The following is a 68,795-nucleotide window of genomic DNA, read 5'->3' as shown; positions in this document are numbered from 1 at the left end:
GCTTTAAAACACATGCTCCACTTCATATTACAAGAATAAGCAACTAAATTTAACAAATGATATTTACTGTAATATTTCAAATGGAGAGGAGAGACTACGCATGATTTTATAGCTTTGTCTGCCTGTAATGGCATTAAACTTACCTCATCGTCATGCATTTATTCAATTATAGGTGCTTTTCTTGTACAATTTAAAATTTACTCAATTAGAGTACTGCTGTCAAAATGTTATTGAAGTAAAAATAAAAAGTATGCATGAAAAAAACTACTCCTCAATGTACCAGCAAGTTACAAGTGTACAAAATGTGACTATTTAACACTATTGGCAAAATGAATTTCAAATGTTTGTTTTTTGGTCAGTTTGCTCGCTCAACACAATGTTTGAGCTTTCATGTGGAAACACAAAACTGCCCAATCTGTTCCTATAGAGGTTTTATTTATATCATCTCAGGGACATTGTAAACTGTTTTCTCCAAATGCATTTTTAGAAATAAAGATCTGCTTTTAAAGTAGCACCAAACTACAAACCACAAACTTTCCAGCCTTGGACTTGGCAAGATTTTGATGGATCAAACGGAAGGATTTGATTTGGACGTTTAATTCTAAGCCTGATTTATTAAAGTTTTAACTACAAAAAATGAGGCAAAATTAGATTTTTTAAAGCAAATTATCTAACATCAATTATTTTGCATCTAATAAAGAATGTAAACAAAATGTAGCAAAAAAATTTAAATAGTCTCAAATCTGTGCAATTTTGGCCTTATTTTTTGTACATAAAATGTCTTCTTTTTATATAAGCAATTGCATTTACTACAGAAAACGCTTCAGATTGATATCTATACATTTTAGATTTTTTTTCCAATTCCGCTGCAGTGACTCGCCTCATTAAACTGATTTAACTTCCACTGTGCTCAGTAACTCCTATGATTTTAAATGTACTTATAAACACATGGCTAGTACAAATTTTAAAAAGCTAGCTATAGCTTTTCCAGCCCTGACAGAAACATGAACACATAACACAGTCTTAAATCCTGGTTGACAAACATCAAACATTTTCTTTCCCATGAAATCTATCTGAGAAAAACCCAGACTCTCTTGAATAGTGGAATAGTGACTTATTTATTCTCCTACAACTGTCAGTTCCACATTTTATCTGATCCTAAGAAACACATCATTTTTCCAAGTTAAGGCAAACACAAAAACCTCTTCTGAAGACCTCCAGCTGTGAGGAACAAAGGGCCTACAGCGCACACACCCACTGTAGGCCTCGTGCTCCTCTGCTGCCCCCTGGTGATGCAGCTCTGGGTAGGACTCTTCACTTTCTCTTTACTTTCTCTTTTTTGAGTTGTGGTTTGAGTGGACGCTCCCAGAGGAGACAGGAAAGTCCCAGCTACTTCAAGGACAAAAACACAAAGGATTTAGCCACAATAAGTAGAAAACAGTAAATTTAAAAAAACAGCTTTCAAGTTCAAGTTAGCAAAGTTGTTTTTTTATTTATATAATGTAAAATATGAATGCATCTTTCACATTAAAGTGCACATGACAGCACACGGATCACATGAGCAGCAGGTGTGAGGCAACGCAACCACAGAGATAATGATGTGAGATGGACGCTGGTGATCCATGGAAACCTCCGTCTTACAAGACTGGATGCTGAGAGAAAGTATATTACACGGAGAGGGAGGGCAGGTCAAGAGAACGGAGTCAAGTGGTGACTGAGCTGAGGCGTTGGCTGGTACAAGAAGGCTCTTGGGTAATAGAGGTGTGGTCTGATCTGCTCACAAACGCAAAAGCACCTTAAATATGATTTTTTGAGCGTCTGCGTGATGTCACGCAGGCTCTATATGTTCTTGTATTTCACGTATTTTCTATTATTATATTTTCCATGATTTTCCATTTAGCCAGTTTCAACTCCTTAACGCTTCAACCGATTTCAACAAGTTATACCTCATTACGATCGCTTTCACAGTATATTACGTGAGCTATTACTTTTGACATTTGAACAACTTGTACTTTTTGCAGAATCTTCAAAAGTATTAGTACTTTCACCCCATTTTAAAATTAATTTGGGTGTTATGAGTGTCAGCGGAATTCTTTAGCCTTTATTCTTTAGGCTTTATTCTTTAGAATTGGGGGGGAGAGGGAGAGAGGGGGAGAGAGAGAGAGAGAGAGAGAGAGAGAGAGGGGGGTAGACTTTATTCTTTAGGCTTTATTCTTTAGTAGTTTGGGATCTCTGTCAACAACAGGTAAGATTATCTTGTGTTTTATATACATCGATGCAATATATATACTCTAATTATATAATTGTATACTGAACGTGATTATGTAAAATAATCACGTTTATTCGTGATTATAAATAAAGAGACTTTATTCTTTGCCTGTCCAGAGGCAGAAAAATAAAGAGGAGGAACTACAAAAATGGAGTGAGACTACAAGAATAAAGTCTAAAGAACAAAGCCTAAAGAATAAAGTCTAAAGAATAATAATTCTAAGCGGCACTTGTCCAGAGGACGTACTTTACTTTTGCCTTTACAAATTTTCGAAACAGACACAAACATGTTTTCACCAAATGTGTTTTATTTTCTGCTTTTTGACATGCAAACAACACTCGCAGCTCCTGGACTTAACATACTGTTCAGCAGATCTTTCCCTCTTGTATCATATTCTTTGGAGAAGTATCTGGGACAGTAAGTGAAACAGAATTTCTTTGTCTAGACGCAGACACTCTAGCAATGGCTTCAGCCGTTGCAAATTTTCTAGTTTCTTTTGTTCTTGCGGTAACTTACGTACGTATAAAAACAAAAGAACAATTAAATTCACCATTTTGACTTCCATCAATTCAATAATTTACTTTCAAAACCGTCTAACAAAACATGAAACTACAGACTGGAGCTCTCAGTTCGTACTGCCCGTGTGAGTTCATGCAGGGGTCACGGTGGGGGTCAGACAGGGGTCACGCTGGGGCCACAGAGCGCAGGATAATTGCGCTCTCCTCTTCTGACCCGGCGCAGGTGACGTCCAGAGGGAAAAGAAGCAGCACAAACTTTCAAAGAGCGAGTTCACATTCAGAATCCTGGAGTCACATCAAATATGAGTCAAAGCTTATGAATATCAATATCTTAATCTGTATGATGTGTCGGTTATGATCATCTGGGATCCAACTGCTGCGCTTTATTACTGCGCATATTAGCTTTAAATCAGTTTGAATCTCATTAATTGTATGATTTAATTGGATCAGATTATTTTGAATATTTTATTATGTTATTTTTTTTTCTGCTGTAAGCTTATTGGACAGGACAGTACAGCGAGAAAAGGGGGTGAAAGAGAAGGGAGGACATGCGGTAAACTGTCCAGCTGCAAACGGAGCCTGGCATGTGTGCTGCTGCTTTAACCCCTCGGCCACCAATGCAGCACAGGATCCTGACTTTCATGTGCTTTTTAATCTTGGAACGTCAGGATGTGTGTCCCATTATCAAATCACTGAGTCAGCGCTTTGACGGCCTTCTGAAAGTTAAACGTTAGCTAGTGATTCTTCTACTTTTACTTTAGCAACTTTAGTTACATCTTAATTAGCAGTAACATTAGTGCCCGGTCTTTTGGGACTTTTGTTGCTCTTATTGATGTAAAGCCCTAAATGTTGTAACGTTTAATCAAAAATCTCAAATTTACAAATCATCTGATTTCAGTATGTCTCCTCCAAAGATGGTCAAAGTACAACTTTTCACAATGTGAGTTACATACATCTGGTCTAATAATACTCCAAAATAAGTAAAAAGCTATGGTGAAAAGTACTGCAGCTCAGGGAAATGATTACTTAGCTACTTGAAAATAGGCTGCTTTTTATGAAACATTTTCAATTGCGGCATAAAAAAAATAAATAATAATGCTTCTAAAGACATGATGCTAATAGTATTTTTGTTGTATCCTGTTCAGTTCACCGTTGAATAGTATAAATGACTATAGCATGAAAGATTAGATTAGAAAGACATATTTGGTTATGAAAGGAACATTGGATAAAGACATTCATCCAATATTTTGTATATTTACTATTTCCAAAGAAAAATATGCCACCTTAAAGGCGCAATGGACGATTTTTCGGCGATTTGAGAACGCAGGCAGAAGTGCGCATGCGCACTCCCCTGTGCGGACTGATACAACACACACGTGCGTTTGTTTATGAGCGCGACGGATCACATCGCATTTCTCGTCTCGTCCCGCAGATTTCCGTCTTCTCCTGAGTCAGCTCGAACTGTCTTTCTCCGTCTTCATTTTGCCCCGTACACTGAGGGAACTATATTATGATAGATCAATGTGCTTAGACACGCGGAAACGTGGGGACAAGCCTGACGCGGCTGCAGGTGAGCGGTAGGTGCGTTTTATGATTGATACGTGGCAGGACTAATCAGCAGTCCACGCCACGAGGAAATAAGACTTAGATTTGGGCCAAAAAAATCGTCCATTCCACCTTTAAAGCTGGTTAAAACTGACCGTCAAAATGTATTAAAGCCAAGTTTGACATGCTGCCTCGATGTGTTACAAACCAGATTTCTAAAGTCTGTGCTGAACAGTTTGTTAGCACCATTCACTCACATAGTTAACATGTCGCATTCAATCTGGAACATTCCCAATGTCTTTGAAAACTGCGGTCATAAAGCCTCTCCTAAAGAAGAGCAGTCTTGATGCCGCAGTACTGAGTAATTACCGGCCCATCTCTAATTTGCCATTTTTGGGCAAAGTCCTTGAAAAGGTTGTTTACCAACAGTAAATGTAACAGTAAAAGATGTTTTTCAGTCAGGTTTTAGACCTCATCACAGCACTGAGACTGCTCTTGTCAAGGTGACAAATGACATCCGCCTGAACACTGACACGGGCAAAGCCTCAGTCTTAATTCTGTTGGATCATAGTGCTGCTTTTGACACTGTCCATCATGGGATCCTCTTACAGAGACTAGAGGACTGGGTGGACATCACTGGCACTGCCCTATACTGGTTAAGGTCCTATCTGGAAGACAGGAAGTACTTTGTTGAAATTGGTAGCTGTGTCTCAGACCACATGACCCTGACCTGTGGAGTGCCCCAAGGGTCAGTCCTGGGTCCCCTTCTGTTCAACCTCTACATGCTGCCGTTAGGTCAGTTGATACGCAGTGAAAATGTGTCCTATCACAATTATGCAGACGAGTCAGATCTATGTTTCACTGTCGGCAGGTGACTATGGACCAGTAGATTCACTCTGTCACTGCATCCAACAGATCAGTGTGTGGATGCAAAACAACTTTCTCCAGCTGAACTCAGACAAGACTGAAATAATCGTTTTTGGCCCACAGAAACAAAGAGAAAGTGTTAGCGGTCACCTCCAGAGTCTCTCTCTAAAACCTACAAACCAAATTAGAAATCTGGGGGTAATAATGGACTCAGACTTGAACTTTAATTGCCACGTCAAATCAATAACATTAGCAGCTTTTTACCATCTAAAAAACATTGCCAAAATCAAAACTATAGTGTCAAAACCAGATTTAGAGAGACTTATCCATGTGTTTGTCTCCAGTAGATTAGACTACTGTAACGGCCTGCTCACTGGCCTCTCCAAACGAGCTGTAAAACAGCTGCAGTACATCCAGAACGCTGCTGCTCGGGTCCTGACTAGAACCAGGAAGTATGATCACATTAGTCCTGTTCTCAGGTCTCTGCACTGGCTCCCTGTGGCTCAGAGAATAGACTTTAAAGCAGCTCTGCTTGTGTACAAGTCTCTCCATGGCCTAGCACCAAAGTACATCTTGGATATGTTAGTGCCATATGAACCATCTCGGACTCTGAGGACCTCAGGGACCGGCCTCCTGCTGGTGCCCAGAGTCAGGACAAAACATGGGGAATCTGCGTTTCAGTTTTATGCAGCTAAAATCTGGAACAGTCTTCCTGAAGATGTGAGACAGGCTTCTACTCTGACAATGTTCAAATCTAAGCTAAAAACAGTTTTGTTTAGCTGCGCATATGGCTGAAAAGATTTTTTCTTTGCACTCTTCTCTTTTGTTTGTGATTTTATTAGTTTAGACAATCAGTTGCATTGATAATTTTTAATTTAGTTAATTTTATTGTATTTCTGTTCTGTAATTTCTTTGTGATTTGAATGCATTTTTCTTGCTGTGTGAAGAACTTTGAATTGCCTTGTGTATGAAATGTGCTCTACAAATAAACTTGCCTTGCCTTGCCTTGACCAAAGTGTGTGATGAGTGACTTCGCAGCATGTGTGAGTCTGAAACACAAATCAAGTCTCAGCAGTGAGCTTCATTACGGCTTTAAAAGGGACAAAAGACATAAAAAACTCCTCCACAAAAGTACTTCGCACTTGATACCTTTTTTCAAATGTAGTGGAGTCAAAGTTCTCGGCTAAAATACGACGCGTGATAAAAATATTTGACACGGTGGTTTAGGGAAGTCCGGTCGGTGAGTCGGCGAAATAATTGCAAAATAAAAGAATTTTACTTTGTTTCAACAAAATGCTGATAAAAAAAATTCTGTTGGCTAGTTTCACACTGGGTTGGTCGGGTTACGGCAAACAGACATATTATTTTGCTCAGCCTAATGTATAACTTTTTGGATGGAACGTCGCTTACTGATGACATCACAGAGAGATTCTTGGTGCAAGTGTGTTTAGCGGTGCGACCAGAGTCAACGGAGGCGGAGCTAAAGGTCTGCTTCAAAGTGGTTGAAATCAGGTTTTCTACAACTCATCGATCACATCCAGCTCGACAAAATAGTCATCTGGAAATGAATAATCATGAGGTTGAAGTCACTTAGAAAAACACAAGAAGCTGTCATATGCACTTTGCCTGTACCTGGCTCATATTTGGCACGTCGCTTCCAAGCCTCGAAATAACGGGTCGGACACGGTCAATGACCGACGCAAAAATTAGTTTCTACCAACTCCAAAATCAAGGCTCCGGACATACTCACCGATGCTAATTTTTCACCGTAACGTATTTTGAAATGGCAAAAACAGCGAGGTGAACATACCCAAAGCGATTCCTATGCACACACGGGGCGTTACACTACAGATCACGATTATTGTTGTAGTTGTACAGCGGCGGAAGCAGCGGAGCACATGTGCGCGCTGTCAAACACACAGCGGCTGCAAGGACACTCAAGAGATCACTGTCAAGAAATGGATTGATGATGATCTCGCTAGGTTTTGTGCCCGTGACTGGCTAGAGCCGTCCTTCTCAAATAGTGGGGCAACACTTCGGGAGCGTTTGAGCGTCGGACGCTTTGGACGCTCCACCAGAGCGGCCCAGAGGGAGAGGGAGGGAGAGAGAGAAGAGGAGACGGGTCATTCCAGAGCGTAATCTTACCTGTAAATACTTTTTTGTTGTTGGCGTGAGCCAAAGGAAAGTTTCAAGCCCCTCCCCCGAGCGTTACCATGGAGATCATCTCTCTAAGAGCTAAGCATACTTTTATATTATTTAATCCATTTATGGCCATTTTATTTTTAAATGAATACGCTGTATTAAAGAGTAGGGAAGTTAATTGTTTTTAAAAATATATATATATATATATATATATATATAAACGTTCCCCTACTTTTTTCTGATAATTGTGAATAATCGTAAAATTGTGATATTTCTCCTCATGATAATCGTGACTAAAATTAATATTGTGACATCCCTAATAACGAAACAAACAAAAGTCACCCAAAAGCTAATAAAACGAGGAAATATGAGGAAGTGTATGTAGCACTTGGCTTCACTGTGACTGAGGTGGAGACGTAGAAAGACCACCGTGTGAGACGAGGAAAGACCACCGTGTGAGACGAGGAAAGACCACCGTGTGAGACGAGGAAAGACCACCGTGTGAGACGAGGAAAGACCACCGCGTGAGACGAGGAAAGACCACCGTGTGAGACGAGGAAAGACCACCGCGTGAGACGAGGAAAGACCACCGTGTCTACTGTGTCTTCAAATGTTGGCAGCGACAGCATGAAGCCAAATGAACACATCAATAAAACACTTGTGACCGATTCAGAATTAGCCATGACAGGTACCAAATGATTGGTACCTGTCATGTTGACAGGGACGTAAAAAATAATTATTTCAAGGCTTGTGCTTCTGTCTTGTCCTGCTCTCTTCTGTAAAAGAGAAAGAAAGACTGGCCCCATCGGATTATCTTGAATGACTTTGGGCTCCATAAACGAGAAGCTTCACAGGCCCATTTGTGTCCAGAGCTGCAGAACTAACCACTGTTGCTCCATTAGAAGTGTGTGTTGCGTAATATGAATCCATAAGCACGCACACCATTAATAAGAGAGTGGAGAGAGAGAAGGCTCCCCAGGCCATTCACGGGAAGATCACTGAAGAGAAGACTTTCTGTATGTGAGTGACGCAATCATTTAGACTCAGAAGCAGAATCAGATCGATTGCCATTTCCACTGAACAATTCACAAACTAGAAACTTGCTTCGGTGTCAAGCAACACCACACATAACAGTATAATAATAGTAATAATATAATAATAATAATTAATAATTATAAAATTATCTCCAAGGCCCTGGAGATGTACACCTCATGATATGAATAAAATGTGTTGAGTTTCTCCACCAATTTCAGGTCGTCAGCAGCGTGGGGGGCTCTGGGCTTGTAGTTAGAGAGAAGCTGCAGCCCCTGCTACACTGATGTAAAGTGGTTTGCAGAAAACTGTTGCTCCAGACGTGTATTGTACTTGGATCTAGTGCTTGATACCCCTTTGCTAAATCCGTACTTAGCCTTTTTGTAACGGTCTCTCTGTCCTACCCTGTGTACTGCCTCCTTCTGCTGCCTTAACTTCCTAAGTTTGATGTGAACTAGACCTGGACTTTTCATTGTTATAACTCACTCTGATGCATGTAGGTATAATGCTGTCCTCACAGAATCAGATGTATGTAAAGTATCTGTACCAAACTCAAACAGAACCGTGCAATCAGATGTGTTCATTTCCGTGACACATATGAAACAGGAGTTCAATGGTCATGTGTTTCTTGTTTCACTCACTGATTCTGCAAACATTTTTTTTTCCTTTCTTGTTTCCTCGTAAGCAGCCATGTTTGTTTTGATACTGACGAACCATGCAGGTCCCTGATTGGCTAATCCACCTGTCAATCACACTCACCTGAACTCGGGGTGATGAAAACAGTGACCAAACTATCTAGGCAACGTAAAACTACCATAACATGCCTGAAAGCTTATAAAGGTCTATTTTGTATTTCAGTTACATTGTTATAATCATACACACATGTACTAGTCGTAAATCCTATCACTTACTTCAAAAAGTTTATAAAGGATTGCCAAATTTCAGCAAGTTCATCAGTTTTATCTTTTACAAATATGGCTCCTGAATATTGTTTTCACATTTTTAAGATTCAACATCTTGTACATGGCCTGTGTATAACGACTTAGTGTGTAGAAAGGAATGAAATTACAAATAGTTAGGTGTAGTTTTTTACCCAAATAGTTTATAGGAGAAAAAGAAATACATACACAAATGTTTCTGCAGGATACTAATTATATATATATATATATATATATATATATATATATATATATATATATATATATATATATATATATATATATATATATCGGGTGCTAATTTTCTGTCTTTATTACAACTTATTTGATTCAAAAAGTCAAAAGAAATTTCCACCAATGTTGAATTTGAATATATCCAACACAACATATCTGCAGATAAACAATAGTACATTTTGCTTTAGAGCATTTACAAAGTCCAAACAAAATTCAAAAAGCTAATTTCTTCAACATATTACACACTTCATGTTCAAACACAACACAAAAACATCTCGGATCACTTTGCCGTGAGCAGTGTTTTGGCGCCGTTATTCTCGAGTCCTTTTGAACTTTTCCTTGACAACACAGTGCAGTGTGGAACTTTCCCCAGGTGATGAGCTACTCCACAGACGACTTGAAATGGTTCTCGTCGATGGTGGAGAAAACATGTCCTTCATTTATCAGGAACGCCAAGGACTTCCTTCCACAAACACACACTTGTTTTGATTAATTTCATTCAGTGTTAAAATGTCAAATATACATCTCTCTCTCTCTCTCTCTCTCTCTCTCTCTTCTGTTTGCGATTTTAAAAAGAACAATGACAGGGATTGCAAAACAGAAGATGGTGTTTATTACAAATGTAGGGATGGATGAAGTTGGGTTGGTGAAATCAAACGTACCTGATTTCCTGAATATCAATGTAGTCCAAGAGTGTGACCAGGTCCAGGAAACTGATGCCCTGGCTCTTCACCGAGTGCTGCGTGATGACATGCAACACCTAAAACAACCAAAATCATAGGTTGTGACGAAAACAACGATTGAGATTGTAGATTGAAAGACTGCAAGACACTTCACCTGAGGTATATATTCTGAGTAAATTTTCATAAATGGGTTTGTTTGTTTCTTCAGATTAATGTGTCAATGGCATAATAGATAGTTTAATGTTATTAAGATGTTATTAGATGTGAAAAGTGTTGTGTAAATACTTCTAGCTTCCAAGTCCCACAACTGAATAAGCAAAGATAGTGAAAGTAGAAAGTGCAGCCTGGTATTGTGTTACTCATTCTATCCTGTTCAGTTGAATGAGGCAGCAAATTTAAAAAACTGTAATTTTGTTGTCTGTAGACAGCACAGACACATGGTTGGATTTGTGGCATTTTGTGAAACAAAACATTTTTTCTTGTTTAACTGTTGTAGTTTGCTAAATTTGGTGCATTATTGTTAGATTTAAGAAATATTTATAACGAGCTTGTCAGCATGTATGCTAACAAGCTCCACAAAACACTTCCACACATGTTAATGTTTTCTATCCAGGCTCTGGAGTTACTCACAAAATCCACCCTGATTTTCCATAGTTTGTTAGGACGTTAATGCTAATGTTAATGCTTCCATTGAAAATGCATTAGTACCAACTTGTGGAATTGTACTGGATAAATAAGGCATTTTGTTCACAAAAGCTGGAAGGGTGTATCTCTTGAGCGGCCCCTGTACACACCAGGGGCCGTATTTTGCCACTGGTTTTCACGTTGACTTTGTTATTGCGGAGCTCATTTCCTGATATATTGCGTCAGCACAATTAATGAAAGCACAGGGCGTGGCATTCTAAACAAGAGGCGTGATCATGCCAAAATATGAGGTGGAGTATCAGGTGGAATAAAGCAACTTGAGGGCGTGGCCTGGTGCATTCTGGGAACGGCCAGAATCGTAACTAATACATTTCAAAACTAGTGCACTGGAGTCATTTTACTGCCCCCACATGGACGAGATAATCATAATAAAACAACCTTCATATGCATAAATAACATAATTGATTAGTTATAGAATAATGAATACAGTTCAATTTTACATGGTTACATTTTTCTTCCACCCACGTAAAAAGCGCAGCCCCGTTATATACTTGGATCTTAACATCACGTTTACCCAAAATCCTTTTCGTTGTCAGTCTGCACCAGTTTGCGTAAAACTGGCGCAGACTGACAACACAACAAGAGGACGCCTCGCGTGCAATCAGACTATCGACTCAGGAGCTGACCAATGGCTCTGGTCAGCTGTGTGTAATGGTGAGGTGCCGAGCACAGAATGCACAAAAAGTCCACGCAAACATATGTAAACTCTCCACGCTGGGAGACAACCATCACTGGGGGCTCAGAGGTCTGGCACCAGGACCACCCACTCTCATGCCTCTGCTGCTGCTGCTGCTGCTGCCCTCGTTTATGGATCACAAGTCGAGTGTATGAGCAGAGATGTGTGCACGGACTGCAGCGTATTTTATTCTCAGAACCTCCAAGTTTTGGACCTGGTTTAGTCTCAATTTATCAATTAATTAATTAATTAAGTAGAGAAACCACAATCCATATGTATAGAAATATATATATATATATATATATATATTTTTTTTTTATTTTTTTTTAATTTTGGGAACAAATTGAAAAATGTAAAATGTAACCATTTTATTGCTGACTTTTTTCATTGCCTCTATGTGAGGCCATGACAAACATTTCCCACAGGAGGTGCTTTTGAATGCCACTGTTCTCAGTCATTGGATCAAACACGATCACCATATGGACTGGCACCATCCCACTCCAGCCTCCAATGGCCAAGACCAGCCTCTTTACACCAGCGTTAAGGTTGTGAAGGTAGCAACCTTGAACCGCCCCTGGAAAAGGCTCATGTTAACACTAAGTCCAGGGGCAAAATACAATTCTAGATTTAGTTCACTTTTGGGCCGGTCCTGTTCATATGCACTTTTCCACACGTCTGTGGGTGAGTGATCAGCTGACCACCGCACTTATTTCCATGACAATGGGCTTCAAGCAAACAGAGCAGTGTGAATGTATGTGCACCAGCAAGCGCAGTGGTCTTTTGGTAGATGTATCATGAGAGTGGTGGTGGCGACAGAGACAAATTTGTCTGAGCGGTGCACAGAGACAGAAGTGTCTCATGGATATAAAGTTGATTCATATTTGCCTCGTCAGACGCAGGTTGCAAATTGCAGCTCTGCAGCGCCCAATCAGGCCAACATAAGTGGCCCAAGCACGTTTTTGATCAAACTCCATGTGTCCAGCTCCGTCCTGAGCTGCGCTCTGGACTCGGAGCAGGAGGTGGGGGACAGAAGGGTCCTGGCTAGATTCACATCTATGCTGGACCATGAACAGCTTCAGTGACAGACTGATCTACCCTCGCTGTGTAAAGGAGAGGTTTCGCAGGTCTTTCCTTCCTGCTGCTGTCAGACTTTATAACAAACACTGTTAGTCCTACTGTGCAATTACTGTTGTGATTCATGTTCAATTCATGTGCAATTAATGTGCAATTAATGTGCTATTACTGTCGTGACACATATTCATGTGCAATTACTGTCGTGATCACATGCAATGGTATTTATTTATTTTTTATTTTTATCTTTATTATTTTCCCCCTCCATCCCTTGTTGGGAAATGGGAGGTTTTGTCTATAGGAGTTTTTGTTTATAAGAGATCTTCTACTGAGAGTGTTTTTTCAAACTTTCTATAAGTGATCTGTTCTTTTCTTCTGTATCTACCTCTGTATCTACCTGCGGTGCAACAATAAAATTTCCCCATGTGGGACAATAAAGGAATATCTTATCTTATCCTCTTACTGCTTGGAAACGCTTTGTTGGGGTCGGGTCGGCAACCTGCGGCTCCGGAGCCGCATGCAGCTCTTTAGTGCCCTTCTAGTGGCTCCCTGGAGCTTTTCAAACAGGGAGTGTCTGCAGTGCTGCGGCGCGCGGCCGAAACTGCCATGCAGCTAAAGCCGCGGCTCCTGAACCTGCGACCACGTTTTAGCGCCGTTTTAGACCGCGCCGGGTTAAGGTTAGGGTTAGGGTTAGGGTTAGGGTTAGGGTTAAGGTTAAGGTTAGGGTTAGGGTTAAGGGTTAGGGTTAAGGTTAGGGTTAGGGTTAGGGTTAGGGTTAAGGGTTAAAGGTTAGGGTTAAGGTTAAGGTTAACGTTAGGGTTAGGGTTAGGGTTAAGGTTAAGGTTAACGTTAGGGTTAGGGTTAAGGTTATGGTTAAGGTTAGGGTTAAGGTTAGGGTTAGCCATGACGCTATAAGAGAAGTCCCACGGTTCCTGAAACTGCACGGCCATTTGACCGCGGGCCGCGGCACTGCAGCCACGGCCTTTCAAAAATGTATGAAAATGAAACTAGATGGGGGGATAGGGTTAGGGTTAGGGTTAGGGTTAGAATATGGTTCATTCTTAACGTTTTCCAATGTGGTAAAAATGTTTATAATAGATAATACATTTAAACATTTCTATTAATGAAGATTTGCATCATAGCCTGCAACGCTCGTGGGCGGAGCATGTGGGCGGAGCATGTGGGCGGAGCAGTGCCGGGCAGGTGGCTGTTGTAAACAAACGGTACCGGAAGAAATGATGAGAACAAATTATTCAAGGAAGAATGGAGGCGTGATTGATATCAACCAGGCAGCGCTGTTATGCAGGTATGTGAACTTTGACGGGCCGCAAGAAGAAATGATCAAATATATAATTGCAGGCTGTGTTCAAGTCCACTGTTGCTCAGATACGGGGGAAAAGAGAAGAGGATTGTATTGTTTTTGAGGTTTGAAGAGGACTGCGTTTTTGTTTTTTTCTAATCCTCAAAATAAAAATGACACCAAAAATCTGATTTCTTAATTATATTTCTATATTTTCATCAATGCAAAAAATATGATACATTAACATTGTAATGGAAGTTAAACTTAAAGCACCAATCGTATAGCAGAGTAGTCACATGGTGCGTCACTCTCTCCAGGGGGCGCTGCAGGGAAAATAAACATTTAATCAGGAATGCTCATTGTATTTGTAGCCTTGTCATTTTGATAGTGGCTAATATAGCGAATATACACTTACATTCCCTTCATATAAGGCTTATATAAGGCTTTTACATTGTTGCGGCTCCAGACAGATTTATGTTTTGTTTTTTTTGGTCCGATTTGGCTCTTTGAACATCAAAGGTTGCTGACCCCTGCCCAAGGTCGTCATCTGCTTTCACACCACTTATTTTTAGCGCACTTGGAGCGGTCCATCCCTGCGTTTCAGAAGGCAACTGGGACAATCGCACCCTTCTCAGAGTGAAAGCTCCTTTATATTGATCAAACTGGTGGCAGTCTGAAAACAACCTTATTCACCCAAACACTGCACTTATTTCCATGACGACCGGTCGTTTACAGCGGTCCAGCTGCAGTGTTCATACTGGCACAAGCGCACAGCTCTCAGAGCAGTGTGGCAGTGTGACAAGTATTCAGTAGTTATATTGTTATTAATATAATAACAAATAATTAATATAATTAATTAATGAGCTCCGTATTCTTGGTTTTACTTTAAATCAGAGCTAAATTGACACGGTGCAAGTTTTCAAGAACTAAGATTTTGTCTCATCTTCAATTTTGACTTGAATTGATTTTGTTCATGCATTTGAAAAAAAAAAAAATATTGAATGAAAATGATCAAATCCCTGTTTCTACCTGTTCCTGAATGGTGGAGAAGCCGGACGCTGCGTGTTCTTCAGCTGATGTTTGGCCCGCATCAGACGCTGGTATTGCATTCATATTCACATCACAGCCCTAGAAAGAGAGAAGTTATGACAAGATTAAGACAGAATAAGTTTGTATTTTTTTAAATAGTTGTTTTTTCAATAAGAGTACCTTTCCAAAGAGTTGCTTATGTGCGTATACCACTTCTAACATATGGGAAGTGATCTCATTCAAATCATTGATACAGCGGATATTTATAGCCAACAAAGACTTTTTACCCTAGAGAAAATTGGGGAAAATAATACTAACAATTTCCTAAACTTAGTCATGTTGTGATAATAAGTAAAAATGAATGTTACTTGGAAAATGCGCAGACTCCCGTGCACTTTCACATACACTCCTGGTTCAGGTGCCACTTGATCAATGGGATCCTGAAAACATAAGTAATTGCATGACGATTGATGCTCGTCCACCACCCGCAGGAGGATCCATAAGGGGCCGGTGCAGAGAGATCTGGGCGGCAGTCGACGGCAGGGGCCTCGGCGACCAGATCTCCAGACACAGAGACTAACTCTGGGGACATGGAATGTCACCTCGCTGGGGGGAAAGAGCCTGAGCTTGTGCGGGAGGTTGAGCGATACCGACTAGATATAGTCGGCCTCACCTCCACGCACAGTTTGGGCTCTGGAACCCATCTCCTCGAGAGGGGCTGGACGCTCCACTTCTCTGGTGTTGCCCGCGGGGAGAGGCGGCGGGCTGGTGTGGGCTTGCTGATAGCCCCTCAGCTCAGCCGCCACGTGTTGGAGTTTACCCCGGTGAACGAGAGGGTCGCGTCCCTCCGCCTTCGGGTGGGGGACAGGTCTCTCACTGTTGTGGCGGCCTACGGGCCGAACAGCAGTGCAGAGTACCCGGCCTTCTTGGAGTCCTTGGGAGGGGTACTGGACAGTGCACCGACCGGGGACTCCGTTGTTCTACTGGGGGACTTCAACGCCCACGTGGGCAATGACAGTGACACCTGGAGAGGGGTGATCGGGAAGAACGGCTTCCCCGATCTGAACCCGAGCGGTGTTCAGTTATTGGACTTCTGTGCTAGCCACGGATTGTCCATAACGAACACCATGTTCAAGCACAAGGGTGTTCATCAGTGCACATGGCACCAGGACACCCTAGGCCGGAGGTCAATGATCGACTTTGTTGTCGTGTCATCTGACCTCCGGCCGCGCGTCTTGGACACTCGGGTGAAGAGAGGGGCAGAGTTGTCAACCGATCACCACCTGGTGGTGAGTTGGATCCGCTGGCGGAGGAGGAAGCCGGACAGACTTGGCAGACCGAAGCGCATTGTGAGGGTCTGTTGGGAACGTCTAGTGGAGCCCTCTGTCAGTAGGGTATTCAACTCGCACCTCCGGGAGAGCTTCTCCCATGTCCCGGGGGAGGCTGGGGACATTGAGTCCGAGTGGACCATGTTCTCCGCCTCCATTGTTGATGCGGCTGCTCGGAGCTGTGGTCGCAAGGTCTCCGGTGCCTGTCGTGGCGGCAACCCCCGAACCCGGTGGTGGACACTGGAAGTAAGGGATGCCGTCAGACTGAAGAAGGAGGCCTATCAGGCCACTCTGGCTTGTAGGTCTCCGGAGGTCATCGAGGGGTATCGGCAGGCCAAGCGAGCCGCGGCTCGTGCTGTCGCAGAGGCAAAAACCCGGGCCTGGGAGGAGTTCGGGGAGGCCATGGAGGAGGACTATCGGTCGGCACCAAAGAAATTCTTAATCCCTCAGTCACGTCTTCCGAAGAGGAAGTAGAGACCGGGGACTCGGAGGCTGGCTCATCCATCACCCAAGCTGAAGTCACTGAGGTTGTTCGCAAACTCCTCGGTGGCAGGGCTCCGGGGGTGGATGAGATCCGCCCTGAGTACCTAAAGTATCTGGATGTTGTAGGACTGTCTTGGTTGACACGTCTCTGCAACATCGCGTGGCGTTCGGGGACCGTGCCTCTGGACTGGCAGACCGGGGTGGTGGTCCCTCTGTTCAAGAAGGGGGACCGGAGGGTGTGTTCCAACTACAGAGGGATCACACTCCTCAGCCTCCCAGGTAAGGTCTATTCCAAGGTACTGGAGAGGAGAATCCGACCGATAGTCGAACCTCGGATTCAGGAGGAGCAGAGTGGTTTAGGTCCTGGTCGTGGAACAGTGGACCAGCTCTATAACCTCCATCGGGTGCTCGAGGGTTCATGGGAGTTTGCCCAACCAGTCCACATGTGCTTTGTGGATCTGGAGAAGGCTTTCGACCGTGTCCCTCGGGGTGTCCTTTGGGGGGTGCTTCGGGAGTACGGGGTCCGGGGCCCTTTGCTCAGGGCTGTCCGGTCCCTGTATGACCGGAGCAGGAGCTGTGTTCGCATTAAGTCAGACCTGTTCCCAGTGCATGTTGGACTCCGCCAGGGCTGCCCTTTGTCACCGGTTCTGTTCATAATTTTTATGGACAGAATTTCTAGGCGCAGTCGGGGGTCGGAGGGTGTCCGGTTTGGGGACCACAGGATCTCATCTCTGCTGTTTGCAGACGATGTTGTCCTGATGGCTCCATCAAACCCGGACCTGCAACATGCACTGGGACGGTTTGCAGCCGAGTGTGAAGCGGCTGGGATGAGAATCAGCACCTCCAAATCCGAGGCCATGGTTCTCGACCGGAAAAAGGTGGCTTGCCCTCTCCAGGTGGGTGGGGTGTCCTTGCCCCAAGTGGAGGAGTTCAAGAATCTCGGGGTCTTGTTCACGAGTGAGGGAAGGATGGAGCGTGAGATCGACAGGCGGATCGGTGCAGCGGCTGCAGTGATGCAGTCGCTGCATCGGACTGTTGTGGTGAAGAGGGAGCTGAGCCGAAAGGCAAAGCTCTCTATTTACCGGTCGGTCTACGTTCCTACCCTCACCTATGGTCATGAGCTTTGGGTAGTGACCGAAAGAACAAGATCGCGGATACAAGCGGTCGAAATGAGTTTCCTCCGCCGTGTGGCTGGGCGCTCCCTTAGAGATAAGGTGAGGAGCTCGGCCACACGGGGGGAGCTCGGAGTAGAGCCGCTGCTCCTCCACGTCGAGAGGAGCCAGCTGAGGTGGCTCGGGCATCTGTTCCGGATGCCTCCTGGGCGCCTCCCTCGGGAGGTGTTTCAGGCATGTCCCACCGGGAAGAGGCCCCCGGGGAAGACCCAGGACACGCTGGAGAGTCTCTCGGCTGGCCTGGGAACGCCTCGGGATCCCCCCGGAGGAGTTAGAGGAAGTGTCTGGGGAGAAGGAAGTCTGGGAGTCCCTGCTCAGACTGCTGCCCCCGCGACCCGGCCCCGGATAAAGCGGCAGAAGATGGATGGATGGATGGATTGATGCTCGTCAAAACAATGCAGTCAATAGAGCTACTGCAGTTGTCCTTGTGCTATCCCAGCATGCACTACCAAACTACCCACTGGCAGGGAAGGTAGTGTAAGGCAAGGCAAGTTTATTTCTAGAGCACAATTCACACACACAAAAAGATAAAATCCTTTTGGTCATAAGCATAGCTAAACTTTAGCGGCATAAAACCGAAACGCAGATTCCCCATTTTTAGTCCTAACCCTGGGCACCAGCAGGAGGCCGGTCCCTGAGGTCCTCAGAGTCCGAGATGGTTCATATGGCACTAAGGCGCTGCACTGTTTATGTGAGTGGAAGAAAAATAAACACAGATCATTTTACTGTATTAATTATTCTTTAACTTATAATTTGTGTTATTCATGCCCATGATAGTTGTTTTATTATAATTATCTCGTCCATGTGGGGGCAGTATCATGACTCCAGTGCACTAGTTTTGAAGTGTGTTATGATTCTGGCCATTCCTAGAATGCACCAGACCACGCCCTCAAGTTGCTTTACTCCACCTCATGTTTTGGCATAATCACACCTCTTGCACCGACTGCAAGATGTGACGAAATGAACTCTGCTGCGCCCTTGCTAACGCTACCTTTGCTAACGCTACCTTTGCTAACGCCAATTTCACTAATTCAATAGATTTTTGAAGTGTATTTCTCACAAACATCTGCAGTGACACTTTAAGATGACATTAGAAGGTGGAAAGTGAATCAGATTTCTGAATATTGCAGATTTAAGACACAATCTAAACCCTTAGAAATGCACACCTGTGACAGGTAAGGGTCACTAATGTTTTATATGATTAGGTTTTAAAATGTATTGTTATTCACGGTATAATTTAATGATCCTGATAAACGATTGTTACCGCTCAATACTCTCTCTCATGACGTAATGGCGTCCTCAACAAATTAACACTTGGATCAACATAATGTATGCTATTGTGCCCTACATAATTGCCTACCGTAACTGAACAAATATAGATAATGAAAAATAAATAAATCTAGAAGCCACATTATAGAGAAGGCATGCTATTTTATATTTCAAAAAAGTCTCTACAACCTTAAATACGACACATTATGTTTTTGTCCACAACCAAAACACAGTTTTCTACCAGTTTTAGCATCGATTTGCACAATGAATACTAACATCTGTGTTGATCCATTGCCGGACCGTTAGAGGAGGCCCGGTCATATCATCCACAAAGTACTGGTTATAAGTGGTACAAGGAGAAGAACTGCGGACGATGCCCACAAGAGACACCTGGAAACAGATGTAATAGACAGAACATGATCCAGGGTATGTGCTGTAAACTAAAGGATGAAATATTTATGAGTCAGACCACAAGGCCACAAGGATATACTGAACGTGTCATGATATTGTGAACTACGAAATTTGGAAAGTGCAAAAGCTTTTTGACACAGAAAAAAATATTTTAAGAGACCACTATTGTGAAAAAAAAGGGACAATGTGTTAGGTATAGCAAATCCTGGTCTGGAAATGGGAGGGGTGAAAAACATATAAGTTCCTGGCATAACGAATTACCTTGACAAGCAGAAGACAGTAAACTAAATCTCAGTTACACGGTAGGAACTCAGAGTAGAGCCGCTTCTCCTCCATGTCGAGAGGAGTCAACTGAGGTGTTCCGGGCATGTCCCACCGGGAAGAGGCCCCAGAGAAGACCCAGGAATCGCTGGAGGGACCATGTCCTGGGAACGCCACGAGATCCCCCGGAGGGGCTGGAGGAAATGTGTGTGAAGAGCTGGAGGAAGTGCGTCTGAGGAGCTGGAGGAAGTGAATGTGAAGAGCTGGAGGAAGTGTGTGTGAAGAGCTGGAGGAAGTGCGTCTGAGGAGCTGGAGGAAGTGAATGTGAAGAGCTGGAGGAAGTGTGTATGAAGAGCTGGAGGAAGTGTGTGTGAAGAGCTGGAGGAAGTGCATCTGAGGAGCTGGAGGAAGTGAATGTGAAGAGCTGGAGGAAGTGTGTGTGAAGAGCTGGAGGAAGTGCATGTGAAGAGCAGGAGGAAGTGTGTATGAAGAGCTGGAGGAAGTGTGTGTGAAGAGCTGGAGGAAGTGTGTATGAAGAGCTGGAGGAAGTGCGTGTGAAGAGCTGGAGGAAGTGTGTGTGAAGAGCTGGAGGAAGTGCATGTGAAGAGCAGGAGGAAGTGTGTGTGAAGAGCTGGAGGAAGTGTGTGTGAAGAGCTGGAGGAAGTGTGTATGAAGAGCTGGAGGAAGTGCGTGTAAGATAAGATATTCCTTTATTGTCCCACATGGGGAAATTTCATTGGTGCAACGCAGGTAGATCCAGAGGTAGATACAGAAGAACAGATCACTTATAGGAAGTCTGAAAAACACTTTCAGTAGAAGATCTCCTATAAATAAATAAAAACTCCCATAGACAAATAAATACATACCATTGCATGTGATCCCGACAGTAATTGCACATGAATATGTGTCACGACAGCACATGAATTGCACATGAATTCCAACAGCAATTGCACATATGACAGAATTGCACATCAGTATTAGGTTAGGTCAGTATTGCGCCGGGATAACGTGACGATCTCCGGGTAAGACGACTGTTCTCCGCAGTTTCATGAGTTCCTCCTTTGTGTAAACGCGGTACGGCGCCGGGGGACTCAGAGCCAAGACACATCGCCACGACACGACGAAAACACTCAATCCAGCCGAATAAAGTCAAAACAAGTTAATTTAAAGCGATTCCAGTGCGTGTCCCGATCGTTCGTGAAGTTCCTCTTTCATATAAACGTGTATATAAACGTGTACCGACGACACGCCGTACTTTAGCGTGGCCGGAGGGCGCGGGGGGGGCTGGTGGGCTCGCTCGGAGCTTGCTCACGTCACAACAACACAACGAACGCAACGAAAAACGCTCAAATCCAGCCGAAAAAAGTCAAAAACAGTTGAATTAAAAAACTATTCCAGCGCGTGTCCCTATCGTACAGTAAAATAGAAAGCTGGAGGAAGTGTGTGTGAAGAGCTGGAGGAAGTGTGTATGAAGAGCTGGAGGAAGTGTGTGTGAAGAGCTGGAGGAAGTGTGTGTGAAGAGCTGGAGGAAGTGTGTGTGAAGAGCTGGAGGAAGTGCGTGTGAAGAGCTGGAGGAAGTGTGTGTGAAGAGCTGGAGGAAGTGCGTGTGAAGAGCTGGAGGAAGTGTGTGTGAAGAGCTGGAGGAAGTGTGTATGAAGAGCTGGAGGAAGTGCGTCTGAGGAGCTGGAGGAAGTGAATGTGAAGAGCTGGAGGAAGTGTGTGTGGAGAGCTGGAGGAAGTGCGTGTGAAGAGCTGGAGGAAGTGCGTCTGAGGAGCTGGAGGAAGTGAATGTGAAGAGCTGGAGGAAGTGTGTGTGGAGAGCTGGAGGAAGTGAATGTGAAGAGCTGGAGGAAGTGTGTGTGAAGAGCTGGAGGAAGTGTGTGTGAAGAGCTGGAGGAAGTGCGTGTGAAGAGCTGGAGGAAGTGTGTGTGAAGAGCTGGAGGAAGTGAATGTGAAGAGCTGGAGGAAGTGAATGTGAAGAGCTGGAGGAAGTGCGTGTGAAGAGCTGGAGGAAGTGTGTGTGAAGAGCTGGAGGAAGTGTGTATGAAGAGCTGGAGGAAGTGTGTGTGAAGAGCTGGAGGAAGTGCGTGTGAAGAGCTGGAGGAAGTGTGTATGAAGAGCTGGAGGAAGTGTGTATGAAGAGCTGGAGGAAGTGTGTGTGAAGAGCTGGAGGAAGTGAATGTGAAGAGCTGGAGGAAGTGTGTGTGGAGAGCTGGAGGAAGTGTGTGTGAAGAGCTGGAGGAAGTGCGTCTGAGGAGCTGGAGGAAGTGAATGTGAAGAGCTGGAGGAAGTGCGTGTGAAGAGCTGGAGGAAGTGTGTGTGAAGAGCTGGAGGAAGTGTGTATGAAGAGCTGGAGGAAGTGTGTGTGAAGAGCTGGAGGAAGTGTGTGTGAAGAGCTGGAGGAAGTGTGTGTGAAGAGCTGGAGGAAGTGTGTGTGAAGAGCTGGAGGAAGTGAATGTGAAGAGCTGGAGGAAGTGAATGTGAAGAGCTGGAAGAAGTGTGTGTGAAGAGCTGGAGGAAGTGTGTGTGAAGAGCTGGAAGAAGTGTGTGTGAAGAGCTGGAGGAAGTGTGTGTGAAGAGCTGGAGGAAGTGCGTGTGAAGAGCTGGAGGAAGTGCGTGTGAAGAGCTGGAGGAAGTGTGTGTGAAGAGCTGGAGGAAGTGTGTATGAAGAGCTGGAGGAAGTGTGTATGAAGAGCTGGAGGAAGTGTGTATGAAGAGCTGGAGGAAGTGTGTGTGAAGAGCTGGAGGAAGTGTGTGTGGAGAGCGACATCTGGGCCTCTCTGCTCAGACTGGTGCCTCAACAAATAAGCTGAAGACAATATATGGATGTATACAATTATTCAAAGTTATTCCGAATTTTAGTTACTAATTCAGTATTCAGATATACATATACATATATGATTTCTATAGATAAAAGAAATCAGTGATGTACCTGTAACCAAAAGGCTGCTGGGTCAAACAAGCAAAATCATTTCGAATGGTAAAATGTTAGATGCAACACGATCACATTAGATATTTTCCATCTTCAAGGCTTCAAAACACTTTACTATAAATTTGGAGTGGTACATTATCGTCGCTCACCTGGTTAAGCTCCAGATCACCAATGACAAAGGCCTCATGAGGGTCTGGAGCTGCAGACAGAAGCTGGGACACGGTGCAGGGCAGGATCTGGAGACTGGCCTTCTGCATTCAAATCAGCCAGTTAACAATGCTGCGTTCAGGTGTGGATTGGACTTGTAACTTTGAGCTTTCTTCCATCCACACACCCTCGTCTCTGCTGGTTTGCCTCCTGTTTGCCGCCTGGACCCTCCTCCAGGGCCTAGAATTAACAGTTTTTACTGGTAACACATGTGCTCCCAAATGTCTGAAGTGAGAAGCACCAAAGTGAAAGAAACCCAATGGTGTAGATGGTGAAAACATGACCTATGTATCTATACATCTGATGCCACATTTGATTTGATCATTTATTCTCAGAGGACAGCTCCAGACTCACAGCTCATCTCTTCTAGCTTAAACTCAGTCTGGTATTTTAGGGTCTGTCATTTATTTCTGCTAAAACTGTAGGAAAACTACTGAAGGTGTGAGTTAGGCAATGTTTTACTAAATCCTTGCCATCTGGAGCCACATTTAGCGTTGCCAGGAGTTAACCTTCTACAGTAAACACAAGCTCTGCTGACGTCATTAGGACTTTAGGACTGTCACAGATTTAGGTGTTTTACATCGTCTGGTCAGAAAACAAGCCTAGGATTAGCAGTTCTTTCATTGATCACTGCTCTGTTGTTGTTTATTTTGGCAATTATTTTCTGTTGCATCTTTCTTCCGTTGCACTTTGCTAATGCTGCTTTCATGCACTTGTTGGGAGGTTCAGATGGGAGATTTATCTGAGGGCGGAGCTTGTTCACCTGTGTGCGTTCATGTGCTTTGGTTTGTGATGGTTTGAGATAAGTTGCTTCTTTAATTTGTCAAAGCGTATTTTTCACTTAATATGAAATATGTGGCAATATCTTATTTGTAGGCCGGTGTAGGCTCGGCTAGTTCCTGTTCCATAAAACGCAGATCTTTACTTCTCGTTTCTTTAATTCTCTGTGGGAATGTGAAGAGTCTTGCTCAAAGAAATCAAAATGAAAAGATCTGAAGGCAGAGGTCAAGTTACAAATGCTTTCTGCCATCAGATCTTTTTTTTTTTGATGTGATAAACTTTTATGGAGGAAGTAAATATGTCACCGGAAGAAACCTGTGTTTATAAAAGACTAACTTAAATATAAAACAGTCAAACGTGGTAAAAGTACAAAAACACTCCACTTTGCATTCTATGTAAACGGGCCAGTTCAGTTTGTGCTGTTAGTTTAAGATTATTGATTACATTTGTTGTGTTTTAGCATTAGCTTAAAACACTTACTTTTATCAATGTCCCCAGGTGAAATATTAATATGCCACGTAAAGGTGGGAACATGCTGCTGTGATTATTCATCTGGAACTCACACTTTGTGTTGATTAATTTATTTTAGCGAGACTCTGCTAATTCCCCATAAGTAATGAACGAGCAGGAAGTGGAGCTCCGCATTAAGGCAACAGGACATGGTCTGTTTCTGTGAAAAGAGCCAACTGCAACACAACATTTCCTTCCACCAATCAAACGCCCACACGCCTCAATTCGGGTCGTTCATTCCAGAATTCCCATTTTTCCAACGTGTGCTGGTAACGTGTGCTGGTAACGTGTGCTGGTAACGTGTGCTGGTAACGTGTGCTGGTAACGTGTGCTGGTAACGTGTGCAGAGTTCATTTGCAGATTTTCGGTTTAAATGACACCAAATGAAAGCAGCATTACTTTGGCTGCATTCATTTCCAGCTCTGCTCCTTAGAAGCTTCTCTCAAAACATAGAATGTAGGTGGAAACTTGAAAAGAAACCATCGTTATTTATCATGTTATATTTGGTTTTACCTTGGGTCCACATGATCAAAATGGCATTACTCTGTCACTTTAGCAGCACCTGGAAAAGGACAAAGAGATGCAATAATCCAAGCCCTAAGCTGCAGAGGGCCAGGTGAGTTACATCACAGCAATCAGAGAAAAGACACACAGACTTTTCCCCCCCAATTTTATTTATTTAAATCCATCAATGCAATAGTGATTGACAGGGTATTGAAAATATGTAGCAGAGAAAATTTGTTAAAAAAGTGAAAGAGGTTTGGTTTGGTTTAGGTTGGGAATTTACATCGACAATGAAGCGGATTATAGGCATCAAGTCAAACGCTGCTCTTTTTTTTTATACAGAAAGTTACATTTGTGCACATTATGAACTGCTTAGAAATGTGCCAAAAACAAAATTGAATGTGGATGTCAGTTTTTAGCTAAACACTGCGAAAACAGCCAATTTCATTCTGTAAATTTATTTTTTTATTTTCACAAGTTATACCAACTGACTATTTTGTTTTATAAGCCATGGATATTTTAGTGGCTTATTTACTTTATTATGTGCCAATAGAACACAATTCTCACTCAGACAAATTAAAATATTAAATAATCTAGGCCAACTATGTCTTGTAATTTGTCAAATTTAAAACAAAGAATAATTTCAGTCAATTTCATAACTATTTTCAAAAGATCAAAATAATTAATTTCATCCACTGACATTGGCACCCACATGTACAGCGTTACTGCTCATGAAAACTAAATAGTACATTGCAGTGCCACTTACTGCCAGAGGTATGGCAAAAACTCACATTCACAAACTTAGGCAATCAAGCCAAATATTAAAACTGTAGGCGTCAAAAAATAAAACAAATAAAATCACCTGATGCCAGTCGAAACTGTATGACTCATATCTCAAGTTTCATTGTTCCATTTTGAGTCCAGCAGAATGAACCATTTCCCACACGATACCGCTGTTCTTGATACAAACAATATGCCAACAAAAAAACTGAATTCTCACAAGCACATTGACAGTAAATCTCAACAAATAGAGCACATCTTTTAATGATTGACATAAACGTAGAAATGTACAAAGACGTGGGCCCTGGAAAACAGACCACAGGCAGTTCAAATGTACAATACCCTTGTTCGTCCCGTTACCCTATACAGTTTGTACACATGTGCAAAGGAATACATGACAAAACCATTTATAAGCATGGGATGAGCAGAAATGGACAAGAATTGCTAAGAATTTGCAAAAATGTTAAAAGCAATTTTGTTTCACCAATTGAATTTTCACATCTAAATTCATTAGATCTGAATGACAAACAGCGAAATAAAACGGTGCTTTGTACTGACGATCCCGTGTGGCAACAAATACTTTCAATAACATGAAAATATAAGATTGTGGAACACATATCATTAGATTTTTTAACATCTATAACATCCATAGACTTACCCAAATTTGTAAATTTAAGTGAATTTATGGCAGTATTTTGTCTACATTTTGAGCTACGTGTCCTTCGAGGCGATCATAACCAACTGTGACTAAATGTGTAGCAGCATATTAGCAATCTGGCCAATGATGGAATATGGCTACTTGACTAAAAACACGCTGCATCTTTTAGAGACATAGAAAAATGCCTTTCCACATTTTAATTCATCCGAGTTGTATGAGAGTAAATTTAACTACTTTACTTTGTATGCTATTTTTCCCCCATTGACCTGAGAAATAGGCACTGTAGAGCTCAGCTAGAAGCTAACATAATTACGCTAACATAATTGCTAGCCAACGATTGTTTTAATCTTCAAATTTGAATACCAGAAAACCGACAGGTCAAAATGCCTTTCTACAAATAAGGGCAATAGCAATTAGGCTACTTTGTTTGAGAAGTTTAGCAGTTTAGTTGGTGAATTTGAAAAAAATAAGTCAAGAGACGCAAACTAAAACGGCTAACAATACCTGAAGGGCATAATATAGCTGATTCTCAAACGTTTCAAAGCAAGTACACTTTTTATTACATTAAGTACCATCAGAATCAAGACTAAAACAGGACAAAATTTGGGTCAAATCGAAACTAAACCAGGTCTGAGCCAGAACAAAAACTGTAATATATATATACTGTCTGAATCCGGACTAACCTCTGGGCTAAAATTAAACATTATCAAACGAAAACTAAACCATGACTAAAATGTGGCTTAAACCAACACAACCAGGTCCAAGAACTAGAACTAGTCATACTCAAATCTACATGATCCCAGGACTAAACTACGGTAAGTCTAAATCAGAACAAAACCAAAGCTAAGTCCAAAGTAGATCCAAACCAGGGCTAAACCAGGGCTAAACTGGACAAGCCAAATGGAGGACAGAATGAAACGTTCCAGCCCGTCTCTGAAGGAGCATGAGGAAAAAATGTTGACACCGGTTGTGAAAATAATGCATGACCTACAAGTCGAGAGAGGGGCCTAGCATGATCCGCCGCCGAGTAAAGCGAGCGAGCACTTAATAGGCTTAGGAATTAGTCCGTAGGAAGCATGAAGAATTAAGGATTACGATTGGAAAGCCCAAAGGAAAGGAAGCGAGCGGTGACACAGTGCGGAGGTTTAACAACAGTATAATGTGTCGAGAGGAAGATGTGAGTAGAAGAGGGGGGAAAAGAGGCTCGGGGAGGACTGGGGAGGACTGGGGAGGACAGGGGAGCTGGTGTCTTTCCCGATGTAGGTGAAAGAATACGTAAGTCGACACTGCTGGCTGACAGTGACTGGTAAACAAAAACTACAGCACCAAATCCAGCCTCATGGAGAAGAGATGATACGAAGAGAGGAGTAAGAAGGGAATCATTCTGTCTTTAACTGGAGGAAGAGATGGAGTTGGCATAGGAGGGTTCCGCCCACTACTGAACCTCTGTTGTGGAAGCAATTCATTCATTTCAATGTAGAAGAGCTGCTCTGACGCCCATAGAACAATCGCATATATGTTAGATGTTTTATAGGATCAAATACAAACACCAAAGCGTGGAGTAGAATGTGGTCCAATGCATCTAAAAATGCTAACGGTAGCAGCGGGGTAAGTGCTACAGTGATGCTAGCGCCACTTGCTGTAACGTCTACAGAACAATGTGTTTACTTATGTTTAAAAAAAAAAAAAACGCTTAATTCACCAGGAAACGTCATTAAACAGGGAAAAAGTTATGTTTCTCATTGAATCGGCATGTTTACTGCTAAAATAATAAAAAATAGAAAAACGCATGCAAGTTATGAAATACGGTATGCTCCATGGCTAGTTATAGTTTATCATTGTGTATTAAGAGTGATTGCATACGTTTACTCCATAACATTGAATTGAGTAACTTTATGAAGACATTTAAATTTGATGCTTATTTCGCTATTTTTTATATCGCAGTCGAATCAAAATTGTAATTTGAGTTAGCGCAATAATATAATCACACAGAAGGCAATAATCTCAGCTACAATGTCCTCTCGCCTGTAATTTAATGGGAACATCTTGTTACATCGGTTTATATTTCAGCTTTGTCTCAACGTTCATGCTTTGAGTTGTTCACAATGTGCACTCAGAACAGAATCCTACTTTTTGAACAACTAATCGCAATATTTCCAACAAATCGCAATTTGATTATTTCCCCCCCAAAACCGTGCAGTCCTTACTTGAGTAATACTCTGGCTACAGTTGGTCAAACTTGGTACAAGTGTCAGTAAAAAGCTAGTGAAAATATTTTTACATTCATATTATTGCGGTAACTTTTTGGCATTAGCGCGTTTAAACTAGTACACTCACTCTTTTGATTTAGCCGTTTGAAGTGAGGACCTTTTGTTTCCATTTGTTGAGCATAATTGGGATCGACAACTGCATTTCCACACAAAGGCGCACACGAGCGGGTCAAGTTTAGGCAACGTAAGGGTTACGACAAACGCATTCCAGCACGTCTTAAACGTAAGCCCGCATTATTTCCGTTTCTGTGTGCAAGTCTCTCTAGGTCATTGCAACACTACTTCGTTTACAAGACTTCCTGTCAGGAAGTGGTTTCCTGTTAGCTAGTTTTACATCTCTGATGAAAATAGATATTTAATCCTGTAACAAGCCTGGACAGAATTCATTAGAGACACACCTTGAAATGTTCCGACGCTAAAAAGACTGCCATTTTTATTTATTCGGAAAAGTGATTTAGGCCACACCCTTTTATTTAGCAACAAGATCCAGTACATTTTTATGACCGTCATGTTTCTACTCGCATACATATTTCATGGACTGTTTGAATGGTGCGCAATGCAACTTATTATTTATTAATCAAATATTAATGGTTTACTGTTATTTTTGCAATAAATTTAACAGAATATATTTTTAGAATTATGTAATAATTTAATTTTGTGCCACAATCTTATTTGTTTCCATTTATATGCAAATATAGTGTAGTGTTCCATCACAACAGGTTTTCCCATTCCCACACCCTGCAATTAGCTCCAATAGCTCCACCCCAGATCACTTTACATGTATATCGCTAACAGCTAACGGCTAACCTCTGACTGAAATACCCTTGCATTCATAGCATTGGTCGTCAAGTGCTTGTGTTTAAGGCTCCATATTTATTCAAGTCATCCTCCCTCGCGCTTTTTTTACATTCTGGTTCACTTTGTTGTTAGGAGGCGTAACTGGGAAACTTATCTCGAAAAAGTACGACCTGCACCTAAAGGCTGAACCCATGCTGGACACATACTGATAACGTCGCCCCGCTCGCCGTTATCCCACCCATAACCCGCCCGAAAAAAGCAGCTTTGCAAGAAAAGAGAACACAATGTATTTTCAAGCACCAGTGTATTGGATTTCCTGTTTATACAAAAAGAGCAGCCCGACCTAGACGCACGTTTGCCAACAAATCCCATCGTTCTTATTGGTATTACCTGAGCAGCCAGGACTGTATAATGCCACAGTAGTGCTGGTGGTGCAGTACCAGGCAGGTTGAATGGATGATCACAGGGTGGTGTCGTATTGCATTGAGGATAACTTAGCACCGCGCTGAAGATGGTGCAGCATTCACAGGCAAACGCTCGCCGGCTACCTTTAAGATCTGTCTGCTCTTTAGTGTAAGCCCATGTATAACATTTGTTTCCAATATTGTGATGAAAAAGAGAAAGTTGGGTAAGAGTAATAGACTGTAAGCATTTCAATTGTTGAGTTGCAATCCTCCTGCAAAACACCTGAGTTTATCCGAGAGAAAAAGTGGTCAATTGAGACAACTTTGTAAAAATGTAGACTTTCTATGAATGGGTTGATATGGTTAAACTGTAGAATCAATGTATTTATCGCTGTTCCTTCAATAAAACGTAGATAATCTGGTAATTCAAGAAGTTATATTGTAATTGAGCAGCAGCACTTCAAAAAAGTCCAGAAAGTAGTGGCTATACTGTATTATTGGCACAGCATACGCAGTACATCAACACAATATGAAGGGACGATTTCATTTTATGAGTGTTTAAATCAGCTGTTTTGTCAAATATTAAGATTTTTCACCACAGTGGAGGAAACTAATATCCATACTTGACTTGTACATTTTTGTCTTTTTCTAAGTGGAAGCTGAGATGTGATTAGCCTGAGAAGGAGCTGCGATTCAGCGCAGCGACAGCAGGTGAGCGGTTCTCCTCTTGAGTTAGAAAGATGGCGAGTACAGGACTTCATGTGCTTGGACAGTGGCTTTATGAATGACAGCAAAACACAAACTACTATAGCTATTATCCGTAGGAACAAAACAGTTGTCTCCATAGGGTCCAATGCAACGAGCCTGTGATGCGCTCTGGCACCATCACGTATCCCAGTCCATCTCTCTGCACGCTATCCGCACCAGTCTCAGCTCCAGCTCGAAGGCGTCGGGCCGTTCTTGAGGGTTGGCCGACAGCATGTCCCTTATGAGCTGCTTCATGTGAGTGTTCATGCTCTTCTTCCGAGCCGGGATTAGCAACTCCATTTTGGGGTTCTCCAGGAGTGCTTCGCCTAGCGGGACAATCTCGGAGCCCTGCTGCACGTAACTGCCCAGTAGCTCCTTCTGCGTCTCTACGTCCACAAACGTAATCCTCTCCACCATCGCCCAAATTATAACCCCAAGAGCAAAGATGTCTGCTTTTGCTGTGTAATGCCCTTCCCACACCTCGGGCGCCATGTAGAAGTCCGTACCGCACGCCGTAGACAGGAAGCACTTGTTGACGCTAGCCGGCTCTTCCGGATTTAACCCGGACGTCGAACAGACCTTGCTGAGCCCAAAATCTGCAACTTTGAGTGTGGGTTCCGGCGATCCAGCTGCCGAGGGACTTTGTGAAATGAGGATATTGTCGGGTTTGAGGTCTCGGTGTATGATTTGGTTGCGGTGGAGAAAGGCCAAAGCGCTGCCGAGCTGAAGCATGAAGCTGGTGTTGGTTTTCCGGCTGGGCTTGCGGGACAGCAGGTATGCGTTCATGTCGCCGCCATCGCAGAAGTCCATGACGAACCACAGGTAGTAGGCACAGCAAGGGTCGAATGCGATCTCGCCTTTCAGGGACGTCTCCACCAGCTGAGGGACACAAAAAGGATGTCAACAAGTGGACACCAATTACATGTGTCATGCAATAACTTCACCAATATAAAACCCTAAGCACCACACATTTATGATTATCTAAAAGTAAAATAGGTGTTCCACAATGTTCTATTCTTGGACCAATTGTTTTCATTCATTACTTTAAATGGAAATATCTGTAAATCTATTTTCTAAGGGGAATAGTTTGAAAGTTACAATTATTTTCCATCAGTTCAAATTTTTTTCAGCCCTGGGGCCAACAATTTTAGAAAATGAAATTACTGCAACAACAGGACAAAAATAACACCTTAATATGATACATAAAATCCAAGCAAAAACCCCCATCCATGTTATGTGGTATTATACTATTCTGTTGATAGAAATTCAGACAAGTTCAGTGCTTCTTATTTGCCAACTGAAGTGCAGACAATCTTGTACGTGAGATTGCATCACTCAGCGTGTTTTTCTCATGTTCACTGACAAATGAGTAGCAAAGGGAAATGCTCAGAGCGCGAGAGAAGAAAGAGGACTCACAACTAAGCTGTGCCGCTGTGGTTTGGCATTCATGCCATGTTGTCTCCCCGTTTCCTTTGTGAGTGATTTTCTAAATCAAAGCGACGTCTGGACCCTCTCATCTTGTATGCTAGCCTGAGGAGCTAACTTCATTTAATATTATTTTTTTGACAATGGCCAACAAACTTGCTACGTTTCATCCATCTCATTCAATTTGAATTAAATGGCTTGGGTTAAGGAACTTGATGGATTGGGCCAGCAACAGGTGTGTTAAAAAGAAATTAAAAGAAATTAATCACAGTCTGTGGATAAACTAGACTGAAATATTGCTAACTGCTTTGTATACAAAAACACAAAACCTTCCCCGTGCTGTAAACAAATGAGTGCGTATAGTCCGGCATGCCACAGGCTGAGGCGTCCTCTCGAACAACAGAACTAGGCCAATTATCCCACAGTTGGTGCGGTCAGATAATCCTACCCCATTATCATTTGTTCTTGTGTAAGCACGCACTGGAACACTACAGGGCTATAAAGGACAGAAACTGGAATAATGGGAATCTGGGAAGGTGTCCAATGCTTGCACTGCAGAAAGTGACAAAGAAGCCCTGTGTCCGGCTGCTGTTGAGTGACTGTAATCAAGCAGGCCACAGAAGGACAGGACCCTCAGCCTGGCCACAGACGGACAGGACCCTCAGCCTGGCCACAGACGGACAGGACCCTCAGCCTGGCCACAGACGGAGAGGACCCTCAGCCTGGCCACAGACGGACAGGACCCTCAGCCTGGCCACAGACGGACAGGACCCTCAGCCTGGCCACAGACGGACAGGACCCTCAGCCTGGCCACAGAAGGACAGGACCCTCAGCCTGGCCACAGAAGGACAGGACCCTCAGCCTGGCCACAGAAGGACAGGACCCTCAGCCTGGCCACAGAAGGACAGGACCCTCAGCCTGGCCACAGACGGACAGGACCCTCAGCCTGGCCACAGAAGGACAGGCTGAGGGTCCCTATGGTTTCAACCTCCAACTACCAGCAAACGGGCTGGAAAACTCCTCAAGCTTCACATTTACACGTGCCAGACAAGTCCAAACCAATAGCACCCTTTTTTCCCCCAATAGTAGAATAAAGTACTGTAGTAGTAGTAGTAATAGTACAAATAAAACAAGCTACTTAAAGCTGGGGTGCCCTTGTTTCAAACCGTGAGAGTAGGAAGTCGTTGCAAACCCTTTACACATCACTGGTATTAACATTAAATACATTTTGAGCAGGGACGCTCAGACTTCTGCGCTGCCGTTTTGAAAATAAGGTAACCTATAACGCAGATAAAAATAGGGCTGTCAAACAATTATTTTAGTAGTCGATAAGTCAAATGATTATTTTATTGCACATTTAGACTAATATATTATCAACTAAATAAAAGGTTGAAACATGACCAAATGACAAGCCAATGACCAAGGCTTCCAAATAAAGAACAAAAAAACAGTCACGATTACTTGATTAATCACTGTATCCCAATATGTGTAAAACCTTTAAATGTAGCTATTCAAAAATATTTGGGAATGCATAGGATTGTTACCTTTTCCAAACACCTCTCTCCCCTCACCCTCCCTTACATCCAGGGCAGTCCAGGACAAAGAATTCTAGACCTCACTTTCTACTTGGCTTGATCTTAAATGAGGCGTGTCACCACAGTTCAGCGTTCCCTTCCCTCGTACATACTTGAGACCTTGGCCGCCTGCCACACTCTTCACTGTCCTGCCACACTATCCAAACAGACCAGTCATAGATAAGATTTCAACATCCATTTTGAAATCAACACACTGTAGTTGTTTGCAAGTCTGAACATTTTAGGATTTAATTCAGTCAAATATTGAACATTGTAAACACATTTTAGGATATTCTATTGCATGATTGTATTTAAACTAACATTAGAAGAATAAGCTTCAGGATTTGCAGGTTTAATGCACAATAAGTCCTAAGGGATAAGAAGAGTCTGCAAAAGACTGAGTTGTTCTATTGCTAGTCCTCTTTAAGATGCTGCCTTTGTGATAGCTACTCCTGAATCCTGACCATTTCAAATAACAATGCAATTTGATTGTAGTTCCTTCAACTTCAAGTGCTTGTGATTACTGTACTCTTATGAAAACATGTTTGCAATGGACCTTAGATCATTTTTACTTTCCAAACAAAGCTTCTGGTGGTACTCTTCTGTTCTTCTATACGTTTAACTTAGAGACAAATGCTGTTGTGTTGTAAGTCACATAAATACTTTACGTTCTATAGTGCTTTTTAAGACCAGGTTTAATCCTTAGACACATTTCAACTGTCCTGAACCTCCAAACGCTTTGGAATAACGGTCTGTCTCCATGCACTGGACCGGGCTCTGCATCGTAGGGCAAAGCTCTGCTAGACAAGTAGTGGATGTCACCCAAACATAGAAGATTTCTTAAGAAATCAAAACGTATTAAATCCTAAAGCCGATCTCAGTAATTCACAAAAAGACATTCAGTAATTTCAAGTTTGTGTCGTTGAGACGTGGCTAAAGCTGGAGTGAACGAGAAACTTCAGGTTTATCTTCGGCTTTGTCTGCATTTATTTTACTTATCTGCACCTTTATGCCACGTTATGTAATTAATTGGAGTTGGATCATGTTTTATGCACTGCTGATGCGGGTGCCGTGTGTCGATAAACAAGAAACTGCTGATGCTAACGTGTGCTAGCTAGCTTTGTTTTGCTTTTAAGTCTGTCAGCTCAATTCTATTGAAAATTATTATTTCTATTTATATCTGATTTTTGCCATTTTATTTTCACCCGAGTCGTTTCTCTCTTGTCCAATCATCTCGTTCCGAAGCGGTCCGGAAGCCAAGGAGACTCAGCCCACTTTGGATCACTTAAATAGCCCAGTATGGTTCACTTAAAAGGTGGAATGGACGATTTTTTTGGCGCCAAATCTGAGTCTCATTTCCTCGCGGAGTGGACTGCCGATTAGTCCTGCCACGTATCAATCATAGGATGCACCTACTGCTCACCTGCAGCCTCGTCGGCTCGTCCCCAGGAGAGCAGCACGTTTCCCTGTGTTTAAGCGCATGGATCTATCATAATATAGTTCCCTCAGTGTACAGGACAAAATTAAGACGGAAATCTACAGAGAGCAGAGATGTGATGCGATCCTTCTTGCTAATAAACAAACGCACTTCTAGCCGTGAGGCTTTTCTCTGCTTCCGCATGAGTTGAGTGCGCTTGAGTTCTCAAATTGGCGAAAAAATTTTCATTACGCCTTTAAGACAGTATTGACACTTTTGGACCGTACAAATCCACTTCAAAGTGAACCAGTCAAAACATGGCTCTAGTCCAGCATCTCCAAAAACTCAAAGAAGCAAATTAATCACATGGTCTTGGCTTTGCAGTAAATCATTTATCCAGAACCTGACAATCTGGTTCATCTCATGTTAAAAAGACCACACCTGTTTTGTTGCATGGGAGAAATGCCTGGTATTTACGGCTGGAATAAAACCCAGGGACATGAAGGCGGTAGGAGGACTTTCTCATGTTCAATGTTACCTGCGTTTTCTAGACTGATGCTACAACTTTAAACAAACAGGCAGATGGAAATGGTGAAACTTTCTTTACAAATTAGTTCATGGTAGTTTTGCACCTGATCCCCTCACGGTCACAACCAGCCATGAAAGCAATGGGTATCAAAAGGGGCTGTTCTCTATTTTTTCATACAATCAAATAAAATTAGGTTTGCACCAGCACAGATATATTGTAAAAGCAGCTCTTGGGGTCAAATTACAGATGGAATAAGGAAGCAGCCAAAGAAAATACATACCGTAACATCCAAAGAGACAAGATGACGAACTCTACGACAGAAATTACATTAAAAAAGAGGTCAAAGTGAAAGTTGTACCATTTTTCTAGCCATTAACTCAATTTTCAAATCATTTATGTAAAAAAAAATATATAAATCCAAATATTCAACTAAATAACTCTCAACTTAAACGATAATCCTGATACATGTTACAAGTTTCTGAACTACTTAATCACCAATAGAACTGCGAATGGGAAATAGCCTGAAGTAATCCATGTTTATTCCTAATGGGAGGTCATTTAGAGCCATTCAGATCCACTTAGCCTCCATTTGCAAATGCATCCGGGCCCCGACAGACGGCCCCGGTTCCACAGCAGCTAGAAAGGCAAGGTGCGCCTATTATTAGGTTAGATTTGGTCAATGATCGGTCAGGGCCACATGTCCAAATCTTTACAGTCTGAATCCAAATAAGAGTTCAACTAAAGCGGAATCAAACACTGGCTTTTACTCTCGACAAACAATATCAAAGTTGAATGAAATGCTATTTTAGATGCAAGTAAGATCAGGTTTTGTTCTATGTATTGTATAGCTGTTCTCTCATTGTCCCGGCAATGTGGAAAAAGTAGAAAAATGCATCTTTCTAAATCAAAAGGGAGAGTGGACAGAAACAAACTGGAGTAAACGATTGATATATTGCCCCAGTATCGGCCGAGAGAGAAGGGAGGACATGCAGTACATCGTCGGAGTCGGGATTCGAACTGCTTGGAGCCTGGCACATGTGTGCTCTGCCTTAACCACTCCCCAACCAGGCAGCACCGTTCTGAGCATTTCTGCTGTTAAGTCACTTCCATTACAAGTACACATCCACATTTGCATGTCAGGGAAAAGCTGGGTTTATCTCCCCAATGCAATTCCCTCTGCAGCCAGAAGATGTACTTCCATGTAACTTCCTGACTGATGTGAACTTGAAGTAATGTGTGCTTTTTAAAACAAAGCAGAATGTGTCCTACATACTAGTAGTTGTGTATTGCATATCAACACTCCCAGCGAGTTTACATTTCAGAAAGAAAGCTTATCTTAAGAACAAGACAAGGCAGAGGTCATAAAGCTGGAACACTAGAGCTCATGCACTCGCTCATTGTCATGGTGCGCAGTAAACAATTTGCCATAAAAGTAGAGGAAGTTGTTGATTAATAACTGGACATAATCCATGCAACAAGCCCAAGCTGAGATACTATATTTGAGTGAATCATTGTGTCAATCCTTGAAGTCAAAAGTACACAATGAGATATTGTGCTCTGCGTTTGACACACACAAGACTTTAAAGACTTGGTCCATCTCTTCGGCTGGCAGTTTGTAAATTCCTGCCATTCATGAGAATTAACAACCATTCAAAAGTAACTGAATGGAATTGATGTGCTGTGCTGCACCGTGGCCTAGTGGACGGCACACGTGCACTCCATGTGAGCAACCCGCAGCGTCATGGGTTTTGCAATTGTCTGATGCTAATGTTCCATAAAGGTGCTATTTCAACATGGTTAGCCTAGTGACCCCTGTCCTGCGCCCTGACCAGTTGAGACTTGGACGAAGGACAAGATCCTCTGCTATAAAAGGTATAGTTGCATTGTATTGTATTGCATGTGTAGCATCAGGGGCCCGTTTACGGCTCTGCATGGGAGATCCTTGGGAGAACAGCCTGATGACCTGGACTCCAAGGATGCAACATGTGCAGTGAACTCGGTGCATTCTTTCATCAGGTTTTAACTGATTTTGTGCATAGGTGGCACTTGTTTTCTGCCTTTATAAGCTTGGACTCTTCTTAGCTCTGGAGTCAGAGCAGGAAAGGAGACGACTTGGTTAGGCGCAGTGTTTTGGCTGTGCACGGCAATAATAAAATTTACTTTGGAGCAAGATAACTTTGTTCTATTTTGTCTTATTTCTCTGTCACAGTTTACAGAAACAGTTTAAATCAGATTCAACAATTTGCTGCAATGTCCTTCCCTCTCTCATCCCCATTTCACACTATTCAAATCCATTCTAAAATGCTGTCCTGACATTCATCAATAACACTCTTAATAGTGTCCAGCCAAACAAAACACATTTAGAAGAATGCGCAGTATTTTTAACTGCAGGCTAAAACTGAAGCGAACGCCATGTCGCCTGCAGCATCATAGTCATGATCTGTGCTCATGAGAGTTAGGACACTTGTTTTGTTCATATTTGGGCTGGAGAATGGGGAGCAAGTTGAACTTCCCCCATGAGAGGAACAGCTTTCTCCATTTATTGCAGCTTTCATTTTATCCCACGCACACCTCCTATTGGTCAGCCTCGGTAAGACTGTGACTTGAACCAATCACAGTGACGTGTGAACTTTCAGAAGAGGCAAATTACTAATACTTAAAAGCAATGGAAAAATACAAACTGTACAAGAATTGTGATCAAATCAAAATGCTGATATTAATTTGTCGTCATATCGAATGCACCAGATGTGACATGAAACAGAACAATAGACACAAAGTGTGCACCCGTGGATCTAGATGAATCGTTGTCTTTGCATTAGAATGTTTAGAGCAGACAAATAAGGTAGAATCCTTGTTAGGCCAAATAAAATAGTGTGTTTCCGGTAACATTGAAAAAAAGATTCAGGTAGGTAGGTAGGATTTTCTTTTTTATAATCATTTTACAATCCTCGCACAGGTTTTCCAGTTCTCTTTTCTCAGAAGTGAGCGCTTCGCATTGAAGTGGCCTTATTGGTATGCAGATCTATACTAGTCCAACCACAGGAAAAGAGCCATTAGCAGACAACTTTTTAAGGTAAACCCTATCTATGCAACAACATATCATCTCTTGGCTTATTACAACTGCCTAGTTTATATTCTACTATTATACTGGTATCTGTTAAGAGTGAGTAGGCCTATTACAGTGGTAACAGCAGAGGTATGCCATTTGACCCCAGTACAACAGTACATCAAAGATAAAGATCTCAATGAGCTATTATTTGGTATTTAATGGTAGTTTTACCAACAGACAATAAACATAGAATTCTCAAAATAAATCTCAAAATGAAACTTGTAGACTTCACATGGTTTAAGTCCAACAGCTATTTTTAGTTAACGGTTCTTTTTGGCACCGTGTGGACGTTGGCAGACAGGTTCTAGACGTTTGTTGTAGAACCTGGCCTAATATTGCCCAAGGGCATATATATCAAAATAATCCATATATTACCCTAGCCCTAGCCACTAACTATTTTTATTTTCAGGCCGATCATCATTTTTTAATAGCCTGATTTATATCCAACTTTTAAGGTAAATATTTTATCTCAAAATATATTACAATCAGGCCTCAAGTCCGGCTGCATAAATTAAAAGTTTGTTGAATGAAGACAAAGTTAAAATAGGCCTAGTTGCTTTCTCTCTGTCGACTAAGTTATTTTGAGTTGAATTGAAATTGACCAACCTCTTCGACTTTTTCTGGAATGTCTCGCCAGCGGATCTTGTCATCAAGACATCAAATGCATTCAGTCGTGTTTCCTTGGTTTGGGTCTGATCACAACAAGTGGCCTCTTTCTCTATTGCTCGACAGTTTTACTTGATACACTTACACACGGAAATACATTGATAATGCTGAAAATCGTGGATGACAATTCCACCATCCACTGTCATCGGTATTGACTGTAGTGTGAGAGTTGTTGTTGTACTCCGAGGCGCACTGTGCAGTCACAACAAAAATCATCAGATACGTCACCATGATGTTCGTTGAAAACATGGAGGAATGTCTTACAGACTTCTACGTTCACTGGTTTCCTTGCTGTCACTAAGTGATGTGAGCATTTTTCGATAGTTACACAAAACAACTTCACCGCTGCTACCCCAGCCATCCCTGTCGCCATGGCACCCAGTCTGCACGCTGACCAAATATGAGCATCTGCGCAGGTTGCATCGGCAAACATGGATGCGCCCTTAGGTAAAACGAAACCTATCAAAAGTGCAGCGATTTTCCATACCACAGATGATTCTTTTCCCGCAGCTTTTGGATTCTCTCACAATTTGACATTCTCGAAACGTACGGCAAATAAATATGCGATAAAACGTTTAAGGTCGGTGTTTTTTTATTTGGAAATTCAGGTCGGTCGGGTTACCAGAAACACACAATTTTTTCCCCCCGTGGCCTTATATGAGCCTCATCATCTGTGGCGTGTCATTGGAGGATATCCCCTGCCATCTGTGTGCGAAGGTCTATGTGTATAATGTCCTTTATAGGAAAGATAGCGCTCCCTAAACAACGATCCAGGAAAAGATCTCCTTTAACAGTGATTTATAACATTACCACAACTCTTAACATAGATATATAAGGAAAGCATGGCCTACAGGCGCATTTACCTTTCATATAACTATATTTACTTTGACCAGAGGAGCAGAGAAACCATGCAGATAATGAGGCCATAGGATCAGACTTTCTTTTAAACTAAAGATTATTACACTGCCTGGATTCAACTAAGAACACAGGTCGTCTCCTCCTGCTGGAGAACTGCTGCACCACAAATCCCGTGGTCATGGAAAAGATGTCAGTGTGTTTGAGAAGGGTCAAATCATTGGCATCGAGCAGAGAAAACATCTAAGGAGAAGCAGAAGCTAATGTACAACCGATCTGAACCCCAGTGAGTGTTTGGGACGAGCTGGAGAAGGCTTTGTGCAGTGGTCTCTCTCTTTGTGCAGTGGTCACTCTCTCACGTCATCAACACCAGATCAACTGTGAAACATAATGCAACTCTGGATGGAAATAAACCTCTTCATATTACAGACGCTTAATGAAACTATGCCACAGTGAACGTGTGCTGTAATCAAAGCTAAAGGCTAAAGGTCCTACCAGAAAATAGTCAAGTGTTCCCTTTTTTTCTGTGTTTTTTTGCACAGGCAGTGTATTATTATTTAGTCAAAAGAAGAATTTATTAATACAACAAATTCCGTAATCACTGTGCTGTTTATTGTCCACAAATTTTAAACTATATTTTTGCAATATTTTCTCCCAACATTATGGCCGATGTTTAAATGTCCCAATCATTTGCTTTCTAAAACAATCACTGGCTTGTGGGTTTAAAGGAGAACGTGGCATCGCAACTCTGGCCTTAGCCTTGGTGATGCCTTAATATAAAAGAAATGCTCTTCCAGAAGCAGTGCTGGACAGGCTAAAGCCCTCACCTCCAGATAGAGCGGGGAGCTGGAGCCGTGGCTCATCCTCTGGGCCAGCTCGTCCCGCTGCAGAATGCACTCCTCCAGGTGGATGACGTTGGGGTGTTGGCTCTGGATGCTGCTCAGGGCCCAGAACTCGCGCAGGGCCAGCTCCACGTTCTCGGGCGAGTGGCAGCGGATCTTCTTGACGGCCACGCGGGCCCCGCTCCGCCTGGCCACGGCCTCGTACACCACGCCGTAGCTGCCCCGCCCCACCTCCTGGATCAGCTCGTACTTGGGCTGGCTGCTGACCATCCTAGTCCTCGCTGCACGGACAGAGCACACAGTCAGGGAGGTCAAGGTTATTAGGTTAATCAATAATCAAGATTATACAGGTCACAATGTAATCATAAGAACCAAAAAATAATCATTGTGACGATTTTAGAAGCAAATTTAAGTTTATTTTTTGTTCAATATAGAGCCCAAATGTTTTTTTGTCACTTTTAACTTTGTTTTTCAGAGAGTTCAATTTCATAAAGTCGGTCTCAAACTTGAGGAACAGAAACAGACGTCAGACCAACAGAACGAAGGAAAGAGAAAGATTTCAGTCGTTTAGTCACAGTCTCAGTAATCGTGAATAATCGTTAAAGTGTGATGTTTTTTCTCACAATAATCACATTTGATATCGTGACATCCGTACAGTAAATTTTTTTGTCAAGACTAAAAGAGCAAAGCAAAGTGTGTTATTTTGTGTTTTTATTACTAAAGCATTTATTTCATTTACGAAATAGATTTTTGGGATTTTTTTTAAACATCCAATCAAATAAACAATATTTATAGACTATGAATACAAATTTAAAACAAAAAATTAAAACATTTTACTTTTTTTTTAAGACGTTAAACCCGTAGCAAAACTTACCTTCACTGGCTGTGGCCATTTTAAACCTGATCTACAGAAAACTGCCATGATACTGACAGAAAGGTTGTGCCAGGATTTTCACAGTTTGAATGGCCAGAGTTCACACGTTTTCTACACTAAACCGGACGACAAGACAAAGGGTCCAGAGAAAGGCCTGACCAAAACTAGAACAGAGGCAGAACATGCCATTTAACTGGCTGCAATTTTCCACAACCAACACTAAAACCTGACGTACAGACCCTTTTTAAAGTTTGTTTCTAAGACAAACGTGAAGTGGAACGTGGATTAACCTCAGAAAATCACAAAACATGAAAACTTGAGATTAATTTGTTAAAGTAAAACCTCTCAGACACATTAAACACCACAACAAACCATGTTTATCTACAGATATATTATGTACTAAACCACAAACTGAAGCTCAAATACAAACCGTGGAGTTTCAAAATTATGCTTATTTTTTGTTCAAACTACTGTAATTAGTATTTCGAGAATTACTATATCAACTTTTGAAGCCATCATTATTAATATATGGTAGGTTACATTGTGAAAAATAACCACTATAATACTTTATTTCATAGCAAATATAAGAGAGTCCCTGTACATTTCTGGACATTGACTTGAAGATTTACCCAACTGGACCTTGGTGAAAGTTTTGTTTTTACAGCAGTTTATTCAAGTTAAAAAGTGATGCGTTTATTGCACTAGTAGAAAAATATATAATTTACGGAGATCTTTTCAGAGGAAATATATCACATAGAGCACCTTTAATTTATGCATTTCTTTTTTAAAAGCGTTATTTTTTGCCTCCACTCCAGAACTTCCAAAATTTAGCATTTTAAAGCGTTTAAATCTGCAAATCATTTACAACCCTGCACACCTCCACTTTGTCAGATGTTGTAAAATATCTTCCAATATGATAAATAATAAAAACAAAGACATATTTTAAAAACAACTCAAATATACTTTATGGAAAACATTAAAGGTGGTATGGACGATTTTTCGGCGATTTGAGAACGCAGGCGAAAGTGCGCATGCCACTCCCCCGTGTGGACTGATACAACACACACGTGCGTTTGTTTATTAGCGCAACGGAGCGCATCGCATCTCTCGTCTCCCGTAGATTTCTGTCAACTTCTGCGTCAGCTCGAACTGTCTTTCTCCGTCTTCATTTTGCCCCGTACACTGAGGGAACTATATTATGATAGATCCATGCGCTTAGGCACGCGGAAACGTGGGGACGAGCCTGACGCGGCTGCAGGTGAACGGTAGGTGCGTTTTATGATTGATACGTGGCAGGACAAATGATTTATCCACGCCACGAGGAAATATGATTAAAAAAATTGCTGAAAAAAATCGTCCATACCACCTTTAATAAACAGCAGCATTTAGAAAGAAAAAACACAAAGTCATGCCACCACCAGTTTCCTGCCTTTAGAACTGTAGAACTCCACAATAATCAACATACAGTTCTCTTTTATGAAGATTTACCACCTCACTTTGTCACTTCTGCCTCACATCGAAATATTCATTACAGAAATAAGAATGTTGTAGTTTTTGTCGTTTAGACCTCTGCGAAAAATATTTTGTTGTTGTGCCACTGTTAATGCAGGGAATTGTTAGAAATAAAAATGTGGATTTAAGATTTGTGTTCATGAACAAACAAGCCTAATTATGACAGACGAAAATGCAATTAGTCATTTACACAATCATTCTCATCATTCTGTGTAAAATATAATGCACTATGATAAAGTTGTGCCCATACAAAAAGTCTAGTTTTTGGGTAGAATTAAAATAAATGATTATAAACGCTATACATAATGATAGCGATTAAAGGTTCTTTTGTTTTTCTAATTATGACTTAGTTTGATGGTATAGTTATTGTGGTGAATATGTATCATGTAGGTATGATGTAAATTGTTAATTGTAATTATGTTAATTGTAATTATTCAGGTCACAATAGAATCATAAGAACTAAAAACGAATAATCGTAACTATTTCAGATGTGATTTCTATTTAATCTGGACCCCAAAATGTACATGTCGCAATAACTTTCTTTTTCCATTCAGAAAGTTTGATTTCATGAAGCTGGTCACATACTGGACATGCATACTACTGTTTTTCTCTCTGACCATAATCGTAGCACTAAAATGTGGTATTGTGACATGAAAAGGTCAAAACAATTTAGTACAATTTTAAATATCATCTTTACAGAAATGATCATTACAGAAATGATCATTACAGTACTTTTTGCGTCTAAAGTTCATGAGAATTATAAATCTAAAAAAAATGAGTAGTTGAAAGTAGTCCTTTTCTGTCGTGCAAATTCTAAAATGTAGTATTTGTTTATAGGCTCAACAGTTCAAATCTGATGTATTTTGATCGAGTTATGCATTAAAAGTTTACTTACAATTAACTTATTCTGGAATTCTGATCATTCTGTTGCATTTAAAACGGTCAATTCAAATCAATCGAAAGCCGGACTTGGTCACTTCCGAACCACCTGTCACTGTCACATTGGCCCGGGACAGCGCACGCTTGCCCGGGGCGCTGTCAGGGGGAGGCCGGTGTGCTAACGGGGCTAATTGGGCGCTCCCTGTGCGGACTGATTGGCTAACGGCTCCGGCCTGGCCACCGACTGCTAACAATGTTGTCGGTCTGCTGCTAACGTTAGCTAATCACGTTAACACCAGCGAACAAAGAATCCAGCTTCGACCAACAAGCTGCGCGGGCACCAAACTCCCCATTCTGCCCGGCCCCGCGAGCCTAGCAGCCGCTGGCGTCCGCGCGGAGAAAGGACACGCGCGTCCCGCACAGGCACGTCCCGCACGGGCACTGACACTTTATTGTACACGCATGAGCGTGTCAACGGGTCGTTCAAACCGGATTTTGCCCAAACACGCACACCTGCCAAACAAGTAGGTGCGCGGGTCCAGCGCGTAAGCCGAAGATGTGACCGGGACCGCGGCGGCGCACGGAGGCGGCCGCTCGGGGCTGTGGAGGAGCAGCTCTCACCTTTAACGCGTGTGTCGGAGGCTCATTTGTTGTCTCTCGCTGGCAGCCATTACCGCCGCACAGTGCACGCTCTGCACGTCTCGAGCTGGAGGGACGGACGGCGCGTGCAGCTGCGGAGCGCGAGCGCTGCAGCGGTGGAGCGCGCGGTGACAGCACTTCCGCCCAGTGATTTCACAATAAAGTATTCATTCGCCGATTAATCCTTGTTCCAACCAGTGGTTCAGATCTTTTTGAGTGAGCTCTTTCCTACCTGACAAAGAACTGCATTTTAATATGTATTTTTACTGTATTTAGAAAAGATTTACGCTTTTAAACAATATATGACAAGATTAAATAAATAAAAAAACAACAGAAAAGTTAAATTGCAGTATAGGAAAAATATGGTCCATTTCCCATATGATCCATGTCTCCTCACTTTTATAGGCCTGTTTTGTGTCAAATGTAAGCATCTTAAATGAACAACTTTCCACATTTTTGTCAATAATTCATTGACTTAATTTGAGAATGAAAATCTCCTTTAAAAACATGATCAGTCTATTAGTCAGTACTTGAGGAAACCTGGTAGGCTACTTGCCGAATTACTACATCTTCATACTCATTACGTTACTCAACTTAATTACATATGTAGTTTACGGAAGTCACTGTATTTTTTTTTTACAACTTTTGTACATTAATGCCTCTGGCTACATAACATGGCCTTCTTAATCAGATGTTTTGATTTGAGTGTCAATAATGTTAGAAATGGGACGTAGAACCAGAAAAAACTCAACTTATCAGCAGTTTTATAACTTACGCTATAAGATATTTTATTTTGAAAACTCTGTTTGACTTCAGTCATTTCCCTGTGTTTTGACTGCTGGTGTTAAATGTATTGTTAGCATTTAAATTTGATCAATTACAATTTCTTAGTAAAAAAAACGAAATCAAAATTATTTCTTAGTATAATTCCTTATTCACCTCTTAGCGGCTAAGGGCTAAGACAGCCTGTTTTGGTGTAGCTATGAATCATAAAATTGCATGCAACACATTGATAAATTATACAATTCATTCCAATTCAATTAAAAACACACAATTTATGAAAAAAAAGCTATTAAAAGTCATTTATTTTATTACTACACAAAATCATTCAAACCTGTAAAATGATAACAAAAAATATAACTCATCAAGTCAAGTCTACACAAAAGGAGTCCCTGAGCATGGTGAAAGTGTTCTCTTCTGTTTGGGTGTACAAGCTCTTGTGGTGGAGATAACCTCAACAACAGTCACCGAAGATTGTGAACACTTTGGTATCACTCAAAGACATGACTCAACTTACATTTCTTTGGTTTCATATTAATACAGCAGCGACAAGCAAAAATACATTCTGTTAGGAAAAATACAAAATTAACAACAACAAAAAACACACCATTAACATTTTTTTTAAATTATGCAACTATGGATTTTGGGCATGTATTCTTAACATGGGCCTCGATCCCACACAACCTGAGGTAGACTTGTATAGATTCTTGACAAGACAAACTTGATCTTGATCAAACATAAGACATTACACACCAACACCACTAAAAAGACATGGAATTTGTTGTAAGGCAGTAAAGTGAACATCAGAACAGATGTGTTTATAGGCCAATACAATTACTCCAAACAGGTCTCATTTACTAAAAAACTAAATACAAACAAAACATAACTACACTTTCATGCATAAATACATTTCCATAACTAAACTACATTATATTTACAATGAGTTAAACACTGTGGACTGATTAGATCACACATTTGAAACTGACCATTTTGACAACACTAACAGTGCACATAAATAAATAAAATCATAACTATAAAATTATTATTACAAAAGATTGAATTTTATAGTTACAAAAAAGAACAACTAGGTTAATGGTCTGGTTTACCACAATGTTCATCACCACAGCGTAAGTAAGTAAATAAATAAATAAGTAGATAAATAAGTAAGGAAATAAATAAATAAATAAGCTAATTAGCAGGGCTTGACATGAAATGTTCTTTTTCACCGGTCATTGTAGCAAGTGTTATACAAAAGTTACTAACATGTTTTTTGAGCTATTAAGTTTCGCTAAAAGGTGCACTATGTAACTTTTCGGGGGGAAGGTCTGCCACCTGCTCAAACTCAATCAGAGTTATGTAAAATCAATGCTGTTTTCATGATATTTTCGTCATTGATCTGCTTTCCTCATCAATAACATGTAAAAGAACATGTTACAAGTTTAGTGGACTCTATGCTCAAATGTTACAAAGCTACAGAAATCTCAAAAGGTTTGTTAGCCTTTAGCGCTGATGTCAGTTCCACACACTAATTACAGTATTAGGCCAATCTAAAACCTATATACGGTCGATGGGTTGGTGCTAATCAACACCCTCTTGATCATTCAGAGCTTGCATTTTTTTACAGGTTAATGCAGAGCTTCTCAACCAGCGCCCATCCAAACGGGCGTGCCCCACACTTCGAGATGCTCTGGGTTAATGGTAACAGGAAAAATATTAGACTAAAAAGTTGCTAAGCGATTGCTAACCTGAGCATAGAGCGCAGTGTCTACCATTATAAGGCATGCCCTCCAATCAGAAACGTTTCACAATGCATCTTTAACAATCAAATTTACCAACCAAAAAGAAAGTGGTTTACATAGATGGCCAAATCTGCTAACCACAATTCTTCTTAAAGCAGGTTGTTCTAAAGCAGGACAAAAAAATATATTTTTGCAGAAATTGCAGTTCATGGTAAAAATCCAAAAAGACAGTATTTGGGTTCTTAGCTTATAGTGCTGTTCATGTCAAGCCCTGCTAACAATGAAACTGTGCCAACATGTTCAAGCTACAGCCCACACTAGCATTAATGCAAAGCTTCAACAGTTTTCCCCTGAGTCCATCTAAAGACATTCATACAGCTAAGTCTATTATTACTAGTTCCATAAAAGCAAGGCATTAAATGGAGCTGTACCCAATTTCTTTTTGTCCAACAAAGTAAAATCTTTTTCACACCAGCACAGATGTAGTGCATAAGGGGCTCTTTGGGTCAAAATGAGACAGCTGTGTGCCGTTTTGTGTCCAATTATAGAACGTTTCATTCGCTGCTCCTTTAGCATGCTAATGTCTGTTAGCATGGTGGCTAACTCTGCTCTGGGCTCTGAATGTTGTGAAAAGCACTTATAAACTCATCATGGTGAATAATTAAGATGTTCGGAAGTCATTAGGTAATAACACTGCAAAAAAAAAAAACTATTCCTGTTATGGTTGGAAAAAGAATCAGGTACAGCACCTTTAAATCCTCACAATGCTCCATAATAATCCATATAATCTCAGCAGAATATTTGTAAGACATACCAGTCTTTCCGATCAACACTTGGCTTCTTTTTTTTTTTTTTTTCTTAATTCATACAAACTACAGTATAACCTGTTCATATTCGGAACAACCCCAAATTCTGTGGATGTGTGGAAAACATTCATTTGTGGCAGAAGAACCTCTGCCTTACAATCATTACAGGTCGTGCATACAAAATGACTACATACAGTATCTGGTAGGTATTACTTCCCTATAGAAAGCTCCTTGGTAGGTTTTAAGGTACTCGTGTTTGTAATGTTTTCAGTAAGCTCCCTGCACTGAGGCACCTGGCACTTGTGTCGCGACGTTCACTCCGCATCTGAATCTTTTATAGCGGACATTGATTCAGGAGTGAGATCATTTACATTCAATCAAAAAGAATAATAAAACAATCCAGATTTTTCTTTTTCATATTTGGTTTGTACTGCTGTTCAGTACGACGTCCATCTGTGATCATTTATAAGCCTCTTTTACACACCTTTCCTGCATCAAATCAAGGCACAAAAGACAAGATAGCCCCGTTCTGCTCTCGAAATGTTGTCATTCTTATATTGATTGTTGTGACTACAGTAAATCCTGAGATTTTAAGATTATTTAAAGGACACATACTAAGCAAGCTTGCAAACATCTTCTTACATTGTTCCCTCATCGAAAATATACCTGGAGTTATATTTAGCTTCATTCACGCTTGTTTGATGAATTCTGTTGAGTAAATCCTCACTTTGAGCGTAAAAAAAACACTCTTTTCCCTTTTTGTGACATCATAAGTGGAGCTCTGCGATCTTCTGCGCCGTTTCTAAGTCCATAAATCATCACCAGACTCGTTCGGACCATTTCAGCCTCAAATTGTGTTCATTACAACTGCGCGACTGCATTAGCATGTCGGGCAAGCTAGGTTTGTTTATCCCTCGTAAGCTATTCCCTCTGCAGCCAGTAGATGGAAGTCTAACTGAATTCCTGATGTGGGAAACACCTGAATGATGTAATTCAGGTTCATTCAAGTTCTAAAAGTATTCAAAAACATGTTTAAATGCAAATAACAATACAAATAATGCAGAATGTGTCCTTTAAAACTTTAACTGGTAGAATTCGGTCAGTTCTGCCGTAACGATACACCGCGAGCTCTGCAGTTAAACACGAGTGTCATTACATTAGGCTACGAGCGTCAGCGGATACTCTTGGTGCTACATGCTGCTGTGCTGGACGGCTTAGACAGGTTGAGGTCATCACTTACAGACTGAGGTGATACTCGGAGAAAGCACACACAGTTCGACGGGCTACGCTTCCCTTTGGTCCACGATTGTTTCGCTCAAACGCTCAGACTTGTCAGAAGCTTAAACCCTACAATAGAACATAAAGGAGCATTGATATGTCTTAGGATACAGTCGCGTTGCTGCTACAGTCGGTACGAACGAGTGGTGAAGCTGCTGTGGAGGGCTGGAGGTCAGAGGTCACAGAGAGGAAGAGTCTGTACCAGGAAGTGTGGCTCCTGTCTTTTTCCCAGTTGTAATGATCTTACCTTCTCCTGCCGCTTTTGCATCTATGATCATATCCCATTAATAATCAGCAAACCCATAGTGCTTTCCAGATCCTGGTCTAACTATTAAAACTTTTTTTTTTTACCTAGAGCCTTTCAGCATCCTCTTTCAGTTCAGAATGTAAAGGAAGAAATTGGACCAAATAAAAATTAAAAGCTGTAATGATTGAATTGTAATAAGAACAAATAAAAGGTCTTATTTCTCCCTTTGTATTGATTGATCAAAATGTTTTGCCATATTGTCCAGTCTTAAATCCTTCATTCTCTACACAAGAGGGCTGTGGCCTCTAGACTTATGACAAAATTAGGGGTCAAACTAAATATCTCCAACACTACATCTGTTTCAATAACAGCTATATTAGATTTTTGTGAAAAATAAAGCTTTATCAACATTTTGTTGCAAATTAAAATTCATCAGAATTGCACTAGGACTAGACTAGTAATGATGGGGTCTGAATCAGGACTATCCCAGAATTAAACTAGGATGGAACCAGAATTTACTAACTAACTATTTTTAATGTAAATTTAAATCTGTTTGTCTGCTAGGCCTGGAGTTGAATAGGCCTGTGCTACATACACTAGCCACAGCTGCCCTAGAACAGACTGATGGAAGCATGGCTGTCAATCTGAGCAAACTCTCCATGTTGGAACCAAAAGTTTTGATTTGATATGAAATGGTTGGTCACAAAGTATTATTTCTGAGAATTCCTTAATAGAAATGGAGAGATCATTCCAATTGGGAAACAGCCTCGAGCCCTCCACAGTTTAGTCCACTCCTGTCCACTGTCCACTCGTAAAGGTCAAAGCGTCAGTCAGTGGGTCATCTCAGTGTCTGTGCCTTGGCTTGACTCGGGCTCCGTCTCCATGGCGACGGCGTCTCCCTGCGTCTCCAGTGCGGCCCTCTGCTGTGCTTTGAGCGGACACGAGGCCACCATGTGCGACAGGCTCTGGCAGAAGTGGCACTTTTTGGGCTGTGGGGGCAGCTGACACTCCTTGGCGTGGTGACCTGGGCTGCCACAGTTGTAACATCTGCGAAAAACAAGAAGGTGCAGTTGGCTTGGAATATAGATTTACTTTGGATATAAATAAAAAGGGTAAACAAATAAATTAAATCAATGCATTACAGAAACAAGGCACAATTATTCTTTGCAACATAATGCAATGGGGAATGTAATATATCATACTCGTCAATGCTTTTGTTGGAATTCTGTAAACACACATCGACATTCAGATCTAATCATTGCATTATCTAAATATTCAGTATTTGGGGAGCCATGTAAATGTACACAGTGTGAAATATAAAAGCTTAAAACAACTACTTTGGAAGAGAGTCCAGATAAGCAAACATGGCATTGTTAGAAAGCAGAAAGGTACATTTATAGCAGTACCACACGAGGGCGCCATTCACCAGTTATTTCAGAGCCTTCTATGTGAGCAGCAGCTGTGAAGGACAAGCTCCATCAGTCACTTCTGATGGAACAGCTAAAGTCCACATGTTTGCACTTTTCACACACAAACCATTAAGCTAACGACACTCAAAGACAGGACGATAAAAGTATAATGTAGTTATATTTACACAAGGCAAACAGCATTTACTTTGAAGAGATTCATGGGTTTCTTCCTGATTTGACATGGTAAAGGTCCTACGTTGTCACAGCAAAAGGTTATGATATTTGAATTTGGGGGATGGTCCTCTCAAAATGCAAAATCAGGAAGGAATCTTTTGCCTGAAACCCCATGCATAATAAAGACACCTCAGAACGGATTGTAATTGGATACACAAAAACTGAAACCGTTACAAACTTGAACCTGCCTGCGACACATATATACATCTATAAAGTATATATACAGTGTAATCCAACATTTCCCTCTGGATTCAGTTTTATGAAAATATAATAACATTTATCCGTCACATTTTTATAGAATGTGTGAAAAATCCCCATTTTCAAACTGGCATTTCAGGTGCTAAAAATTAAAAAAAAAAAATCTGCATACATTTTATATTTTTGATTAGAGCAAGGATAAATCTTTATTATCAGCCAAAGAAACAATATCTATAATGTATACTGTTTTTGTAGTTGTTCTTATGAGTTTTTATTGTAATCTGACTCTACACAAAACTAAAAATGCTACAAACTTCAAATTTAAAAAGACAAATTTGAACTTTCCTAAAACACATACTGTATAAAAATGTACCCCTTTACATCCTGGCATCAGTTTTGGGCAAGAATAGCTCTTAAGATTCATCAGAGAAAGTATGAAAAAATTGTTTTTATAGCTATGGAGACAATATAAACCACATTTAGCATCTGTTATTGTGGTAAAAGGCTATTTTTATTGCTGTTAAATCTATCGCCGCTCGATGTGTACTTACACTAACAATTGTGCGCAAAGTGAAATCCTATTGTGGATTCATGAAGCCTTCAGAGGTCACAGAAGCAGGAGGAACAGGCGGCACAAACCATTGATTTTATGGACGAGCTAGTTGGCTTTAGGCCCGAGAGGAAACGCATCGCTTTTTTGATTTGTGTGTGAAAAAAGGAGCTTGCAATTCACTAAACATCAGTGACGAGCCAGAACAGTTTTAGTGTTGCGCCAAGAGCACAGCTGGCTGGAAATTTGGAAAGAACTAAAAACTAAATCAAATCCTTACAATATTGTAACCATTTTAACGCGCCACTGCTCACTGTTAACATATTGTGTGAAGAAAACATAGAAAAATAGCATAATTCATGATCTGAAAATGCAATAGTAGCAATAATAAGTAAGACTTTATCCATCAGACAGATATTACTGATTAAGATCCAGGGGCCATATTTTGCCCCGGGAGGTAGCGTTAATGTGGGCGCAGCAGAGCTCATTTAGTCACCTTGCAGCCGGCCTAATTGATGAGAGAGCGCAGGGGCTAAGGCCAAAAAACAAATTGTGGGTTTCCGGTAACCCGACCTTAAACATTTAATCGCATATTTACTGGCCGTACGTTTCGAGAATGTCAAATTGTGAGAGAGAATCCAAAAGCTGCAGGGAAAAGAAAAATCTGTGGAGATCATAAGATATGAAAATCGCTTGATGTCCGTTATGTCCGTCCAGTCCTTGGTCATTGGAGATGACCACGTCATCAGCGTTTTTTGTGATGGCCCTTTTTCCTGCCTCCAAAAAGGACATTCCAAAAGTGGATACCAGTTTTGAGAACCAAAATAAATAGTCCTAAAGTTCAGAGGGATGGCAATGTCAAAAACAAAACTTTGTGAACTTCAGTCCAATATTTTGAAGCGACAGGACAGTCCCAAAACATGTGGTAGTGGTTTGGCTGAATGACCACAGTGTCATGCATTTAAACTTCTCCATCTTACATTCATTAAGTTACAGGTGTTTGAGTTGCAAAGTAATACCAAATACATGCAATTTTCTATGAGCAGGGTCGCCTCTCCCAAGATCTGACCTGTGTGACCAAAGGGCCAGTGTGACCAAAGGGCCAGTATGACCAAAGGGCCAGTGTGACCAAAGGGCCAGTGTGACCAAAGGGCCAGTGTCACTGGAGTCTGTTCATTGTACTGTTCATAGCAGATTATGTCTTCTTTCATAACTCATCAGAAATATCTATGTCAACATTTTGTTTACAATCACATTTTTAAAAGATTAAACATATTTTTTATTTTGTGGTGGACTTCCAAAGTCATAGAGGGTCAAAGAAATGTTGCAATCAATGACGATTTGGCTTGTGATATGTGAATAGTTAGGAGGTAATACATACCTCTATTAAATAATATAACTTGAGGGTTGAGTGTTTGAATTCATTCTTGAGCAAATCATTTTACAATAGTCCCAAATCACTCCCAGTCCAAGGGCTTTAAGTACATCATGTTCTATCGGCTCAACCATCATAGCTCTGATCTGCATTTTCAGGGTGAAGTAGAAAACGTTAAACCCCAAAAACCTAATCCTCAAATGCCCTGACTGATGAAACCTCTCTGATGTCCTCTGGCCTGTCCTCTGGCCTGTCCTCTGGCCTGTCCTCTAGCCCCTCCCCCATGGTCCCTCCCCCTGCACAGTGGTCAGCAATGGTCAGTATCGATCAGCACAGAAAGGTAGCGCTCCCTTTGTTTGACCACTATGCTGTGTGACCTCTGAACTCTGACCTCTCCCTCACCTCATTTATACACCGCGCCCTGCTGTTACCATGGCAGCGCTGACCTCTCACCCCGGGCAGCCGCATGCATCTGGTATCAATTAGATGGATAGGATCTCTCCACTTCTGCTTTCAATACAACGTTTAGGACGAGTACAAAAGTACAAAAGCTGCTGCTGAACCAGGTTTGACTAAACACTCATTCTCTGATCATTTTCAAATGTTCACATCCTACACACAACCAAAATCACATTGTAATAGATTTTATATCCAGTATTCTTGTGATATTAAATATATCAAAATTAATATTCTAAAAGCTTTTATCAAAATCAGATTTGGATGTTGGAAGTGTCAACACAAAAAAGCATAAACCGGACAAAATAGTTAATACGTTTTATCTTGTGGTGTTGAGCCTTTCCCTTTGTATTCCCTTAAAAATCACATTTACATTTCTTTTTGAATACACACTTCATTAACCTCAAAAAAGTGTCCTTACGGGCAAACTGTTTACATAGTTAGTTTACAGAATTTCTTGTGGCTTTCTATATTCATGACATCACACAAGGATATTCCATAAATGTTAATTCACAAAGACTCACACTGAGAAGTAAAAGATCTTAATGTCCGCTCTAATTTAGGGATGTGTGATATTGACAAAAAATAAATAAATCTAAAAAGTGCCAGTAAATGTCTTTTTGAGGTTCAAGTTTTGCATAAAACATGAATGGACCATAATGTGAAGCACAAAAGGGCAGAGTTATCACTTTAATCCCTTGTTTGTGAGATGACACCACACATTTCTGTTTCTTTTAGGTCATTTTAATCGTGGTAATTATAGACGATAATTTCTGATATCCCCAAAACAGCATTTGCGATGAAAAACATTTCTGATAAATGTTCCACCTCTGCTCTTCCTCCACACTCCACACAAGGGGAGGGGCTGCTTGTTTAACTGCCAAGCCAAGAAAACAAACCACATATTGATCTATTGATTGGACCCAATGCTCCGTCAGAAATGCTAATGAATAGTCAATGTTAAAACTGCTGCGAACTTTCAAAGTGACTAAATACTCATATATCTCATTCTGTTTTTAGTTTTCAACAGCTTCTAAAACTATTGCAAGTGTGAGTTCTAAAATGTCACAAAGCCACTTTTCTAAACTAAAAACATGTAAATGACAATCTGCTGTTGGCTACAGTGAAATGTAATCATGAAGAGGCGGGGTACATTTGATTTACAATGGCCACGAGGAAATGAGACTCAAATTTGGGCCAAAAAAATCGTCCATTACGCCTTTAAGCACTGATTATTTATGTCAATATTGGTCCTATAAATACAGAATGAAAACTAAAACAGTGTTTAAAGTGTTCTGTCAGAATATGTCCACTCAAAGTCTCGATATGGAGGAGTCTTTTAACTACAGCAGCAAAGATACTCAACAGAACCCTTGAACCCACACCCGGGGCAAATGTAAAGACGGAGGATATATTTGTTCTTCACACGTGCACAAAGTCTCGTTCCATCTCTAATCAACACATCACGTGAAATGACCAAGAAATATTCAACAACCATCTTTTCAAGGATATTTTAGATTATGTAGTTAATCCACCTACAATTACACTACACTACACTGCAATATATTTTCAAGATGTGGTCTTTGGCTACACTCCATTGAATCAGTACTTAGTTTTTAATTTTAATTTTGACCCTATAGTGGTGAATACATAATGAATGAACACAAACTGAATATATGATGGCAAAGGATCCTGAAGATGTGAGACAGGCTTCTACTCTGACAATGTTCAAATCTAAACTAAAAACTGTTTTGTTTCTGTTCATATGACTGAAAGGATTTTTCTTTGCACTCTTCTCTTTTATGTCTTAAATTGTTTTGTGCTGTAATTTCTTTGTGATTTTAATGCATTTTTCCTGCTGTGTGAAGCACTTTGAATTGCCTTGTGTATGAAATGTGCTCTACAAATAAACTTGCCTTCCCTTACAAGGTTAAGAGGGTTTTAGGGGTCCTCCCCCAGGAAATTGTGTACATAACATATGCAATTTCCAATCAGGTAATCAATCAATTTTAGATCAAGTAATATGGTTTATATAAATATGGGTACAATTCATGTTAAATAGATTTAATTTAATCCATGCTTTGGTTGAGATGACACTAGAAACTGCATCTATGACTTATTGTAATTGGCAGCCCAAAGTCCTTTGGCCAGATCTCTGGAAATAGAAAATTTCTCTTTTCACCCAGGACATGTGGGAAACCTGCCCAAGCCACAATCTACGGGCTTTACAAGATACCTAAATGTTTTTTTTGTTTGTTTTGTTTTTATAAAGATAACATCCATTTCAGACTTCTTTCACAGCTTAAAATTATTTAGAATTTACAATAAGCACAAGTAAATGAACAACAAAGAAAAGAACTTTGTCAGGAAAGCAGTGAAACAATCCTTTCAGCTGAGGAGTCAGTCAAAAGGTTAAGTCAGTTGAGTGCTTGTTGTACCTGTCAGTCTTGGACCGTCGTTTCTGGCTGCCCTTGGACCTGCGGTCACTCCCCAGGCAGGACGCTCCCTCCGGCCCGGTCACCCTCAGCGACTCCAGGCCTTTAGATGACCTTTTGAATGTGAACTCCACTGGCTCTCCTTCTCGCAGGCTACGAAAGCCCTCCATGTGCAGTTTGCTCTGGAACAGGACAAACAAAGGATAAAAAAAACAGTTTAGGTTTATCTTGACATGGTATTATGAAAAAAATTGAAAAAATCCATTCAGACATGATTTTGTGGTCCTCCACTGAAGGTACACACATTTTCCCACTCCATGTGCGTCAAAACAAGATTACCTTCTCTTTCCCATTTGTTTTGAATGTATTTAGTAGAGTAGCTGTCCATCTTAACAATGCATTCATACAATTTAATTATAATGGGCATTACTTTGTTTCATTTCTTAGTTATTATGACTCCTTAATTATAAAAAAAAGTCTGGTTTCTCAAAGCCAAAGGATTATTTCAACATATCAAAGCTTTTAATGTGATTATTTTTTATTTATTTATTTTTTATTTCCCAGGACAGTGCACATTATTTCTGTAAATATGCCAGAATTAGCCAAAATTATATTTTACATCTGTAGTCCAATGAAAGCTGTAACAGACAGGGAATTTAAAAAACAAGCATTTTACATAGAAATTAGAAATATTTACACAATTTACATTATAACACACGGACACACTTTTATCTTTTACAATCTGGTGAAAAACCTTTATACCTTTTGAAATCTAGACCCTAAATCTCATGTCAGTTCTATTTGGTACTAAACCTTGGTCATAAGCCAACCAGTTTAAGATTTTAACATCTTTGTTAAGTTTGTATGTTTGAATTAGCTCATTCCATGTTGTAAGTATTCTTAACTTCCTCCAAATGGCTCAACAGTTTGTCATCTCCCAGAAAGGCCTGTACAGGAACCCCCGGCACATTGAGCTTCATATTCTGGGTCACAACAGTACAACAAAGCTCTGGGTTGAGCTGAAATATGTAATTTTTCAGACAAAGAAAACGTAATAATTTTTCAGACCATTTTTATAGTTTCAATCCTTTGACTTAAATGGGATCAGTCCATTTTGCGCGATGGTCTTTATAGTGGAGAAAATAAGAGTATCGTTTTGCTCTAATATTGCTGACCATGAATCGCTTCAGATTTTTTATATAATTGGGCCATTGGTTCCAAGTACAAAGCGACAAAGCACAGCCCTGCCTCACCCCTCATAAGGGCTTTGATCTATTGTTTTGTTATGTGGTTCATTAAATGTAAAGATGGTCATATGTTATCTTGTGTTCGTCGTTTGGTAATAAATCCTGTCTGATCATTGTGAATTAAAATTGGTAGTATTTTTTCCATTTTTATTTTTTTTTACATTTTACATGAGGTGTATATACAATAGTTTAAATTCGGAATTGACATTGGTCTGTGTGAGGCACAGTCAGGATGATCCCTCCCCTCTTTAGATATTAAGGATTTGATGGCTTCCTTCAAACTCGGAGGGTTCTGAGCTTTTTTAAGGGCCCAGTTAAAAGATAAAATCAAAAGGAGTAAGAGCGTCTATTAAAGTTTTATACCACTCTGAGGTGAACCCGTCACCCCCCCAGATTCATTGTTTTTAGTCTTTTAATTGCACAATTTCAGCAGCATCTATTTTTTTGTTTTACTCTTTGGTCATGGCGGGTAAATTGAGAGTATCCAGAAAATATTTTCTTCTTCTTCGTTTCCTAATATTTTTGGTGAAAACGTTTCTGTAGAAGGATTCAAATGAGGATTGTATTTGACCTTGTTTGGTTAAAATTACATTATTCTGCCTCATCTCATGTTTTGAAAATTGTTCTCTCTGCCCATTGTTTTCCAAGCTAATATTTTGTTCTGAATTTTGAACCACTTTCATAATATCTTTGCTTGGTGAAGAGTTGTTTTTTTTATTATTATTATTTTTTTTTTATTATTGTTATTTCTTATGGAGGGTTTGTCATTAATTCCACTTCTTATCTTTTTATATCCTGTAGCATTTGAGGATCCATGTGTTCTGCATGTGTAGCTTCCAACAGCTTTAATTTGCCCCTCGTTTATATATTTTTTATGTAACATTTTCACCTGGGTATTACTATTTACAAACTAAAGTTACCAGTTGAAAGGGAAAAGAGGAGAGAATGTCAAGAAGTGACAGTATTCATGTTTTTCTAATGATCTAAATTGTACCTGAATTATACTTTTTAACCATAAAGTAAATTTCTAGAATTCACAAAAAGACATTTAGTATTTCCCGGAGTCAAAAGCGAGCAAGACCAGAAGCTTCTCAGGATTCGCCTTGGGCCTCTTAAACTGGCCGGTATGGTTCACTTTTGGATTGTTCTGATCTGCTGCAAAACCAATAAGTACAAACATGGCTGAGGCGCAAAGAAACACAGCACCAGGACTTGTGAAGAGAAAGCATCAACTGCCACTGTAACAATAACAGTTTGTGCAATTAAATGAAGCGAATTCAGATTGCTGACCACTATTCTAATCTAAAAGGTCAAATCCAGTATGGTCACCGTTTTTATTGGACTAATATGTGTATAAAATGACCAGTGAAGCCTTTTAAGACCCTCGTTGCACTGGTCTCTGTGGTTTCCTGTTCACTTCCTGTATTTGATGGTTGTATTAACCTAATGCAGATCCAGACAGTCCTGTGGTCTGAAATGATCCTACCCAGACTCAAGATGGACTGCTTTTAAAGAAGGGCAGTGGTGAAAGGGTGGAGATGAACACTAGAAGGAAAAAACTACACTTTAATAGCAGACGTAATGGTGTTCACTTTGGCATTAAGTTGTGGTCATGGTTTGAAGTTTAAACATTAGACTAGACTTGTTGCTCTTCTGAAGCCTGGTCCTGGTGCTGCTGGTGGTGCTGGTGGTGCTGCTGCTCTTATAGCTTTAAATCTGTGCTTGAGTTTAATATGAAGTTATCCAGCACTAAGTTCCTATACAGCCATATTTCGACTGGTTCCCTTTGGAGAGGATCAGGACTGTCCGAAAGCATCTCCGCTGTCTTAAGTCCATTTAACCGATCCAAAACGACCCTTGTGCGGTGGGTAGTAGCTTCCAAAGTCTGGCTTGATGCAGATCAGTACTGTCGTACTCCCAGTGATGGTAATTTATATGTTGAACCGAAAACCCGTCAAGACCCAAACTATTATATTTCCAGCGCATAATGCATCTAACATCAGTCAAACTCAATGCATTACATAAAGATATGTTAAAACGAGGCATTGAGGCTTTGGAAGGGAAGTTAAATAAACACAGAAAAAGTACGATTTTGATTCTATTTATTAAGAAAACCGTAATTATTTTTGAGTGACATTAGCTTCTCAAGTAGCAGAGCTCAGCCTCTGGATACATAGCTATGGAAATGCATTCACCATGAAAAGAACCGTTCCAAACTACTCTTAAGAGAACCAGCCTGGAAGATCAGGGCCATTCGAAACAGGGCTTATGTGACTGGATTTTACACTTGACCCACAAGAAACTAACTAAACAGCTTTTTCCCAGTCTTTTCTGGATTTACAATGTCTCCAGAACAGAGAAACCGGAGACGTAACGCCTCAGTGAGGAGGGAGGACAGGTCAGTTTAAGGAGCACAAGGAGAGCTGAATGAAGAGGAAGAAACCCTCTTAACCTTTTACAAAGAGACCAGAACCACAAAGCACTTATACCGCTTAATTCCACAGGACTCCAGTCTGTGAGGTCAAGGAGGAAAGAGTGTTTTCACATTAGGCTAGGCAAAATAATATGTCTGTTTGCCGTAACCCGACTGACCCGCTATGAAACTAGCCGACTGAAAAAAAAAATATCAGCATTTTGTTGAAAAAAGGTCAAAATCTTTTATTTTGCAATTATTTCGCCGACTCACCTACCGGTCTTTCCTAAACCACCGTGTCTAATATTTTAATCACGCTGGTAAACCAGACTTTCATCTCAAAGGACTGATTGCGCGCTGCGCATCTTCATTTTCAGGCCTCCACATGCGTCTATAATAAAACAGACCGCGCATAGGAATCAATATATTACTTTTAACAAGTTGCTTCGGCTTTATCAGCGCCATTGACATGTCCATAGTAATGTCAACCTCTGTCAGGGTGTGAAATTTGACTAACGCAAATGCATTCTGGGGTTGACACACCCCCAGCAGCGTCATCACAACAAACATGGCAGCGCCCGTGTCCCCCGCATGTTCCCCCCGCTCGCCTTCGCTACCAAAATAAAGGATAGCGGCGTACAAAAGGTCGATTGAAATATCTTAAAATCGTGAGATTTAGTCTCCCGATCGGGTCGATAGAGACGTTTTCCGTCATTGACTGTTGAAGCCTGACCCCTGGTGGTCACTCCGACTCAAAAAATGACAAAATTTGGATCTCTTTTTTTGCCTTCAAAGTAAAAAAAATAAGAATTTGCCTCGGGTTACAGCAAACAGACAATTTATTTGGGGTAGCCTTAGGATGGAATGATTGCTTTTGCAGGGGTCATGTAGAATAGATTATAGATATGCTTATTGTGTAATTGAACACTTTTTTACCTGAGGAGATGAACATCAAGGGCCATGTTTTTCCCCAGGAAGTAGCGCTGACGTGAGCCTTTTCCAGGGGGCGGGGCCAGGGCGATATTTTGCTACCTTCCCAACCTTAACGATGGTGTAAAGAGGCTGGACTTGGCCACTGGAGGCTGGAGTGGGATGGTGCCAGTCCATATATGGTGATATATGGTGTTTGAACCAATGACTGAGAACTGTGGCATTCAAAAGCACCTCCTGTGGGAGATGTTTGTCATGCCTCAGATACAGGCAATGAAAGAAGTCAGCAATAAAATGGTTTAATTTTCAATGTGTTCCCAAAATATAAAAATAAAACAATGTTTTAATTCACCTTTATTTGTTTTTGCGCAACGCAGACAGCTCGCCTTCATCCCCATATTGCCCGGACTAAACGCGAACTAAGAACGTGCACACATCATTGCTTATAAACTGGACTTGTGATCCATAAACAAGGGCAACAGCAGCAGAGCCACGGGAGCGGGTGGTCCTGAAGCTCACACCCCCTGGCGGCTGCAATGACCAAGGCCAATTCATACTTCATAAGAAGTTTGTGCACCTCAGTCTTTGTCGGTCAGTTCTCACAGTCTTTGTTGGTCAGTTCTCACAGTCTTTGTCGGTCAGTTCTCACAGTCTTTGTCGGTCAGTTCTCACAGTCTTTGTCGGTCAGTTCTCACAGTCTTTGTCGGTCAGTTCTCACAGTCTTTGTTGGTCAGTTCTCACAGTCTTTGTCGGTCAGTTCTCACAGTCTTTGTTGGTCAGTTCTCACAGTCTTTGTTGGTCAGTTCTCACAGCTGGTTCTTTCTTTGGCAGGGCTGTCGTCAACTAGGCTCTGATTGGCTAAACTATTGGTTGTCAAACTTGCACTTAAACACCATCTTATTCTCAAAACTGTTAATGCTGAAAGTATTTTTTAAGTGAAGAGACCAGCCACAGCTCCATGCACATGCGCTCGCTTTGTTTATTTGAGTGGGAGAAAAAATTTAACCATGTAAAATTGGACTGTATTCATTATTCTTTAACTTATCATTTGTGTCATTTATGCCCATAAAGGTTGTTTCGTTATAATTATCTCGTCCATGTGGGGAGAGTAACATGACTTCAGTGCACTAGTTTTGAAGTGTGTTATGATTCTGGCCATTCACAGAATGCATCAGACCACGCCCTCAACTTGCTTTACTCCACCTCATGTTTTGGCATAATCACACCTCTAGTTTAGAATTCCATGTCCTGCGCTGCCATCATTTGCACCGACTGCAAGATGTGATGAAATGAGCTCCGCTGCCCCCACGTTAACATTACCTCCGGGGGCAAAATACGGCCCCAAATGCAAAGTCTTACATCCAGAAAAAGTTAGGTCTGTAAATGAACACAGCCAGTGCAGTTCAAGGTGTAAAGCTCAGTCTTTTCACAGCTCTCCACCAGCTCCCTCACACACCACGAACATACTAGGCAAAGTGTCTCTGCTCCTGACCCTACAATGTGAAGGACGGGTCAAATACAGAGGACTCAAATACAAATACAGAGACTATAGTCTAATGCAGACTTGGGCATTTGTGGCCCCAGGGGCCAGATGTGGCCCTCTGCCCGTTTTAATTCGGCCCCCCCCCCTCAAGATTTTACTTTCTATTCTTTAACTGTCTTAGCTATGTAATTGCATGTAACTATGTGTCTGCACTTGTGCCCTTAATCGATTCAATAGCCTATATTTTACAAAAAAGTGCTTATAATGATAAGAATTTGTAACACCAATTAACGCAGTCTGGCCCTCCACCACTTAACTCGATTCGAATATGGCCCTGAGAGGAAAAATAATTGCCCACCCCTGGTTTAATGTATCAAATACTGAATCATATAAACCAGAGATCATGATGTTTAATACTGTTTAATTCAATATAATAATGTTTCTTAGATACAAAATAAATACTGTTTACAGCATTTGAAACAAGGAGATCTTGTGAAATATATGAAATCACGTCCTACAAAATAAACTACTAACATATATACATTGTACCTGTAAATAAGAGTGTTCTATTTTGTTTTTATTCGGTTTACTTACCTGCTAATAGTATTACCTAGTCTTGTGCTAGCTATTTTTACTTTATTTTACTTTTATTTTATTCTATTTTCATTATTTTATTATCTTATTTTTATCTTTATCTTTTTATTTTTACTTATCTATTTTATTTTATTTCCCCCCTCCATTCCCTGTTAAGATAGGAGAGGAGTTTTTGTTAATTAGAGTTTTTTGTTTTTGTTCATAAGAGTTCTATTAAGAGTGTGTTTTGAAACTTCCTATAATCTGTCCTTTCCTCCTGTTCTACTGCATTGTAACAACGAAATTTCCCCTTGTGTGGATATTAAAGGATTATTTTATCTTATCTTATCTTACATTGCCCCGAAAATTAGACCGGGCATTTCCGAGGACACGTGAACGCAACACGAACGCAGCGGCCAATCAGATATCCGCTTTCATCAATATTACATCACGGAGACCGCTCGGCCAATGAGAAGCGTGTCTGTCAAAACGAAACTTGAGCGATGAAAATGCCCTGAATATGGCCAAATTACTAGTTAAATCTTGATTTTTTAGGAGGAGGGGTACGGCGGGCCCCCTCCTATTTCAAACCGCGGGCCCGCCGGAGATTCAACTGCTTGCGGGTCCCGGGCCCACGTCTATTTCGCAGCCTGCTGTATATATTTGTATTCATGACTACACACTTAAATAGTTATGTTTTTGGTTTGATAAAAGTTCAATATTATGTGCTAAATTGGCTGCCTTACCTTTCACTGGATTGTAAATCCAGAGGTGGTAGTTCTCAGTTACATCTACTCAGTCACATATACTTGAGTAACTTTTTAAAGAAATTGTACTTTTCAGTTTACATTTACTTCTACTTGAGTAATATTTTAATGGAAGTAACGTACTTGAGTAAAGGGTTGGTTACTCTTCTCACTGTGAGTAAGTTTAAAGGTTGAATTGACAATTTTTTTGGCCGAAATCTGAGTCTTATTTCCTCGTGGCGTGGACGGCCGATTAGTCCTGTCACGTATCGATCATAAAACGCACCTATCGCTCACCTGCAGCCGCGTGCGGTTTGTCCCCACTTTTCCGAGTGTCTAAGCGCATTGATCTATCATAATATAGTTCCCTCAGCGTACGGGACAAAATGAAGACGGAGCAAGACGGGCAATTTTTTAATTAAAAGTTACATAAAAATACTGATGTACCAGTTTAACAGTAAAAAGTCAACTATTTCGATTACTTTGAGAACAGTTTGTATCAATAATGACTTTGATAAAAAATCATGTTGATTTTATAAATGTTTATACATGTCTATATGATTATGGTTTGCTCATACCATGAGTGCTGTCATGACAGAGACAGAGACAGAGACACACACACACACAGACACACACACACACACACACACAGTGAAGAAATGTACTTTACTTTTCAGTTCAGTTCAAAAATTTAATACCTGCTCTCAAATATAGTCAAGTAAAAGTATCTGAACAATTGACTTGCTTTTACTGCACTTTTCAGTTATCTGCAAGGATGAGTGGACGTAACCCGAGTCCATAAGCGTGTGCTGTGTCTCGCGGTGGCTCTTACCTGGTGCACGAACACGTCCACGGGCGGCTCCACCGTGACTCCATCCCGGAGGTTCATGGAGAGGAAGCCGAAGCCCATGCGCACGTTGAACCACTTGCACACGCCGCTGCCCCGGGACACTTCGGCGGCCGCCTCCTCCTCCTCGCTTTGCGCACTGCCTCCTGCTCACAAACGGGACGAGCCTGTGACTGGACGTTCCCAGCGACGGCGGAGGCGGTGGTGAGGTGACACGCGAGCAACACTAGAGTTCCCAAACCCGGTGCGTCACCCACACCAAAAGCGGGCTGTGTTTTAAAAGCTTCTCAAGTTGCACTGGAATTAATGGTCTACTTCCCTTTTCAAGTATCCACAGGAGGAGGGTAAAATAAAAAAAAAATCCAGCTACAAAAAAAGAAAAGAAAACTGCCACAGAAAAAATAACAATGCAGGACAAAATCTGAACGCAAAGCCATTTTAAAAGGTGACATATTATGCTTTTTGTCAGTTATTTTGTATTGAACTACAACATAAGTAGATCGTCCTTTTACATTTTGTTCACTGTAAACCTCAATATTGATCTAAAACAGTTTAATAGTAGAAACAGGTCCATTGACTTCCTGTTCAAAACTGCAGAACTGATAAGCCCCGCCTCTTCATAGTGACATCACTGTAACAAGCAGCAGATTGTCATTTATATGTGTTGGCATCACTTTATAATAACTACACCTTGATTTGCCTTAACAAAGCATAAACAAAGACTTAATTCATAATGAACAAATAATTTATTAAGCTTGATTCAGGCTTAGTAACTACTTAACTAAGGTTAGGTGTTAGGGTTAAGGTTAGGAATAAGGGTTAGAGTATTAGTTAAGTGATCACTACGCCTGAATCATTCTTAATAAACTATTAGTTCTCTAGGAGTTAAGTCTTTGTTCATGCTTTACTAAGGCAGGAATAAGTGTAGTTATTATGAGGTGTTACCCATGTTTTTATTTTTAAAAAGTGGTTACTTGACATTTTGAAACATTAAAATACCAACTTTGATTAGGCTTAGTGTAAAAGCAAAATATGAGGCTACTTCCCCACCATAGTCTTTACACCATTACATGCAAATCATTTGGGCTGAAACAACTCATCAAAATAATTGTGACTAGAATGAAAATAATCATAATCAGACTCTAAAACACATGGAATGGAATTTGAAATTATTAAGCACATATATCATATAAAAGCATATCAAAAATAGGAACAGGCATAAAATGATGAATATCATTTGCTATTAACTGCTTAAATTGAAATGTGTTTAAAATGTTTGAATAAACCAAAAAAAATAGTCACATTTTAAAATTAGCTGTGATAGAAATGTTATGACAAACATTCACACTCAAAATCTGATCATTATGAGATCATCTGATTTCTTTCTGATCACAGTTAGTAAGCCACTGAGATAATCTTAAAGGTACATAATATCAGATTTTGGTGTAATGTAAACATAGCCACGGTTCATGCCTCTGGACACAAAAGGCACACATTTCACAGACTCACCCAAAGACAGTGGCATTGTTAAATTGGCCTAAACTATTTCTGTTATTCATAAATATTCTCCATCTCTTCAGTCACCGACCATATCATCCTTTAATTGGTTAAGAAATACACAATATATCTAAATGTAATAGAAATATAATCGTTAGATAAATCAACCAAAAAAAAAATAACCCAACTTAAAACATATTGCGATTAATCAACTAATCATGACTAGTCGACAGCAAAAAATAATAATCGTTATGTAATCTGGAATATATAGACTTTAAAAGACATGAAAAATAAAAAAATAAAAGACTTTCAGTGTCATTATTAAATCCAAAAGTCAAAACAGAATATACAATTTCTGGTTTCCAAATTCACAAGGAAATACTCTCTATCTAGGAGCCTTCAGTTAGCATCTTTCACCTGAATTTGGTTGATAATGTATTTTAAAAGTGTCAATGTACCATGGAAACAATCGTTTGACTAATAAAATAAAATAAAATAATTAAAAAATAATAATACAAAACAATAACAATAACAATAATAACAACAACAACAACAATAATAATAATAATAATAGTTGCAGCCGTAGCGTCAAACCAATGGAAGTATATGTCCAGACCCGCCCTCACACCACACGTTTACCGCTTCTTACCTTCTGCCATGACGAGTCCACTCCGCGGCCTCGTCCAGCAGAAGCAGCCCGGAAAAAGCTCACATCCAGCGGCGTAAACACATGCTCGTCGTCCTGGGCTCCTCCGCGCTCGTGTGTAGTGTTCGCTGTGGTCACTGTGGTGTTGTGCCGTCCCCGCTGCTCTCTGACCTCTGTCCCGGGCCTGCACGCACGCGCTCCCGCCCCCCTCTGACCGCTGCACCTTCGGGTCAACTCCACGTGATCCTCAATTGGAGATAAATCACACATGGTTTAATAATATAGGGAGCCGAACGCGGAGGGAGCGGCCAATCACAGGGCGAGGTGTGTTCTAAAGAAAAAAGGCCCTCTGGGAAATATACATCCGTGGCCCCGCCCACTGCGCGCGCGGACTTGTCACGAAGCAAAAAGAAGCTAAATGTTTAAGCACAGGCATAATATGTTTGGCACACACCAATGACCGACTACAGAAAAGTAAATTATAATGAGTTAAGAAGAAATAACTAGACACGTCTTTCTTTTTTTTTTAATTGTTAATATCTGTATTCTTTACCACATGCACCTGAATGGAAATTAATATGCCAATTTCTTACGCCAATCCATCTATTCCCGACTGTAGTTGGGATGTGGGCTTCTGGTGGTGCAACGCCTGTGGACTATCGGAGCTGATATGGATTTATTTCCAAATTAATTTCAGAATAAATATTGTATAGTCTATAAATTGTTCAATCCATGACTTTGTAGGATGTTCCGATTCACCGTGTTCCCCCAGACCAGTTCAGTTAGAAGTGCTTTTGCATGGTTCTTATCATCTTCATGCCCAGGGTCTGGGGTCCTGAGGCAGAGCAGTGCCATGTGTGTCGATAAACAGGAAATAGCTAATGCAATATGACAAGAGTATTGCACAAAACTCTAGGTACAAACCATCTTGGTGGGCCTGCACTAAATATGATGTATGAAATAATGGATTTTGCAGACTTTCTGAGGGCCCCTCCTTGCACTGGGCCCTTATAAATCATAAGCTAAATTTCAATAAGCTCAATAAGCAAACAACAAATGCTACAATGCTTTAGAGAAGTAATCGTCCTCTTCAGCACCTAATCTCCTAAGGCGGTTGTAACAACAAACCCTGTAGTTTAGACTAGATATATTATAGTTTTTAATAAAAGTTAATCATTTTCAGTCCTCTGTCCTCTAAACGACTTGCATCCAGAATGTAACTCTTTCACGCATGATCACCCTGAGTATACTACCCAGATTAGAGGACACCAAAAACCAAAAGTTGGTGTGGTAACGCTGATATCTTTATTAACTATTAAGAACGCTGGGTTACATTTTGACTCGTGTTACATCTCGGCGCGTCCAGATGGCTTTGACTCAGGCAGCTGACTCATATTTGTGGGAGAAAAAGTGCGTTTGGATTTCAGCCTGGGTCTTCATGTATCTGTGAGTCAGGAGTGTTGGGTCCAGTGTTGGAGAAGTCAGTTCATTCACCTGCTCATTAATATCTAATTAGGAGTGGGAAGAGAGAGAAAGCCACAGGTCTTAGTCATGCTCTTCCAGTAAAGGACACAATGGCACGGCTGTAGCCAAAGGAAAGACAAAGGAGAGCTCCTGGTCAGGTTTAAGAGGCTAATATTAGACAAACTTGGAAGCATTGGATAGTGTAATAATGAAATGTATGCAAAAAAGGAGTTGGTGATATTGACCATATTTTTGCAGTGCATCAGGAATGTACAAAAATGTGTTTATAAATGTCTTGGTTGTTGTTCAAGTATCGTACAAAATGTGAATGGACCATCAAATTAACCACAAAAGTGCAGAGCTTTATTCATTAGATGTTTCTGTCAAATACAAAAGAGTAAAATAATATCTGGACTATTGATTAAAATACACATGGAAAGACTGTTTATAACAAAGACAATGGCATTATTGAATCAAAATGCCATTAAAGAATAAACAATTTCAGATTTTCATCAATAATACACAACTATATTCTATCTAGAAGCCTTCAGCCATCATATTTCAATGTATTAACCCTGTAGTTTAGAGCTACACAAAC

At 40.9% G+C, this 68,795-nt stretch overlaps 3 protein-coding genes across 3 annotated transcripts; all 3 read right to left on the bottom strand.

Moving 5' to 3' along the window:
* Window positions 1-9,894: 9,894 nt before the first annotated feature.
* Window positions 9,895-23,127, bottom strand: LOC140361382 (replication protein A 32 kDa subunit-like). The gene is made up of 7 exons (XM_072447093.1): window positions 23,015-23,127; window positions 19,538-19,651; window positions 15,378-15,449; window positions 15,190-15,297; window positions 15,010-15,108; window positions 10,208-10,305; window positions 9,895-10,008 (listed from the first exon to the last, which is right to left on the bottom strand). The coding sequence occupies exons 1-7, from the start codon at window positions 23,120-23,122 to the stop codon at window positions 9,927-9,929; spliced, it is 681 nt and encodes a 226-aa protein (XP_072303194.1). The 5' UTR covers window positions 23,123-23,127; the 3' UTR covers window positions 9,895-9,926.
* Window positions 23,128-29,659: 6,532 nt separating this feature from the next.
* pdik1l (PDLIM1 interacting kinase 1 like) lies at window positions 29,660-44,979 on the bottom strand. Its single transcript, XM_072447364.1, has 3 exons — window positions 44,827-44,979; window positions 40,926-41,221; window positions 29,660-31,402 (listed from the first exon to the last, which is right to left on the bottom strand). Exons 2-3 carry the CDS (start codon window positions 41,208-41,210, stop codon window positions 30,662-30,664), a joined length of 1,026 nt encoding a protein of 341 aa, XP_072303465.1. The 5' UTR covers window positions 41,211-41,221; window positions 44,827-44,979; the 3' UTR covers window positions 29,660-30,661.
* A 5,543-nt stretch (window positions 44,980-50,522) lies between these two features.
* Window positions 50,523-66,824, bottom strand: LOC140361381 (protein lin-28 homolog A-like). Its single transcript, XM_072447092.1, has 4 exons — window positions 66,737-66,824; window positions 64,576-64,736; window positions 56,355-56,533; window positions 50,523-50,741 (listed from the first exon to the last, which is right to left on the bottom strand). The coding sequence occupies exons 1-4, from the start codon at window positions 66,744-66,746 to the stop codon at window positions 50,525-50,527; spliced, it is 567 nt and encodes a 188-aa protein (XP_072303193.1). The 5' UTR covers window positions 66,747-66,824; the 3' UTR covers window positions 50,523-50,524.
* Between the last annotated feature and the right edge of the window lie 1,971 nt (window positions 66,825-68,795).

Source organism: Eucyclogobius newberryi, unplaced genomic scaffold (genome assembly GCF_026437365.1).
Source record: "Eucyclogobius newberryi isolate DKJ021-1_F unplaced genomic scaffold, fEucNew1.0.hap1 SCAF_16, whole genome shotgun sequence".
Classification (NCBI taxonomy): Eukaryota; Metazoa; Chordata; class Actinopteri; order Gobiiformes; family Gobiidae; genus Eucyclogobius; species Eucyclogobius newberryi.
Note: the sequence above shows the minus strand (reverse complement) of the source record. Positions and strands in the feature narration are given on the sequence as shown.

Excerpts from the sequence above, each read along its gene's own strand:
- LOC140361382 (XM_072447093.1), bottom strand. The coding sequence starts at position 23,122 with ATGCAGAAGGCCAGTCTCCAGATCCTGCCCTGCACCGTGTCCCAGCTT. Across the intron at positions 10,306-15,009 it reads TCTCCACCATTCAGGAACAG|GTGTTGCATGTCATCACGCA; the intron begins GTAGAAACAGGG and ends TGGTTGTTTTAG. Across the intron at positions 10,009-10,207 it reads ATTGATATTCAGGAAATCAG|GAAGTCCTTGGCGTTCCTGA; the intron begins GTACGTTTGATT and ends TGTTTGTGGAAG.
- pdik1l (XM_072447364.1), bottom strand. The coding sequence starts at position 41,210 with ATGGTCAGCAGCCAGCCCAAGTACGAGCTGATCCAGGAGGTGGGGCGG. Across the intron at positions 31,403-40,925 it reads GCTCCCCGCTCTATCTGGAG|CTGGTGGAGACGTCCCTGAA; the intron begins GTGAGGGCTTTA and ends TGTGTCCCTCAG.
- LOC140361381 (XM_072447092.1), bottom strand. Across the intron at positions 56,534-64,575 it reads TGGACGTGTTCGTGCACCAG|AGCAAACTGCACATGGAGGG; the intron begins GTAAGAGCCACC and ends GTCCTGTTCCAG. Across the intron at positions 50,742-56,354 it reads CGACGGTCCAAGACTGACAG|ATGTTACAACTGTGGCAGCC; the intron begins GTACAACAAGCA and ends TGTTTTTCGCAG.